This window comes from Cryptomeria japonica, chromosome 11 (assembly GCF_030272615.1).
Source record: "Cryptomeria japonica chromosome 11, Sugi_1.0, whole genome shotgun sequence".
In the NCBI taxonomy this organism is placed as follows: domain Eukaryota; kingdom Viridiplantae; phylum Streptophyta; class Pinopsida; order Cupressales; family Cupressaceae; genus Cryptomeria; species Cryptomeria japonica.
In genome coordinates, this window is record NC_081415.1 from 423,878,866 (window position 1) to 423,950,954 (window position 72,089).

Sequence of the window (72,089 nt, forward strand, 5' to 3'; positions counted from 1 at the left end):
ATTATGACTTTCTTGAACCTCCTCAATCCAATGGTGAGCTCAAAATTGACCCAACAAGCTCCAATATGCAAAACCCCAAATAGCATCAAATTTCTCTCAATTGGCAAACCAATGGCACTCCAATGGCTCTGATACCATGTGAGAATTTGCCAATATCTAGAGGCAATGGAAAGCACAAATAAGAGAGAACAAAATGTGAGAAGAATAAACTGTATTCCTATCAATGATGCAAAATATGATCAATTGGATCATCAAGTTGTTGTTATTCCATACAATGTAGATGAGCCTGCTTATAAAGGCAAGGCTAAGAGACAAGAGAGAACACAATGATGACATGTGGCTCAATGAGATGCAAGGGTAGGTAGGGGTAGGTAGGAGAAATAATATAATATTCCACATAAGGTGGATCACCCACAAAAGGTGGAATTATCACTCTATAATAAGTGGATATGATAAAGTAACAACAAGATCACGCCATAAAAGGTGGAAATTCTCCTACATACACACTCCCAATGTAGCACATCTCCCGAAGTGTCTCATATGCAAATTGCAATTTTATGCATGTACCTAAGTAAACTTAATTAAAGTGTAATTATATCCAAGATGAATAAATAATTACACCAACAATGTTCTCAACTCCTCTTCTCATTGTTGTCCATTCTCTTATGTGTTGTATCATTATTTCATGCCAAGGGAAATGCACTATGGACTATCTTCTATATCTTCACTACTTACAACTATAGTCATCCTTATTCATGCACATATACACCACAATCTAGAGCCATTTTAGAGAAAACTATAAATATGCACCAATAATGTTAAAGGTTGATATGCTACCAAGGCATAAACTTCACCAATACAAGCAATTATAGTAGATATATAAAATCTTAACTAACTCAATCATCAACCAAACTATACATAAATAGTCATCATTTTAATCAGCAACCTTGTTATTGGTTCTTTCCCAATAAACTATCGTTACACTACTACTTTTCAAAATTGGGGATGGAGGATGTGATCAATATGTAGCTCCCCCTAAGAACATGCATCTAATTAAGCTTGAGGATATATCACATGTGCATGGAATGCACAATGCCTATTCATGATTGCATTCTTTCCTTTCTCACCTCCTTGGCTACTCTTTCTCCTCCATATTTTCTTCATCTCCCTCTATCTCTCATTTTCAATATTTGGAGCAGCATTCATCACCTTCCTTTTCTTGACCACCCTTGATCCACAATATTTTGCAGTGTGTCCAAAGTTGTTGCAGTTGTAGCACACTTTTCTCTCACTAAAAAAGGGAGTAGAAGGATTTCTACTGACTTGACTTGTTCTCCTTTTCCAAACCATATTTTTATGGCCATCTTATAGAACAAATGACCTTCTTGACCATTTTGAGATATTTCCATTTTTATTTCCATGTATGTATTTGTTTCTCATGAATCATTCCCATTCTTTCATGCTAACCATGGTTGTTATACCTTACATTTTTGTTGTAAGAGTAAGTGTAGAGGTTTCCATATGACTAAAATAATTTTCTTCTACATTAATGACTCTTATGACCAATTATATTGCAGCTATAACATACAATATTCCTATCTCCTGAGATAGAAAAATCATTCTTGCTCCCATATCTTGCCAAAATTCTATACATAAATCTACAATTTGAACTTTTATGTCCATATGAATTACAACTTTGACAAAATACATTTTTATTTCTAGAGAAATCAGATTGACCTTTCCTAGACCCTTTTCTACACTCACTTTCTCTATGTCCATATCCCTTGCATGAAAAACAATAACCAGATTAAGGGGAATTGTGACTTAAAAATTGATTTTGCCAAGTAGATAGAGATCTTGTGGGCCTATTTTCTCCATTTCCTCTTCTTTTGTGGTTGTCCTTGGGTTCTTTATTTTCAACAATCATAGGTTTTGATTTCCTCTTGTTCTCAGTCTTGTGAGCAGCATCATAGTTTGATCTTCTATATCTCCTTCTCGGGTTCTTATCTCTGATGAAGACATCTTCATTCAGCTTGCCTTTTCCTTTTGAATCAACATTATTTTTCCTTGTTGCAACAACTATGAAAGTATTTCCATTACCATCCTGACTTGAGCATAAAAATTTTATCCCTCTTTTAGATTTTTCAACACCTGTAGAATGTTGGCCAATATCACAACTTAAACTAGTTGAATCTTTGTTTTTCTTCTCCTTATTCAGCATGTTATTTAATGCATTTGTGCTCCCCTTATATTTCATTTTTACCTTGAGATCATCTTGACACTTCTCAAGCTCTTTTATGAGATTTTTCATTTCATCTGTTAGGTTCCGACACTTCTTTCCTTTTGTCTCCACTTTTAACTCTAACTCCTCACATCTTCTTTTTTTGGCTTCAAGATCTGATTTTATTACTTCACACATTCCTTTAGCTTCTTCCAGTTGAGTTTCCATTATGTTGATATTCTTATTGGACTCTTCAATACTCTTTCTCAGCTAATCACATTCCTCTTCGATTGACTTTTTGTATGTCTTATATTATTTCCTTACATTTCTGAGTTCTTGAAGTGTACTCACAAGTTCATCTTCAAGATCTACCTCAACTTCAACTTCTTCTTCACCTTCTTCGTCACTGCCAAATACATCTTGCATTCTGGAATAAGTTCTACTATCACTCTTTGATTTTTTCTTCTCACTTTGGACCTCTTGTGCTATGAATATATTAGTTTCCTCTTTATTTCTGCGGCAACAACTAATTGATCTCCTTTTATCAACTACACAATTTCCTACTTCTTTATTCTTCTTCCTTTCAAAATCTATTTCAGCAGTATTGGGCTAAATTATCCATAGATTTTCTTTACTCTGCCCCATATGTTCTTTACAGACTTGCATTTCTTGACCTTTGAGGACACTGTATCAGATAACCCACTAAGAATAACCTTCTTAGCTTCAACATTGCACTCATATTCTCTTTTTGTGTCAGGATTACTAGGAGTAGCAAGGATAGTGTATCCATTTATAACTGACATCCAGATATCATACCCTAAGGAAGACAAATAGACTTCCATTCTTAAACTCCAAATGACATAGTTGGTACCATCAAACTTTGATACATTAGCAAGGAATGACTCATATACAACCATTGTATTCACACTCCAGAATCTATCGATTCTAGAGGAATCTTATCTAACCAAGAACCTAGGGCTCTGATACCAATTGAAGGAACACAATGGACCACTGAGAGGGGGGGTGAATCAGTAGTAATCAAAAACTTTAACAATCTAAATAAACAAATCTTTAATCACAAAAGTCAATAAACTTTGAGAAAATATATTAAACACATTTGCACACATACAGAGAAGGAAAACATATAACACAAGATATACAAGGAAAACCCACAGTGGGGAAAAACCTCAATGAGAAATGTTGCTAGAGTCTACTGCTCCAATCCAAACTCACAATGAAAAACTTGTTACAATGTTTATGGGCACCAACAAAAAGGAGCACCATCCCTTATCTGAGAACCAACTCAGACAATTAAAATAGGTAAATATTCAAATACAAATAAGCACCTTGTTACAAATGAAGTTTTGTAACTCACAATTATTTTGCTCTTGAGATTGACTCAATTCTTTTCTACTCACCAGTTCTGACCTCTTCTTTCTGGTCTTAGTTATCAATCTGTGCCCTCTTCTCTTTTCTTCTCCTTATCTCTACAAACAACAATTCTTTTTCTTCTCTAATCACTCCTCCTTCTCTACCTCTTACAATGTATATAACCCACTATGTTATCTACCACAGCTCACTGCTCTCCGATCTTATATCTCTGCACTCCACCTTTGTTCTCTTCTCTATCTACTCTTTTCTCTGGCTCTCATCTACTTCTTGTCTCCTCTACACATCTGAATATTCTATATACAATCTCTTCTACAATGTTATACCTACACTGACATCGTGTTATACACATCTATGTAAAATGCTTTTATGCACCCTCTTTTATTTTGTCTATTTTGTAACCACTACTTTTGCAGAGGTTCTTCTACTGCATACCTTAGACTCACTCACACTCATACACTCTTCACTTCTCACTTATATACAAAGAATATGTTCTAGATTTGCATCTATGTGCCTTTTTTGTGCCCTATTTGGTATCCTTCATTTTACTTATCTTCTTCAACTCTTGGATGTACCTTTCTTACCTTCCTAACTTTGCTTCTTAATCCTTTATTATTATGCTCTCTACTTATAATCGCAGTTGCCACTAATCTCTTCTTCACCTTATATTTAACTTACATGCATTATTTTATGCGATGTTATTGATTTATTTGATGTCATGTTATGCGCACCCGTGATAATTGCTTCTTTGTGGTCTCTATCTTTTACTTCTCTGTATTTTGCATTTTTTTCACACTGCTTAGTCTTTTTGCACATACCTCAGCTCTCATACATCCATCCAACTACCTCTCAGCATCTAATCACTTCACTTAGTGGTGAATCTAGGTACACTTAGATTTCCCTCCAAAAGGAAAATAAAAAATAAAACTTCTCGAGATGTTAAATGATTTGCCTTGTTTGTTCATTTTGTCTAGCAATCATCTAAATTAAATGCCTTCTTACTTCTTTCAACAACAGAAAAAGATTTTTGTCACTTCATCTCAGATTTACAATCATCCACATTTGAGACACTTTCCTACTTTTCTTAACAATCTTTGTAATTTGAATTGATTCTGCACTCAACCTCCATTTCAAAAAATATATGTTCAACTGCAATTCTACTCAGCATTTATTTATTTCCTTGTTTGCTGTGTAGACTAAAAAATATATTTTAATATGTATGCTCTTAAATTCATAGACTAGTCAAATATTTTTTCCACAAGGCATCTTCCTTATATTAACTAAATTCACATTCCATGCTCATTTAGCTTGCTCAAACATAATGTAATCTACTCACCTTCCCATTGTGAGTTACTTTCTCTAGGACACCTTAATCTTTTCCCTCAAGATCATCATACAACATTGTTGTAGCACCTAGAATAATTTAGCCTAAACTTCCACATCAAGATTCTTCTACCTTGAGAACAACATCTCACACTACACCAGCTCTTTTGCATCTACCCAATATTCATTGGGTGGCATGACTCATCTCTATCCATCCATACAGTCTCTATCAAGCTGATCTTTACTCTAGGACATTCATCATTTTTGCATCTTCATCATTGTTGCATCTCTGTCAAGTGGGTGTCTTTGTATTTCTTTGCATCTCTTTTGATTTTATCTCTAAGACACCCATCCTCTTACCTCTTACATATTCATCTAGTACTGTAACTATTCATATCAATCATCCTTGCATGCCTGACCATTGCATCATCAAAACTGTTGACATCAATGACAACGTCATGCCAACACCTTGTGAAGTGGAAAAACAAGTTTTATGTGAAGTCTAAATTAGCAAGTTCATCATTAGTCAACATTTTTGTAGTACCCCTACTAGTTTGAACTCATTAGACACATATGTTTTCAGTGGATACATTACCATGATATATTATTCAGATTTTTATGACATTGTGCTTTATTTGGAGATGAGATGTATAATTTATTTTCACTATTTGTGATTTATGGCATTTTATGGATTATTGCTATGTACTGACATCTTACCTTATCTATGCACTGTGTAATTATATGTTGTGTGTTTGCGAGTGTATTGGATGCAAGGGGACGATTTTCCTTCACTCATTTCGGTAAGACAGGGAACGTCACGATTCTCCTTTGTCGATGTGTATGTCGTGTTTTCTATATTGTATATATATGCATGTGTGGTTCGGTGATGCAGGATATTGCAGGTACAAGTACCGGGTAGGTACGGGGTATCATCTCCACCTAGCTTCACAGGTCTGAGTGTGCCTTATATTTTCTGATGGAAGTGGAGGAGATAGTAGTTGACCCTATTTTTACTCAGTTACACTCGTATGAGTGTCGTCAGTTGGTCATCTTGTCAGCTAGTTCGGTCTTCGTATTTTGTCATTTTATCTTTTATGGGTAATTGCTTGAGATTTGTTTAATTTGAGTATTTTAGTGGATTTAATTAATTAATTAATTAAGTTTATGAAATTATCTCATTATTGTATTGTTTATGCATTGAGATATAAATTTAGTTAATTAAAGAAATTATTAAATTAAGCTACATGGTATTTGAAATATATTTTTATTTAAATAAATTAGATTAATTATATTTATTGTTTCCTTGAATTTTAAATAAATAAATGATTAAATAAATGAATGAATAAATAAATGAATAAAAGGATTAATTAGAATTAAAATATTGTTTTAATTCTTTATTTAGAAAATTAATTAATGTGCATGAGAAAAGAAAAGAAATAATAATGTTTTTTAATTATTGCATGTGATAAATTTAGAAAATAAAATAAAAATTACTATTATTCTAAATTTAGGGTTTTTTTGTGAAAAAGCTATTGAACCTAGAATTTTAGTTTAAATAGGGGTTAGGTTTTTATTTTAGTTACACAGGAACGAGTCAAGAATTTAGGTGAAGAAATTTTATTGGAAGTTATTGAAGGGATTAGGGCTCTTCTACAGATTTCTTCCAGGAAAGCTATACCAGGTTGGATGATATCTTAGTTGTGTGTTTTATTAAAAATATTTCAATTTTTTCTCTGCTTGATGTGTGTGTAAAATAATTGTCAAATTCAAAACCCTCTTCTGGTGAATTCAAGTTTTGTTTTGAAATCCATGCCTGATGTGTATTTCTAATTTATGGGAAGTATGTAATTTTTGAGAAAATTAAGAGAAACTATTATAAAAAAATCTGTCAGATTTTACGATGCATGGAAATTTGCAAGATTTGTGAGAAAGGGTATTTACCTGAGAAGTGGTTTCAATTACTTTAAGAAAATAAATTGAATTACACATTAAATTTATTTGGGTTATTTAAAATTTATATATATATATATATATATATATATATATGAAGAAGGATTAAATTTTGTGAAAATGGAATTATTGGAAAAATATTATTTTTTATTATTAAAAAAAAAATTGTTTTTATTGTTCTGTTAAAAAAAAATATATAAAAAAAAAAAATTAAAAATAAATAAATAAAAAAGAAAAATTAATTAATTAAAAAAACACTACCTACAGTAGCATCCGCTACCGGCAGTAGTACACAGTACTACCGACGATAGCAGTGCTACCGGTGGTAGCAGCTACCGACAGTAGCAGTGCTACCAGATAGTAGTACTAGCTATCGACGGTAGCTTAGGCTACCGTGATAGGGGCTATTTACAATTTTAAAGTGGTTTTAATTTTTTTAAATTAATTTCTAAAACCCTGTGCATACTACGGTATGACTATCTCGGGTTTCGTACCCAGGTTTTAGATAAATTAAATTTATTATGTGTTATATTATATATGTATATAAATAAATATATGTATATTCATATATGTGTTTATATATATATTTAAATATTAGATATGTTTTCTTTTGGTAGTTATTATAATATTTTAAATATTATTTAATTACAGTTTGGAATGTTAATTTCTTTGAAAATGTTGAAAATACATTAGGAGAATTATTTATATTTTTCTTTTTGGACAAATGACAAGGTGGATGTTTTTGGTATTAAATAGTTGTAAATTCTTGTTATCTGGAAATTCGTAAATTGCATGCTATTTATGCTTTTGGTTGTTTTTAAGGAAAGATTGCTTGTAATAGGATCTTGCGTATATTATATTTTCAGTCAAGCTTAAATTCCATTGGTATTTTGGTTAAATTGTCATTGTGTCATATGTTATTATTTCTCCTAGACCAGGTGTTGTTGTGTAACCTATTTGATATGAGTCATTGTGTGTTTTTGTCCAAATGGTCAATCTTGGGTTGGTATTGTGTATCCTTCACCTGTGCTTGTCAGGATTGTTTATGGTTGCCTATTTCGCCATAGAGTTCTCGTAGAGAGAAACATTTCCTGTTAGTGTCCTAGGAGAGAGAGTGGCTTTCAAGTAGGGGTCGTACCTAAAGTGGATGACAGGATAACCCGTCGAAAGTTAGTTAAAAAGTGATAACCTAATAATTGATTAGGGGGTGGGTAGATTAAATATTAATTAAGATAAAAGTACCTCATGCATAGGTGAGTGCTAGTACAGGGCTCATAATGTTACGAGAAGGCCTGGAATGGCAAACTCACCACCTTGTCTTCACGAAAGGATTGGTAGGGTCCGCATGAGACTTAGTTGGAACCAGAGGCTCGGAAGAGGTTACCAAGAGAAACCCGAGGATGGGGGCTAGGACCTATGGAGGTTGTACCATGGTAACCATCAAGCTATGTGATGACACTCTCTTCTTCGAGTCACTTGTGTTTTGTGAGTTGAGTCACATGGATGTTTGTAGAGTCTTGTAGTCCTTTTGTACTTGTCTTACTTTGCTTGCTTGAGGGTTTTCTACTATCTCCTAGCACAGTGGGGTGGTTCCATTTCGGGATCACATGGTCGGGTGGTAGTGCCACTTCCCATTAGATGTTCTGGATTGTATCTTCGGGCGAGGAAAGGCTTCACTGGTGTTTCTTGGTTCATGGTATATGTACCAGCTCTTGTTCGAGATCATTGTTCAGTTGAGACCTTGTGGTCATTGTATCAGACTCTTATGTAATCCTGATATGGTATCTTTGTAATTAGTGGTATTATTGGAAGCCATGTAATTATGGATATTGTAATATTATTATGTCAGTGAAATGAATGTTATTATTTTGATCTTATGTTCAAATGGTTTGTGGAAATTGGATGCATTGGAATACTTTTATTTCTTTATTATGAAATTTGGATGTATGTGTAGTTTTAAAATTAAGTATTCAATTTATCTAATTAAAAGGATTAACTGTGGTGTTAATATAATCTATGAAATTAATCTTCGTTGGTTACCCTTAGGAAAACATATGAAAGACTTCGGATGTGTTGATAAACGTGCAATGGTTATAGTTAGTGCACTTAGTCTTTAACAAAAAAAAAAATATTTCACCCTTTAGTTGCCTAGTTGTGTTGTTTTCCTTTAGGGTTCCTGGCAGGGCATTACAATTTTAATCATTTATAGAAGCTTTAGGAGAAACTGAAGAATAAGGATATCACTGACTATTGATTGTCTTGTACCTCTTCCTTGGGATTTGGTATGATTTCATGTTATTTTCATATCTCTATTTGAGTTTCAAATCTACACATCATTGATTTTCAAATTTGTATTATTGCATTTTTCATTTAAATCATTCACATTACATTTTGATGCACATGAAAGGGGAACACACATCATTTGTGATCAAATCTCCATGTACTTGGCACTTCTTTCACTTTCTAACCAAGTAATATAAGTCATTTTCCATAGAGGGCCAATAGTATCATGTTCTTATGAGTCTTTTAGCTAATGAAGGGCCACTTGAGTGGGCCCCATAGATACCCTCATGTACTTCTTCTAAAGCTATGGTCACCTCACCTTTCTCTAAACATCGAAGGAGAGTACCATCAAGACCTCATCAGTATAGGGTTTCAGCAATGATTATGCATCGGGTGGATTGGTGTATGAAGGTTTTTCATTGATTGTTTGATTAGTTTGGTGGAAGGATTTGATTGTGTAGGTAAACGTAAAACTCACCATACCATGGGGAATCAGGACCGATGAGTTGACATATCATCTTGGATTTTAAGATATCATAAGCAGGGATCCAAAACTATTCAACTAAGAACTCATAGCGTGTTGAGTTTTGTGGAAGATCAAGAATAGAGGCTATGGTAGCCATTTCAATTACAGCATTGGTCTTCTCTCAAGGAATCTAATCAAAGGTGATAGTTGTGAATAATTCCTTGATACTATCAACCATTTTCTTGTAAGGCATGATCTTATCGTTCTTATTTTGGTAATAATCATTAACCTATCAGATGACCAGCAGTGAATCACTATATAGTTGTAGCTCCTTTAAGTTCCATTGTACGACCATTCTTAGTTTTGTGAGTAAGTCCTCATATTCTGCTATGTTGTTTGTGCATGGGAATGTGAGCCTATATGATTTTAGAACGCTATCACATTGAGGTGTGATAAAAAAGAATATCGGCTCTTGAACCATGTATAGTGTAGGACCCATCAAAATATAGCTTGCATTGTTGTGCTAGCATGACTGTGAAGATCTCCTCATCTGGAAAATTTGAGATGAGAAGATGGTCTCCTATGAGTGGAATTTCACCAATGGATCTAAAATAACTTTCCCTTTGATTTCTTTATGGTCCACATACTCTATGTCAAACTCATAGAGAATCATAACCCACTTTGTCAAGTGGCTTGTTAGTGCTGCTTTACTGAGTAAATACTTGAGTAGATCTATCTTGGCGATGAGTTGTATCTTATGTGTCAGCATGTAGTGCCTTAGTTTGATTACTACCAGAATCACTACGAGACAAGCTCGTTCAAGAGGTGTATAATTGAGTTCATACCCTACTAGTGTCCTAGAGATGTAGTAGACTGCACATTCTTTTCCTTTGACATTATGTTATGCTATTCATACCCCTAAGGTTGTAGCCATAGCTGATATATATAATAAAAAGGGCTTGTCTAGAAATATTGGTATTAACAAGGGTGGTTCATCAAGTAGTCCTTAATTTGTTGGAATGCTTGTTAGAATTTCTCATCCCATTTGAAGCAGACATTCTTATGTAGCAAATGTGTGAATGGATAACATTTATCAGCCAATTGTGCAATGAACCAATGGATTGACTGTAGCCTCCCTTGTAATTTTCTTAACTAGCTGATGTTCTTAGGAGTTGGCATATCCATTATTGCCTTTACTTTTGCAGGATCACCTTAATGCATTTATCTATGATAAGGTATCCTATGAGCTTTTCGGAGGTCACTCCAAAGACACACTTCTTTGGATTGAGGCAGACATTATACTATTCTAGTCTGGTGAATATTTTGTCCAACATTGCAAGGTGATCATCTCTTATTAATGATTTATCTAGTAAACCGTTCACAGTCTTCTATTAGTATATGCATCATGTCATGGAAGATGGTAGTCATTTCCCTTTGATATGTAGCTCCTACATTTTTGAGACTGAATGGCATCGCATTCCAACACTATGTTCCCCATGGACATGTAAAAGAGTTTTTGTGTTGATCTTCTGGGGTGATCTTAATCTAGTTGTATCCCAAAAAACCCATCCATGAGAGATAACATCGCATGTCATTTAGTTAGGTCCATGATCATATCAATGTTGGGTAAAGGAAAGTCATCCTTAGGAAATTCTTTGTTTAGATCTCTGAAATCTATATAGATATGGATGCCCCCGATTGGTTTTGCCACTGGCACGATGTTTGGATATCCATTCTGCATAGTCAATTGGTCTTATGAAACCATTTTCTAACAATTTTTTGAGTTCATTTTCATTGAGAGTGTGATTTGAGGATGCATTTTCCTGAGCTTTTGTTTTACCAATTTTGCTCCTTCTACTACTATCAAGTGATGCAATACTAAATCTAAATTTAGTCTAGGCATGTCTGCATATGACCAAGCAAATTTTATTTGCCACTTCTTGAAGAATTCCACAAAACTTGGATCCTCTATGTGAGTTAAGGATGCTGCTAATTGGATTTTATGAGGGTTCTCCTCTAATCCCAGATTCATTTCCTTGGTCTCCCCTATGAGAATGGATGATCTCTCTTGATTTATGCTGAAGGAGAGAATTTCAAACCTTCCATCCTCAGGCACCTCCGAGAGGTTTTCACCATTGGATTTTTCCTTTATTTTTACTTTTTTGGGATCAAGAAGTGTCACAGTATAGTTTTCACTAGAAGAATATCCATTCTTTATTGTTACATTTTTGTGACTGAAAGGTTTGTCATTCTCTCCAAAATAGGCCGCAATGTTGAGTGTAATATAAAACCTAGCCTTATGATCCCCACTTGGTATGTCATCCCATAATTTGAGAATTATAGCCTCATTATTTTGGAAGGTGTCAAGGCTTGGGGGATCTTGTTGGTCCCAGTCAATGAGTTTGGGGTGGATGATTGGCATTGCTTCATTGATTAGGTTGAGTTCATAGGATGTGTCAGTTATGGTTAGGATGGAGATGTTGGTTCCCGAAACCATAGATTGGAAATCAAAAGGAACTTGCCAAATTCCTCACTGATCCAATCAATTCTAGCCAACGAACAGGAATGGTCAGAGACCAAATTCCTCTGCACTTCAGGCTCCACTAGACCTAGGCGGGTATACCTTAAACTCCAAAGCACAAAGAGACTTATTTATAGTGAATTTAAACTTAATGCATAAGCTATTTACAGGCTTGGCAAACTAACCTGCAACTTTGCTATATTGTGTGCTTTTAATTTCTTAAATATGAAAAACAGAGTGTAGTTGATTATAACTGAATATTTGTAAGAGAATTTTGTTGGAACTTTAAGTGATTATGAAAGAACAATACTGATAAGAATAACATGTTTCCCTAATGAGGACCTTATGCAAACTATAATTACTCACAGATACTAACAATAGACCAGTGCCTTATCTGACAATTAATGTGTTACTTACTGGACAAATATTTTAATCAACTTTGGAGATAGTTTGAAATACTCACAATATGTAAGACTATCACTGTAATGGTTTCATTATGTGTTGCAAGAAAAACAAAAGCAATTATGTTTCCTATACAATAGCATGTGGTGGCACACTATAGAAAATCTAAATTAGATTTATCCAAAGGACTTGATTCATCAACACAATGTAACAGAGAATGATCTGAAGATAAAACATCAGATCTTATATATTTGTTTTGGAATAAAAATATGTACAAAGCTACACACTCACGGTTACTTCATGATGTTCTTGCTTGCATACAAAATAATTTGTTATTCCTATATAATTACCTTAACATAATACTAGTAGTCCCAATAGACAATGTGAAAAACCCCCCCCTTTACATACAAAATGACTCCTTATACATATGTGAGTCAAAGGACACAAATGAAAGGACACACCCTTTCATCAATATAAACTAAAAACTGACAAAAACCTAACTAATAACTCCTTAACTATTGGTATTTTTGATATGTTGATATGGTTTTGTCATTGATGTCAACACCTATTAACACTTATCAACTCTAGCACTTTGGAGGATTGGCAATGTTCACCGGCAAGCAAGTAACTTTATGCATAGTCACCGGTATTTGGTACACCTGCAAGATATATTGTTCACCGGCACTTGGAATGACATGGAAAACACTTGGTTAAGTCGAAGACATCATTTGGACATTTTGTCTTGGAGATTTGTTTATTGGTATATCCGTGTTTGCATATTTGTTGTTACCGGCAAATAGGTCCAGAATAAGCACTGGCGGGCTTATCTATTCTAGATCAGCACGGCACGCTTTGGAAATGATTTTTTTGTTATTGTAAATGCATTAAGCTGACATGTTGAATCGGATATTGCATCGGTTATTGATTTACTTGTAATTGTTTTATTGTAATATCTTTTAGAGCCGACCTACTAAAATTGGTCTGAGGTTATGGTATATATGTAAGATCTTATTTGTAAGATTGATATACGATTGGAAAAAGGAATTATAAGAAGGTATATGTAAGAATAAGAAGAGCTATACACGTAAACATCATTTGAAGGTGAAGCAAGGTTTTTGTAAAGGCATATCAGAACTGAACCGATACTGAATCCAGAATATGAAGATGCTATTTTGAGCAGTACATCATTATTGGATTTAACCATCCAATTGTAGTCAATGTGACTCCTATTTGTGTTTGAGCAATGAGCTCTAGGCGCTTGGCCTTTCTGCATGTGCAGACCCCATTTGTATACACATACTATCTACAGTAGTATCATCTAATTGTGGGTAAGGTTTCCCACCATGGTTTTTACCCTTATATGGTTTCCACATACAAATATTGGTGTTATGTATTGTGGATGTTATTGTCTTTCTGTTTCATGCATTAATCTTTACCGGTACTGCAATTAACTGATAAACTATCTACTGGCATAAAGTTTGGTTTACCAGTATTAAGCATTAAGATTGGTTAAGTTGTTTTTGGTTTTAATTTATTTGACAACTAATTCACCCCCCCCCCCCCCCTCTCAGTTATCTCCGGGACCTAACAATTCAAGAATGGAAAATGAAAAATTATGAACAAAACTGGTTTGGAAATTGCAACTGGTAATCAAACTAGAGGTAACGTCTTTCATTTGAATAACAGTGAAAAGACATGCTTGATTGCACATATTGATGAAAGTTGGTTGTGGCATAAGAGACTCTATCATGTAAATTTTGATTGCATTGTGAAAATTAGTACTACTAAGGCAGTTAGAGATTTACCTAAGATTGTCAAACCTCACAATCTGGTATGTATGGAATGTCAATTTGGAAAACAAGTTAGAGCATCTTTTAAAAGTATTCCAGAAAAATCCAATAATGCTCTTGACTTAATTCACACTGACTTATGTGGTCCAGTTAGAACTAAAAGCTTACAACGTGATAAATATTTCATGCTAATCATTGATGACTATTCTAGAATGTGTTGGGTTACTTTTCTAAGAGAAAAATCAGAAGCACTTGGGAAGTTCAAACTATTCAAGGTAATGGTAGAAAATGAAACCAGTAAGAAAATCAAATGTCTGAGATCAGATCAAGGAGGTGAATTTACATCTAAGGAATTTAATACATTCTGAAAAGTGAATGGAATCAGAAGACAGTTATCAACACCTCGAACACCACAGCAGAATGGAGTTGTAGAAAGGAAAAATAGAACTATCTTGGATGCAGTTAGAAGTATGTTATCAGAAGCAAATCTACCACATGTATATTGGAGAGAAGCAGTGAGTACAGCGGTCTATACATTCAACAAAGTTCACATCAAAGGTGAAACCAGTAATACCCCTCATGAACTATGGTTTGGTATTACTCCTACTCTTAAATATTTCAGAATATTTGGAAGTAAATGCTATATTAGAAGAGATGAGTATATTGGAAAATTTGATCCTAGAAGTCATGAAGGAATATTTCTTGGTTATTCATCTAAGAGCAAGGCATATAGATGTTTTAACAAGAGACTACAAAAAATTGTTGAGAGTACAAATGTGAAGGTTGATGAACAGTTTAGAGGAACTTCAAGGTATATAGATTCTAAACCAGCAATAGAAATACTGACAAATGAACCTACATTGAATCCACCAGTACAGAATGAAGATCCAGTTACACCGGTATCATCTAAAAATTCCACTATAACTGAGGAACAGCAGCAAACGAAGACACCGTGATATGTAAGATTGAACCACTTTGAAAATCAGCTAATTGGGAACAGGTATCAAGGAGTTATGACAAGAGGAAGACTGGAAAATGAAGAGGTATGTCTTATTTCTCAAATTGAACCATCGTCAATTAACGAGGCATGTGAAGATAAGCACTAGATTAAAGCTATGGAAGAGGAACTAGAACAAATTGAGAAGAATAACACATGGACATTAGTTCCCCGACCTAAAGACAAAAATGTAATTGGAACAAAATGGGTATTCAGAAACAAACTTAATGAAGATGGTAAGGTAATTAGAAATAAAGCAAGATTAGTGTGTAAGGGATATTCTCAGAAAGAAGGAATTGATTATAATGAAACCTTTGCACCGGTAGCTAGAATTAAGGCAGTCAAATTATTCTTGGCTTTTGCAGCACACAAGAACTACAAAGTATATCAAATGGATATTAAATGTGCATTTCTGAATGGAGATCTTGAAGAAGAAGTTTACATTGAGTAGTGTAATGTATTTTCTTTGATAGATAACAAAGATATGGTTTGCAGGTTAAGGAAAGCTTTGTATGGGTTGAAGAAAGCTCCAAGAGCTTGGTATGCTAGATTGGATAAATATCTTTTGAAGATTGGTTTTTCTAAAGGTAATGCTAACAGCAACTTATACTATAAAGTGACTAATGATGACATCTTGGTTATAGAAGTTTTTGTTGATGATATAATCTTTGGAGGAGAAGATGGATCATGTAAAGACTTTTCTATTGAAATGCAGCAAGAATTTGAAATGTCTATGATTGGAGAGAAAATTCTTTTTAGGATTGCAGATTTCACGAACTGATAAAGGTATATTCTTGAGTCAATCCAAGTACTTGAAGGAGTTACTAAAGAAATTTGGGATGGATAACTCTAAATCGATAAGCACACCTATGACTACAAATGACAAATTATCACTAAGGGATGAATCTACACCTGTTAATCCGACTAGGTACAAATCTATGATAGGAGACCTACTGTATTTGACACAAACAAGACCTGATATTATGAATGTAGTATGTATTGTTTCAAGATTTCAGAGTATTCCTAGAGAAAATCATGAATCAACAGTAAAAAGGATTTTTTGGCACTTACAAGGCACTACAAATCTCGGTTTATGGTATCCTAGAGATGAAAACTTTGAATTTTGTGCATACACAGATGCAAATTGGGCAGGAGATGTGGATGATAGTAAAAGCACCATCGACGGAGCATTTTTTCTTGGAAGTAGATTAATTTCTTGTTTGAGTAAGAAACAAAGTTGCACATCTTTATCAATAGCAGAATCAGAATATGTTGCAGCAACAACTAACTGTACACAGGTATTATGGCTTAAGCAAATGTTGAAGGACATAAAGGTAAAATTCAAGGAACCTATAACTATCTATTGTGATAACACTGCAGCAATTGATATATCTAAGAATCTGGTACTAAATTTTAAAACTAAACATGTTTCTATCAAATTGAATTTTCTGAAAGAGAATGTTGAAGCAAAAGAAGTAAAACTAGCTTATGTGAATACTTAAGAGCAGATTGTAGATATTTTCACTAAGCCTTTGCCTAAGGAGACTTTTGAATATCTCAGAGATTAGCTTGGGGTCATACCCCCACCGGTAGAGACTTGGACAGTTGATGTTTGTCATCAACTGACAAAATTAACAGAGAAATCTTTTACTCTGGCTTTGATGAAGAGAGCTACTTCTCAGGGGGAGTAGTTGGTATACTGAATTGGTTGGTATTTTGTATTTGTACTTGGTTTTATAGTAACTTTGGCATTTGATGTCAAAGGGGGAGAGATTGATATGGAAAAACACAAGGAAAGACTTGGGGAGTGATTGTTACTTTGTGGAGAGATTGATTACTCTTTGTATCTGAATTTTGATTTTTGGTTATGATCTCTTTTGGGAGATTGTTGGTTTTTGGTATTTGGCATTTTTGTTTTGGAACTTTGATGGTTTTTCCATCTTGTGTTGCCATCAATGCCAAAGGGGGAGATTGTTGGTATTTTGGATATGTTGATATGGTTTTGTCATTGATGTCAACACCTATTAACACTTATCAACTCTAGCACTTTGGAGGATTGGCAATGTTCACCGACAAGAAAATGACTTTACGCATAGTCACTAGTATCTGGTACACCAAAAGGATATATTGTTCACTGGCACTTGGACTGGCATGGAAAACACTTGGTTAAGTCAAAGACATCATTTGGACACTTTGTCTTGGAGATTTTTTCATTGGTATATTCATGTTTGCATATTTGTTGTTACCGGTAAATAGGTCCAGAATAAGCACCGGCAGGCTTATCTATTCCAGATCAGCACGGCACGCTGTGGAAATGATTTTGTTGTTATTTTAAATGCATTAAGCTGACATGTTGAATCAGATATTGCATCAGTTATTGATTTACTTGTAATTTTTTTATTGTAATATCTTTTAGAGTTGACCTACTAAAATTGGTCTTAGGTTATGGTATATATGTAAGATCTTATTTGTAAGATCAATATGCGATTGGAAAAAGGAATTGTAAGAAGGTGTATGCGAGAATAAGTAGAGTTATACACGCAGACATCATTTAAAGGTGAAGCAAGGTTTTTGTAAAGGCATATCAGAACTGAACCGGTACTGAATCCAGCATATGAAGATGTTATTTTGAGCAGTACATCATTATTGGATTTAACCATCCAATTGTAGTCAGTGTGACTCCTATTTGTGTTTGAGCAATGAGCTCTAAGCACTTGGCCTTTCTACATGTGCAGACCCCATTTGTATACACATACTATCTGCAGTAGTATCATCTGATTGTGGGTAATGTTTCCCACCGTGGTTTTTCCCCTTATAGGTTTTCATGTACAAATATTGGTGTTATGTGTTGTGGATGTTATTGTCTTTTTTTTTCATGCATTAATCTTTACTGGTACTGCAATTAACTGATAAACTGTCTACCAGCATAAAGTTTGGTTTACCAGTATTAAGCATTAAGGTTGGTTAAGTTGTTTTTGGTTTGAATTTATTTGACAACTGATTCACCCTCCTCCCCTCTCAGTTGTCTATGGGACCTAACACTAACCGCTATGACAACCAGAGACATTACAAAACATATTACAATGACACAAATTAACTTTTCCCATCCAGCCTCTGACCACACTTCTGAATATGTTGAAGATACCCTTCATCTTTGTAGGTGCAAGTGTTGAAGATGATATCTCTGAATACCACTTCCAATGTAAGAAAACTCTCAAGTTGCTCCCATGTTTCATTCATGTCCAAGGTATCTGCATGGGCGATGTTAAGGGCTTAACTGAGTAGTGATCTGCAATTAGAAATCCATTGGCTTTTATCCTTTATAATCCTTGTATCATCCACAACATTTGGGAATCCATGTTGGATAATCCCCTGACACTCTTCATATTCAATTTTTAATTCAGTTGTAAATTTCTCATGAGCATTAATCAATTTCTTGACCTTGTTGACCACTTTGTCACTCTGTGTTTTATCTTGCAATAACACATTTAATCTATCATAAATTCTCTGGAGTGATACAATATTATCCATATTTTTCTGATAAATTGTCTAGAATTCCTCTAATACTTTCTCCAAATTCTCATATATTCTAGCGATCAACACACATGGTGCATCCACTCTGGCAGTTTGCACTTGTTTCTTTAACTTATTATACTCCTGTAATAATTCATCATACCTCTTTTTTATCTTTGAACCATCTATAATCTGTGGCACTGGATGACCACCTCTCTTCAATAATTCTTAATACAAAGCTTTGTATTTTTCCTTTTCTACTATTTCCCTCTTCATCTGAGCTTTGTGCAATTTTGAAATATCTATCCCCATCTATGTTGTGACCATGGGATCTATTTCTCCCACTTTTAATTTCATCATATGGTCAAAGGCCTTATCAACATCTATAATCTTTGGCCTCTTATTCGGGGGATAGAGGGCCCATAAAAGCATAGCCTCATCATCTGGATCATATCTTGATCCAATAAAAATATCATTAACACCCTAAATGTCTAACTTAAAATCTTTCTTATTTGAATGCAACAAGCTATCAAAAATAAAGGATGCACTAAGGTCCAAGCCTGGAAAAAGAATGATTTTTGCTTCTACGAGAAGTTGTCTTCCCCTTTGAGGAATCATGTTCTCTAACTCAAAGTTAATCTCTACCTTTGATTTTCTAAGCATTTCTGCCTCATTCTCCAATGTCACATCTGGCATTGCATCCCTTAATTTCTTTCCTTTAAAACGATACAAAAAGGACTTAAACTCCTTTAACTTAACAAATTCATCATCTGATACAAAAGATGTATGCTCCTCTAACCTAGCATCTGAATCTATATTCAATGCTACTACAATTTTGTCTTGAGCATCTGGTTCATCTTCCTTTGCTAGTACTCGAAGCTTGGAAACTATTTCATTCTCTCCAGAATCACTTTCCACATCTTGTTCTTCTTCTCTTTCTAGATCCCCAAGTCTTTGCTTCATTTCTTCCAATCTTCTTTCCAAGTCCTCAACAACATTTGCAAGTTCTTCTAACTCTTTCTTCTTGCACAGGTCCTCATAGTCATCATACTCATGGAGATATCTCCCAGGTTTTGTCCTTTTCTTTTCATGTGGATGTAACCCTCAGGGTCATAGTTCTTCCTTGGCGTGTGCATATACAGATTGAATTCATCCACTAGCTTCTTATTTATGGCTTCATAAGATCTAGTAGAGACTATTCTAAAATCTCCAAACTAAAGAGTCCTAGGTAAGAAGGCTTGCTTGTGGACACCCCCACGGTGTTGTGCATTTGAGACACTCAATTGTTGAACAATCTCCAAGTAAGAAATTTAGTCTGGAACGGGCTTTGGTAGCACATAGGGAGCACCTTCGAATCCAAAAACCCTAACAAATGTGAAATCTCTGCAAGTATACCAATCTCCCCAATTATGGTTGACTATGGTATCCTTATATTCATGTGGCCTAAGAAATATTTTAATCACTTCTGAGAATGAACCTTCAAATGGCACATCATAAACCCTGAACAGTGGTTTAACAAAAAATTCCTCAAATCTCACATAGTGAGATTTATCATATCTCAAATCCCACAGCGACACTCACAACTATACAGGTTGATCATGTCCATCCTTTCCCTGAGGATTTACCCTTAAGCCATCTGGCTATAGTCCTTTTAATCTTCCATAGAACAACACTGTAATACCCTAAAATTGGTCACCTAAACCATGGGCCCCTAATTCGACAACATCACCAAGGTCCTAACCAAAGGCAATTAAATCAACTTTGAGCACACAATTAATTAATTCTTCAATCATCAAATGTCACATGGCAAGTGAATTATTCTATATTAATTAAATATTTATTTAATTAATTAAATCATTCCAAGTAAATCATTTTGATCAATTATCCTATTTTAATTTATTAAATATCTTAGCATATTTAATTAATTAATAAATTTGCCATTTAATCATAAAAAAAGAATTAATTTATCACAAAAGAGGAATTAATCACAAAGCAAGAGTTAAAATAAAAATAAAATAAAAGAATTGAATTGAGAGAGAAATCAAACTTGAGATATTATTTCTTTCTTCTAAATTGAGAACTTGAAATCAAAAAAGCAATTAAAAGGAATTTAATCATTCTCTAAAATTGGAACTCAAAGCTTTTGAGAAAAGAAGTTTAGTTGCATTGAAAAGACTCTTTTCTTGAATAAATCAAAGAATTGCATGGAATCACCTATTTTTATCTCAAGTGCATGGAATTAATTGAATTATATCTCTAATGCAAACTCAAACTTCTTTTCTAAATGCATTTCAATTAAACTATAATTGGAATCTATCTCAAGGTTAACTGAATCTGATTTCTCAATTATTTCAATTATCCTAAATGGTGCTTTTTCTTGATCTCTCTTGTGATTCTCTATAAATTCTTCATTCATCTCTCATTCAAAACACCATGGAGATTTATTGTTATTATACAGTTTTTGCTCTGGAGTCATTGAAGATATTGTCCTTGCTTTTTGAGATTATTGCATCTTAGTTTAATTTATTTTTGCATATTTAGTTTAATTATGATTTCTTGAATTTATATAGCTTACTATTCATCCATCTAGCATAATATTGCATCCATTTAGCTTAATCTCATGCTCATATAGATTAAATCCTTTGTCTTGGTGTAGTCTAGTCATTGGCATTTCTTATACAAATCTGAGAGCAAGTCTATACTCGCATCTTTTAGAAGGCAATTAGTCAATTTGTTATGGTTTTATTATTCATGTTTATATCTGTCTAACCATACATGTAATGACTTAATTGAAGTGTTGTGTCTTGCAGCTTACAGACTTATTCCATTTTTTCACACACACAAACACAATATGCATCAATAGTGAATAATGCTTGAAGGACTTGTCAGGGTTATTCTGAAGATTCAAAAAATCCTCATGTAGTTTGTCGACTAGATAGGTTGCATAATCAAACTATCATGGTTTGTGCCTTTGAATGACTACTGCAAGAACCAATGGCCCAATCTGTGCTACATCTAGAGATTCCATTCCTCCTACCTATCCGCAAGCCATATATGTGTATTGCAAATATTGTCTAAAAATATTTATATCATAGGGTGGACCATCTTCATCAGTTAGCTTCCCTTTCTCTGCCCTGTGGATGGATAAGTTCCATCCTTGATAGGTCGTGTCCATGGTTTTGTATTCTTCTTCCAATTCCTCAAATGATAGAGGCACCTCTTCTTCATAACTCAGATCAAACACTTTGTGGATTGTGGATGTATTGAAGTGAATAAATTCATCACCATTGGTAAATTGGATGCATCTCTTCATAGAATTGTAGTTCTTAACCAAGGTTTTCAACAATTCAATATTTACAAATACATTCAAAACTACAAACTTACCCAGACCATTAATCCATAGATTAGATATTGGCATCAGCTTCTGTCTTCGTGAGTAATGGTAGAGGAACAATTCATGCCCCCTAACCCTAGTCTAGACATCACCAATTTCCTTATAATCGCCCTCTAGTTGATCATGGATAGGCAAATTAACCTTAGACCTTCGGGACTTGGCTCCTAGTGAGTTCATTTGGTTGATTATGTCCTGATTCAACTTTCGCTTCTACATGCTTTCTCCACCTTTAGATTTGTTCAAGGCACTAGCAGAAACTTCAATGACCTTACTCTTTCCTTTAGAACTAGAACCCTCCATATTTGAATTTTTCAAGCCTTTTGAAATCCAATTCTCTACAGTTCAATTTCACTTCAATCTTTCTGTTCACTTCAGTCTGTTATGCAAATTCCTTATACAAACTCCCGTATATAGATTTGATACATTAGAAGCATTTACTCAATTGAAATCCTATCATGATTTGCTTCATGCGAACACAGACCTACCCGTTGTCTGCATTTAATAATGGCGGGCCAATCCATTTAAAATCAGATTTTACAATGTCTAATCGAAACTCCTCCCGATGATTCAATCACTTGGTGCCACCCGTATGGTACATTTTTTCAATTTTTATATGCAATGATGATGTAGCTTTCTATCTTTCTGATCGGCGTAGGTTTCCCCGATCAATCCATCGGGCTTTTGCATAGCCATTTTTCTTTCATCCTACTGAACCTGACCTATCCCGATGAATCCTCCTTCTTGTTCATCATGTTACAAATCTTATCAGGTGTCGGGACAACCTATCTTATGTTTCTCCAATGACCTTGTTGGTGCCCAAAACCATAGTTTGGAAAACCAAAGACTTGTTTAATCCTTAGTTGATCCAATCAGCCTCAGCCAACAAACAAAAATGATCGAAGACCAAATCCCTCTGCACTTTAGGCTCCACTAAACCAAGGTGGGTGTACCTTACACTCTCAAGCACAAAAGAGGTTTGTTTTGAGTGAATTTAAACTATGGGAATTAGTAGTTGCAGGGATGGAAAAAGGTTTTCCTACAATTATGATAACAGAAGTGCTTTTTATTGAATGCCTTTAAAACTGATAAAATAAGTGTGAATATAATTATGCTATGCAAAATACTATTGTTGGGACTTTAAGCCATTATGAAAAGAGCAGTACTTATAGAAATTAGAAGATTTGTTTCTTTGATAAGGACCTAATGCATACAAACTTATTCAGCAAAGATTAGTAACAGACCAGTGTCTTTATCTGACAGTTAATGAATAACTTTGTGGACAAGAATCACTATCAACTCAAGAGACAATTATAAGACCATCACTGTGAAGGTTTCATTATGTGTTGCATGAACAATAAAAACTCAATTTTACATTCAATACAACATCATTTGATGGCACATAACAGAAAATCTAAAAGATTTATCAAGAGGACATATGATTCCATCAAACACAAAATTACACATAACGATTTGAAGATAAAAATATGAAATCTTGTTTATTAACTTCTGGAATAAGAATGTACACAAAAACTACACTTACAAATACTCCAATACATTCAGTTTGCACAGAATAAACTCCTCATTCCTATTAGACCTTTCTAAAACATAACACTTGCAGCCCAGCCAGTGGCAAAATTATCTGAAAGATAAAAAATTGCCCCCCATGATACAAAAATGACTCATACATATATGTGACCCAAAGGATTCAAATGAAAGGACACACCCTTTCATCTTGTTAAATTAAACTTAACTAAAACCTAACACCTAACTGCTTAACTATTAGACACAAAATATAATAAAAATTAGTTCTGGTCATCCAGTATTGTATCACACTTTTGTATGTGCTCCAAATACTGGTTGTCCTTGTGAGTGCTGGTGTTGAATACAATATCACTGACAATGATCTCCATGGTAACCAATCTCTCCATCTTCTAACTTGTCTCCTTCATATCCAAAACATCTTCCTGGGCAACATTAAGGGATGTGTTAAGTACATTCTAGCATTCTGCAATCCAAATCCCTTTGTCCTTTAACTACTCTATATCATCCACAATATCTAGTACACCATACCTAACAATATCTTTACAATAGGTAAATTCCTACTTAAAGTCTACACCAAATGCCTTATGCTTGTTCAACCTTCTCTGGATCTTCTCAACAATTTTCTCATCGGCACTCTTCTCTTTCAACAATGCCTTTAGCCTCTTCAAAGTTCTTTCATGAGAAGCCATATTATCCTGGGTCTTCTGACAATTTGTCCAAAATTCTATGAGGACTTCCAACAAATGCTCAAACTTGTTTGTCAGCAAAACACAAGCAGCATCTACCCTGGTAGTCCTGATTTGCCTTCTTAACTTAATGCTTTCTTTCATTTGGTCTTCATATTTCTCTTTCCATTGCACACCAGTATCAATTATCTATGGTACTTCATGAACATGACTTCTCAATAGGTATTCATATAAATTCTTATATTTTTTACCCTCTTTTAACACCCATTGCATTTGGACCTTATTCAATTTTGCAATGTCAATCCCCAAGTCTGCGGTGATAGTTGGATTAACTTCTCCCACTTTCAACTTCATCATGTGCCCAAATGCCTTATCTACATCTATGATCTAGGGACTTTTATTTGGAGGGTATAGGGCCCAAAGAAACATTTCCTCTTCATTTGGATCATATCTCGATGCAATAAAAATTTCATTAACACCCTTTATATCTAACTTTACATCCTTTCTATCAAAATGCAACAAGCTATCAAAAATGAAAGAAGCACTTAAGTCCCATCCTGGGAAAAAAATGATGTCTGTCTCATTGAGAAGTTGTCTCCCTCTTTGTGGTGTCATTGTGGCCACTTTTTCATCAATGTCTTCTTTCAATTTTTTAAGCATCTCTGCTTCATTTTCTGGGGTAACATTTGGGATGCTTTCCCTCAACTTTTTCCCTTTGTAATGGTACAAGAATGACTTAAACTCTTTGGACTATACAAAAACTTCATCTGTAATGAAATTTGTGTGCTCTTGTTTTCTCACATCTGTGTTGGTGTTTATTCTCACCATGGCTTGCTCATGGCTCTCTGCCACTTCTTCTAATTCAGGCACATGGAGGGTTGATACAGCTATATTCTCATCAGACCCACTCTCAGAATCACCTTCTTCTTTTAGTTCCTAAGCCTTTGCTTCCACTCTTCCAATTTTTGGTTCTATTCTTCTAAAAGTGTAGCAGCCTCATCTCGTTCCTTGTTTCTAAATAAATATTCAACCTCCATGGGTATATGCAAATATTCTCCTAGGTTCTATCTCTTCCTACAATGGTTGATATATCCCTCTAGATCAAAAAAAAATTGAGCCTGGTGTCCATATAAATTGTACTCCTCTACCAGCTTATTTTTTATCATCTCATAAGCCTTGGTAGATACAATGGTCAAGTCTCCAAAATGCAAACTGCCTGGCATAAATACCTGCTTGTGTGCGCCACCCAAATGTTTGGCATTTGATATAATAAGTTGCCTAACAATCTCTAAATAGGAAATCCTATCAGGAAATAATGTAGGCAACATATATGGAACACCCTCAAAACCATAAACCCTAAAAAAAGTAAAATTCTAACATACAAACTAGTCACCCCAATTGTGGTTGACCCTAGTGTCTCCAAAAGCATGGGATCTCAAGAATCTCTTGATCTTAGGTGAGATAGACCCATCACATTCCACTCCAAACAATATGTATAGAGGCTTAACAAAATATTCTTCAAACAACACATAATGTGACTTGTCAAACCTTGAATCCCATAGGGATACCCATAATTGAACTAGTTGGTCATGCCCATCTTCATTCCTAGGAGTCACCCTTAATTCTTCTGGCAACAAACCTTACATTTGCCCATGAAACAAAACCATATGCATTATCCATGAGTAAAATTTGAAAGTAGGGTTAGGCTCTGTTTGCAAACTCAATAATCCTTCATGCAACTTCTCTGCCAAGTAAGTTACATAATCAAATAGCCTTGGTTAATGCATTTGAATATCTCTAGCCAACACCAATGGGCCTATCCTTGTAACATCAGGAACTTCTTCCCCGCAGACCTCGTCGCATGCCCAATATGTGTACTGCAAATATTGCCTGAATAGAGTAACTTCAAAAGGAGGATCATCCTGCTCTGTGAGTCATCCCATCTCCTTTTTGTCAATTGCTAATTTCCACACTGTGTGAGTGGTGTCCATTTGGGTATACTCTCTTTCTAGGTATGTAAAGGATAGGGGCATTTAGGGCTCATAAGATGCACCAAAAACATCTTGAATAGACCTGGTAGATATCTGTATGAATGGATCCCCATTGGGCATTTGGATGCATCTTTTTTCTTTGTTGTACTTCTTGGTAAGAAATTCCAATAATCTGAGATTCAAAAAAACATTTGGGACCACCAGTCAGCCCAAATTTGTCATCCAAGGGTTGACAATGGCATCTCCTTGTTCCACCTCAGGTAGTGATATAGAAACAATTTGTGGCCCCTTATGGTTGCCCAGATATCTCCAACCCCTTTGTACTTATCTTCCAATTGATCCTTGGGCAGAAAATAGGTTTTAGACCTCCTCGACTTAGCACCAGGTGACTCCATTTGGTCAATCATGTCCTGGTTCAACTTTCGCTTTTGCACACCCTCCATAGACTTCGTATTTTTTTATTTAGTAGACTGTGTATCTGAAATCTCTATGACCTTTCTTTTCCCTTGTGAACTAGAAGCCTCCATGATTAAATGCTTGAATTCTCAAATTACCCACGCTTCTTGTCTACAACTTCAATGTTGACGATTGAAGAAACTGTGAATAATTCTGGCACAAAAAACTCTTTCTTTATGTTGGATATGTAAAGGCTAGAGTCTGTAATGATCAAAAACTCATCATATTTGCTTCATGCGAATCCAATCCACTAGATCGTGTGCATTAAATAATGGTTGTCGTATCAAACATTCTAATGGCTAATCGGCATAACCCTACCCGATAATTCAATTACTTGGCACCACCCAAATTTTGTGTTCCTTCAGTTACCTTTTTGTCTTGTCTATTGGCATAGGTCACTCCGACTAGTCCATCGGATCTCACCCCGGCCATTTCCCTTTTTTCCTCAAGGCTTGACTTATCATGATCGATCCTCCTTTCCTTTCTATTAGTTAGCTTTACTTTATGTTAAATCTGGGTATGTCTCTCTAATAAAACATCCTTCTGTTAATCCCTCCAGTCGCTCCATCGGACTTCAGAATAAGTCACTTAATACTTCATCCAATGGTCCCATGACATCTAACTTTCTTTTTGATCAGTGTAACTTTTACCGATTCCTTCATCGAGGGTCAACGTAGTATATTTTCCTTGCTTCCGATAGTTATAGTCTCCCCGATATTTTTTCCCTTTGTGGCATTTTGCCCATCAGGCATCAACACAACTCTAAAAATGTTTCTCCGATAGCGTAAGCTATCCTGATGAGTCTTCATGCACCTTACTCTCCTTATCGGGTTGCTTCGTTCTATTGGTGTAGGTTTTCCCAATGTAGTCACTTCAAGTGTGACTAGCTCATCTTCCTTATCGGGCATCGAGATAACTCAAAACGCATCTCCCTGATGTTGTATTGCATCCTGATGAGTCTTTCTCCCCTTCTTTCCTAGTACCACTTTATCAAAGAAAGTCTCTCTGATAGAGTTGCCTTCTCCACTTAGTGCATCGGGTATCAGGGTAACATAAATTAGGACCTCTTGATAACCCGATATTATCCATATGAATACATCGCCCCATCGATTGTTGGAAAGAGCTCCACCGATAACCCCATCGGGTATCAGGATAACATTTTTTCCTCGTTGTTGATAGTGTATGTTACTCTGATGACTCCAACTTCTTATCATATCATCGGCATAACTCTCGTCGATGGATTACCACTAAGCCACACTTCTTCACACCACTCATGCCTTTTAGGAAACACCATCAGCATGAGTTACTCCAATCAACACACTTCGTTCTCCCTAGGCGATCTCATCGGGATGACTTGTGTCGATAAGAAAAATTTAGCATTTTTTGCAAAAGAAGCCCTTCTTCATGGATGCAACTTTTAATAACCATACTGAAAGGTTTCTCCCACGCTATTGATATCTCTGAACATGTTCACAACCCTGCTCTATGCTGATCTTCCAAAAGTACTTCTGCAATGAAACTAAAAGTGAAGACGAGGATTTCAAGAATGCCATCATACTTAACATTTCCCTTGAATATGCCCAAGTGATTATTTTTCATGAAGACACTACAACATATCACCTGCATATACAATCTAGCAATAAATGCTCTTATGATAAAACTATATGCAAAAAGCATCCATATATAGCATAGAAATATTTTATAAAAATATGTGCTAACAATATCTCTTTCTGGGAATGTATGTTCTATTTAAGGAGATAGCAAGATCTCAGCTATCTCTAGAAAGAAGACCCAAATAGAAAATTGAAAACACATAACAGAAAACAAAAGGAAAACTATATTACTAGGATACAAGAAATACTCCTTGATTATCAAGAGAAGAAATGCTTGAGGTATTTAGCATGGACTGGAAATTCCAGTACTTCGCCATCAGTATCCTGCAAGTAATATGAATTTTCTCCACTTTTTCCAAGATGATATAGGGTCCTAGCCAAAGTGCATCAAATTTTCCATGTTTTCCTTTGTCTTGGTCCCTTACATTCCATTTGAGTACCCATTCTCCTTCTTCAAATGTTCTAGCACAAGCCTTTTTATCATATAAATCCTTAACCATCTGTTGCCTCTGAATGTTTCTTTCCTAAGCCTCTTTTCTATACTCAGCCAACTCAGCCAATGCCATCAACCTATCCCCCATGAATTTTACTTCCTCTGAACACTCCTCTGTAACAAATTTATAAACTAGAAGCAAATTATTCAAGGATAATCTTGCTTCTTTTCCATATACAAGCTCATAGCAAACCCTGTGGACTTCTTGACTGTCACTCTATCAGCCCATACTGCCAAGATCAATTTTGAATCCCAAGCTCTTTTATTATCACCCAACATCCTTTTAGTAATCTTCAACAAGTTCTTATTGCTTTATTTTGCTTGTCTATTTCCTTGGGGATGGTAAGGTGACGAGTAGGACAAAGTGATGCCATAATTTTCACAAAAATCAGAGAACTCCTTGGATCTAAAACACACCCCATTGTCCACCACAATCCTCCGAGGTACTCCAAATCTGGTCAAAATGTTATCCAAGAGAAACTTTGTCACCACTTTACTTGTAGCATGTCTTGTGAGAATGGCTTCAACCCACTTAGTTAAATAATCAGTAGCCACCAAAAACCATTTATTCCCACCACTAGATTTGTTTTCTATTTTCCCTATGAAGTCAATACCCCACATCTAGAATGGTTCTTCTGTATGCATGGGTCTAAGAGGAATAGCTCCATTATACTTAAGCTTCCCTAAAAATATTTGACACGCTTCACATTTTTTGATATAAGTATGACAATCCTTGAAAACTTGGGGCCAATAATAACTGGTGGTAATAATTTTATGAGTAGTGGTTTTGGTTGAGAAATGGCCTCCACATACACCTTCATGTAAGTCTTTTAAAATAGTGAATGCTTGATACTCATCTAGACACAATAAGAGAATACCATCTCTATTTTTCCAATATATATCTCCATTAAGTAATACATACCTAGATGTTTGAAGCTTTAAAGTTGTTTTTTGACTATCATTTAAACTATCATGACACTTCATGTATTTCAAGTAATAAACAATATTTGTATTCCAAGGGCACCTCTCAATGCTCATTTGTGCATCTTTCAACTCTATTTGATTTACCTATGCTACTTCAAGATTGGATTCTGCCATCAATTTTGCTAAACCCTGACCCCTCACCAACTTTGTGATTTGTATATCAATATTGAATTCTTGGATCTAGTTTATCCATTTGCATCTCCTTCCAGTAGTCTCTGATTATCTGAAAATGCCTTTAACAGTAGCATTTGGTACATATGTAATAACAGTGGCACCAACCAGGTAGGGTCTGAAATCTTTTATGGCTTTCACAAGAGCATAAGCATGTTTTTCATTTAAATCATAGTTCAACTCAGATTCTTGCAATGTTTTGCTAAAGAATGCCACTGGTTGTTCATGGCCCTCATCATTCTTTTATAACATGACAGCAACAATAGTATGGAATGAAGCAAATAAAAACACTTGGAAAGACTTGGAGAAATCAGGGGACTTTAATATAGGGACTTCCTTGACGGCTCTTTTGATGTTTACAAAAGCTTCAAGAGCTTCATAGTCCACTTTATTTCACCACCCTTTTTTAGCATTTTAGCAATAGGTTTTACAATTTCAGAGAAGTTTGATACAAATCTTCTCACAAAGTTAATTTGATTGAAAAAAGATTGAATTGCTTTAACTATTTTAGGGATTTGAATCTTATCAATAGAAGCAATCCTTTCTAGATCGATTCTCACACCATCTTTTGAAACAATAGACCTAACAATTTTCCTTCAGTAACTCCAAAATGACACTTTTGTGGATTTAAAGATATGTCATACTCTAATGCTCTAATAAATATTTTTTCTAGGTCATTGCAATGATCTTCTACTTTTTTTAGAATAAGCAGTCATATCATCCTGGTAAACTACCAAGATATAATCAATTAACCCCTCAAAGGCTACATCCATAGCCCTCTGGAATGTAGCTCCTACATTTGTCAGTCCAAAAGGCATCCTAGCATAGACATAGGTGCCCCAAGGTGTGGTGAAAGCAATTTTGAACTTTTCTACTTCCCTAACTTTGACTTGATTATAGCCTGAGAAGCCATCCATCATAGATAACAATTCATTTCTAGTGACTTTCTCCAAAAGAGCCTCCATGTTAGGTAAAGCATAATTATCTTTTGAAGATGAAACATTTAAATTCCTAAAGTCCACACACAGTCTGATATCACCATTCTTTTTTCAGACTGGGACCAAATTGGACACCCATGTCGAGTGCCTTATGAGCTCAATAATACCAGCATTTCGCATTTTCATAAGCTCTTCTTTCATCTTGGGAGCCAAAGTAGAGTTTATTAGCCTTTTCTTCTGTCTAAAAGGCTTTGCATCAAGCTTCAAGGGTATCTCATGCTGGAACAAGTCTTCCCTGTATGTTTTAAGGTCATCATATGACCAAGCAAAAACATGCCTGTACTTCCTTAGCAAATTAATCAATATTGTTCTAATTTTCGGTGTGACCTTTTTTCCAATATATACTTCTGTTGGATTGCTTTCACTTCCCAAGTTTATTTTTTCAACATCCTCACATCCTCCTGAATTGAAATTGAAGCTTGTTATATCTTTATCATCAAACATTCTTTCAAGCTCTATCAATCCTTTTGGGATTTTATTTGTTTTCAGCTACAACACCTCTTGCCCAAGTACAATCCCCTTGCCATCCTTGTCCTCCACAAGTCCATTCTAATCAATTTACTGGTGCTCATACTAATTCTCACAAAACAAAAACTTTAGCAAATCCCTATCATCATCAAATACTTGCCAACTCTTTATATTGGCAGGGACTGATGGTCTGGTCTTGATTTCTACTTGGGTAATATCATCAAAAGGGATATCATTATGTTTAATCACCAAGGTATCCATGAAGTCTTCCAAAATGTTATTGGACCTTTCAATCCAACTTATGGAGAAAGCATCAAAGTGTTCAATGTAATCCCAAACCTCATTCCTGTAGCTTCTTAATTTTGCATTTTTTGTAGCAAATTTGCCTCTAATTTGTGAAACAGCTAATTCTGAATCACCATAAACTGTTAGTAACTTAATGCCATGTTTATTTTCTATTTTAAGTCCTAATAAAAGGGCCTCATATTCAGCAATATTATTAGTACACTCAAAAGATAACAAGAAAGAGTATTTAAAAGGTTTTCCATTAGGTGAAATAAGTACAACTCCTACTCCATTTTCATCCTTACTATAGGCACCATCAAAATACAATTTCCTAATTAAATTTTCATTTTGTTTAACTGTTTATGTAATTTTATCAACTTTTAAAGGTTTAGAAATACTTACCTGAAAGTTGTCCATATCTAAGTGGCAAAAACAAGTCACTTCATCGGGATCAACTTCTTCTATGAGGTAGGGAGATCTTGGTTCTCTATTTATCCTCACCTCTGTCCCTTTCAGTAGAATAGTGGCATATGACAAGTCAAGCTAGACATGTCCACCCACCAAGTTAGACCACTATCTAGACACCAACATCCCATAATTTGTAGGTACTTGTACAATTGTGATATCTGTCTTGTATACAGTATCTAGGCATGCTGGGGATTTGAACCCAATGTCCTTCATAATTCCTACTATAGGAACTGACCTATTGTCCATGGCATAGCACTCACCATAAGGTGTATCAACATGCATTCCCAATTCTTTCATGATGTCCTCTGGCATGATATTTGTTGTTGCTCCTGAATTTATCATGCAATTTTTTAGCATTTTTGTGTCTATCAGCAGTGTTAGATAGAAAGGATCTACCTGTGTGAGATTTTTGGTAATAGACATGCCAAGATACACCACAGGAGGATCTTCTTTTGATTTATGATCTTCCCTACTTCTCCAACATTAGATATAATTTTCAACATCTCATTCTTGTAATCTGGAAATTTCATTACTTCTAGCAGAGGCATAGATATCTTTACTTGAGACAACGCTTGGGACATGAATGAATTACTATTTGAAGTGGGATTACTTACTTGCTTCTTCTCCACAAGCTTAACTAGTTTTGGCATTTCTTCTTTCTTGGCTTGTTCTGGTATTGCTTCCTTTCCCTTTTTGGCATTTGCATCCTTACTTTTGAAAGTCTTGTCTTTGTTCCCATCTGGTTTTTTTATTTTGGCAAACACACTTGCTGGCTTGCCTTGCTCATTATTTCCATTCCTATTTCTCAGCTGATAATTGCTCTTAACTTGTTCTACTACTACAATAGTGAAGGCTTTCTTTTCTTCCTCGGTTAAGTTCCTTAATGAAGGCACTATATCATCCTGAAACAATCTTCTCAAAGCTGGAATGTCTTCATCATCATTATCATCTGAAAAGACCTGTTGTATACTATAATGCTAGTTTTCTCTCATTTGCTACACATTAGAAAAATGCTCCCCCTCAGATGAGTCTTCATCCCTTCCCCAATATAGATCAAATGAAAGTACATTTACATTAGGTTCACAATCCTCATTATGATTTTCCTCCTCTATAAAACCTTGGGCAATCATGCATTGTTATGTAGCATGAGGTAAATTACAACGATCGCAGCATGGATATTCAACTACAAAATTTGTGGCCTTCTTCAATGGATCAGGAGTTTCTTTGCTTACATTAGGCTTCACTGGCTTCCCATCCTTCCAGTTTGTGTTATATGGCATATCATGTAGCCTCGACCTACTGTAATTTATTTGCTTATTGTTTTTATATGGTAGCTTTTCATTAGGGTTTTTCTTACCCTTTAGGTCCTTAAGCATGTCCATGATCTGAGTAAGTTCATCTTTCTTGGGAACCCTGGAATTGTACAATTTTATATCATCTCTCTTGGCAACCTTCCCAACAAATTTCCTATTGTTCTCAATGGTGGCAGTTGTCTTAAATGCCTGTTGGAGAGTATTAGGTCTATGAGACAAAATCTCATAATGGGTTTTGCTGTCAAAAATACTCAAATAAAAGTTAATCAGAAATGAATCAACAGGTCTGAGATCTCTAGGTATTCTATTTAATACTTTATTAAATCTTTTATTAAACTCAGCTACTGATTCATTTTGATTATTCTTTATACTTGTTAATTCATGGGATGCAAATGAAGGATCATTGTGATCTCCAAATTCTTCCAAGAACAATGTTACAAATTCCTGCCAGCTGCCAATACATCAATCAGGAAGGCTTCTATACCATTCTCCTGCATCTTCTGTCAAAGATTGAACAAACAATTTCATGAATACATCCTCATGAGGAACCTCAAATTCTTCAATGGTATTTTTTACATTAACTACATGTTGTTCTACTGAATCAATTCCATTTCTTGAGAATTTAGGGATGGCTAATCTTAAATCATTAGTCATATGATTTGGATAACCAACAATGCCAATGAAATCCAATTGTCTGTATCTTTCAATGATCATAGGTCGTTTGCCAACCTGATTGTTGTTTTGATTGTTCATATTTCCTCTGTTGAATCCACCATTGTTGCCATAATTACCATTGTTCCCATTGTTTCCACCACCATTATTATTTCCATTATTACCTTCATTGCCATTATTGTTGTTTCTATCTCCACCATTACCATTTCCATAATTGTCATTGTTACCTCTATTATTTCCATTTTTTTGTTTGCTGCCATACCCATTACTTCCTCTATTATTATTTATATTGTTACCCCTATTTCTGTTATTCAATTTCCCATCATTTCCCCCATTTCCATTTCTTCTTCCATTATCTTGGTTGTTTCACTACCTTTCTTCACTTTGATCCCTATGCACATCCCTCCATCTTCTACTTCTATTTAATAACGGGTTATCAAAAGTTACAAAAGGTTGCTCTATTCTTCTCATATAAGGGGGACTATATTTAGGAGTTTCTAGCCTACTTCCCTCACCTTTACTTTTGTCTTCTATCCCTTCTAACCTAGGGCTTTGAATTGTATCTCTTTTTAATCCTACTTTTTGCAACACCCAATTTGGTTGTCTCCTAAGAGCCTTTGCCATTTTGGATTCATCTCTATTTAAGTCAGCCATTTTAAGTATGATTTCATCCCATTGTCTCTCCTCCTATTCCTCAACAGTCAGGGTTTCATCATGGCCACCATTATTATCTTTTGCATTTAAGGTATAGAAAGGATTTTCCTCCAGATTTTCAAACTTATCACCAGATGAAGAGCCATCCTCTCTACTAGGAAACTTCTTATAACCCCCAAATGCCATTCTTGTTGTTGATTTCTTTTCTTTGTATCTTTTCTTTGGACTCAACTGAACAAGATTATCTTGTCCCTTATGCAAAGACCTTCTCCCCTGCATCAATTTTATTGATAAATGTCTAGGGGTTTCTCTTACTTTCTCAAAATACCAACTATTATTCATGTACTAAATGTAGAGTCGCCACCTCCTAAGAGGAACAATATCTTTTATTAATCTTCTAGGCTCTTTCCTCCTGTAGAGTCTGAACCAAACCACCAAAGACTCTGAATACTTCCTAAGACAACTCCCTAGCAGAGTTGCCAATCTGTTGTGTGACTCGGATGGGGAAAACAAAACTTATCAAATCTTTAATGAAAAAACACCAGAGCTTCTAGGTGAATGTCAAACTATGTATGACAACTCCCCAATAGAGTCGCCAATCTATTGGTGCCCAAAACCACAGATTGGAAAACCAAAGACTTGCCTAATCCTCAGTTAATCCAATCAGCCTTAGCCAACGAACAGGGATGGTCGAAGACAAAACCCCTCTGCACTTTACGATCCATTAAACCAAGGTGGGTGTACCTTACACTCTCAAGCACAAAAGAGGTTTGTTTTGAGTGAATTTAAACTATGGGAATTAGCAGTTGCAGGGATGGCAAAAGGTTTTCCTGTAATTGTGCTAACATTAGTGTTTTTTATTGAATGCCTTTAAAACTGATAAAATAAGTGTGAATATAGTTGTGTTATACAAAAGATTACTATTAGGACTTTAAGCCATTATGAAAAAGAGCAGTACTTATAGAAATTAGAAGATTTGTTTCTTTGGTAAGGACCTAATGCATACAAACGTATTCAGCAAAGATTAGTAACAGACCAGTGCCATTATCTGACAGTTAATGAATAACTTTGTGGACAAGAATCACTATCAACTCAAGAGAATACTATAAGACCATCACTGTGAAGGTTTCATTACGTGTTGCATGAACAATAAAAACTCAATTTTACATTCAATACAACATCATGTGATGGCACATCACAACAAATCTAAAAGATTTATCAAGAGGACATATGATTCCATCAAACACAAAATTACACATAATGATCTGAAGATAAAAACATGAAATTTTGTATATTAACTTATGGAATAAGAATGTACACAAAAACTACACTTACAAATACTCCAATACATTCAGTTTGCATAGAATAATCTCCTCATTCCTATTAGACCTTTCTAAAGCATAGCACTTGTAGCCTAGCCAACGGCAAAATTATTTGAAAGCTGAAAAATTGTCCCCCATGATACAAAATTGACTCACTACGTATATGTGAGCCAAAGGATTCAAATGAAAGGACACACCCTTTCATCTTGTTAAACTAAACTTAACTAAAACCTAACACCTAATTGCTTAACTATTAGACACAAAATATAATAAAAATTAGTTTTGGTCATCCAGTATTGTATCACACTTTTGCATGTGCTCTAAATACTTGTTGTCCTTGTGAGCATTGGTGTTGAATATAGTATCCCTGACAGTGATCTCCATGGTAACCAATCTCTCCATCTGCTCACCTATCTCCTTCATATCCAAAACATCTTCCCGGGCAACATTAGGGGATGTGTTAAGTACATTCTAGCATTCTGCAATCCAAATCCCTTTGTCCTTTAACTGCTCTATATCATCCACAATATCTGGTACACCATACCTAACAATATCTTTACAATAGGTAAATTCCTGCTTAAAGTCTACACCAAATGCCTTATGCTTGTTCAACCTTCTCTGGATCTTCTCAACAATTTTCTCATCGGCACTCTTCTCTTTCAACAATGCCTTCAGCCTCTTCAAAGTTCTTTCATGAGAAGCCATATTATCCTGGGTCTTCTAACAATTTGTCTAGAATTATTTGAGGACTTCCAACAAATGCTCAAACCTATTTGTCAACAAAACACAAGCAGCATCTACCCTACCAGTCCTGATTTGCCTTTTTAGCTTAATGTTTTCTTTCATTTAGTCTTCATATTTCTTTTTCTGTTGCACACCATTATTAGTTATTTGTGGTACTTCATGACCACGACTTCTCAACAGGTCTTCATATAAATTCTTATATTTTTTACACTCTATTAACACCCACTGCATTTGGGCCTTATTCAGTTTTGCAATGTCAATCCCTAAGTCTATGGTGACAATTGGATTAACTTCTCCCACTTTCATCTTCATCATGTGCCCAAATGTCTTATCTACATCTATGATCTTGGGCCTTTTATTTTGAGGATATAGGCCCCAAATAAACATTTCCTCTTCATTTGGATCATATCTCGATCCAATAAAAATGTCATAAACACATTGTATGATTAGCTTTATATCCTTTCTATCAAAATGCAACAAGCTATCAAAAATGAAAGAAGCACTTAAGTCCCATCCTGGGAACAAAATGATGCCTGCCTCACTGAGAAGTTGTCTCCCTCTCTATGGTGTCATTGTGGCCACTTCTACATCAATGTCTTCTTTCAATTTTTTAAGCATCTTTGCTTCATTTTATGGGGTAACATTTGGGATGCTTTCCCTCAACTTTTTCCCTTTGTAATGGTACAAGAATGACTTAAATTCTTTGGACTATACAAAAACTTCATCTGCAATGAAATTTGCATGCTCTTCCATTCTCACATTTGTGTTGCCATTTATTCTCACCATGGCTTGCTCCTGGCTCTCTGCCACTTCTTCTAATTCAGGTGCACGAAGGGTTGATACAGCTATATTCTCATTAGACCCACTCTCAAAATCTCCTTCTTCTTTTAGTTCCTGAAGCCTCTACTTCCACTCTTCCAATTTTTGGTTTAATTCTTCTAAAAGCACAACAGCCTCATCCCATTCCTTGTTTCTAAATAAATCTTCAGCCTCCATGGGTATGTGCAAATATTCTCCCAGGTTCTGGCTCTTCCTGTAGTGATTGATATATCCCTCTAGATCATAATTTTTCTGAGCCCGTTGTCCATACAAATTGTACTCCTCTACCAGCTTCTTTTCTATCATCCCATAAGCCTTGGTAGATACAATGGTGAAGTCTTCAAAATGCAAAGTGCCAGGCATAAATACCTGCTTGTGTGCACCACTGAAATGTTTTGCATTTGACATAATAATTTGCCTAACAATCTCTAAGTAGGCAATCCTATCAGGAACTAATGTAGGAAACATATATGGAACACCCTCAAAACCATAAACCCTGAAAAAAGTGAAATTTTGACATACAAATCAGTCACCCCAATTGTGGTTGACCCTAGTGTCTCCAAAAGTATGGGGTCTCAAGAATATTTTTATCTCAGGTGAGATAGACCCATCACATTCCACTCCAAACAATTTGTACAGAGGCTTAACAAAATATTCTTTAAACAACACATAATGTGACTTGTCAAACCTCGAATCCCATAGGGATACCCATAATTGAACCGGTTGGTCCTATCCATCTTTCATCTTGGGAGTCACCCTTAATTCTTCTGGCCACAAACCTTTCATCTGCCCATGAAACAAAACCATATGCATTAGCAATGAGTAAAATTTGAAAGTAGGTTTAGGCTCTTTTTGCAAACTCAAGAATCCTTCATGCGGCTTCTCTGCCAAGTAAGTTGCATAATCAAATGGCCTTAGCTCATGCATTTGAATGTTTGCAGCCAACACCAACAGGCCTATCCTTGTAACATCATGAACTTCTTCCCCGCAGACCTTGTTGCATGCCCGATATGTGTACTACAAATATTGCCTGAATAGAGTAATTTCGAAAGCAGGACCATCCTTCTCTGTGAGTCGTCCCTTCTCCTTTTTGTGAATTTCTAATTTCCACACTGTTTGAGCGATGTCCATTTGGGTATGCTCTCCTTCTAGTTCTATAAAGGATAGGGGCATGTAGGGCTCATAAGACACAACAAAAACCTCCTAAATAGACCCGATAGATATACGTATGAATGGATCCCCATTGGGCAATTGGATGCATCTTTTTTCTTTGTTGTACTTCCTGGTAAGCAATTCCAATAATCTGAGATTCAAAAAAACATTTGGGACCACCAGTCTGCCCAAATTTGTCGTCCAAGGGTTCAACAATGGCATCTCCTTGTTCCATCTCAGGTAGTGATATAGAAACAATTTGTGGCCCCTTATGGTTCTCTAGATATCTACAACCCCTTTGTACTTATCTTCCAATTGATCCTTGGGTGGCAAATAGGTTTTAGATCTCCTCGACTTAGCACCAGATGACTCCATTTAGTCAATAATGTCTTGGTTCAACTTTTACTTTTGCACACCCTCCACAGACTTCGTCTTTTTTGATTTAGTAGACTGTGTATCTGAAATCTCTATGACCTTTCTTTTCCCTTGTGAACCAGAAGCCTCCATGATTAAATGCTTGAATTCTCAAATTAACCATGCTTCTTGTCTACAACTTCAATGTTGACGGCTAAAGAAACTGTGAATAATTCTGGCACAAAAAACTCTTTCTTTGTGTTGGATATGCAATAGCTAGAGTTTTTAATGATCAAAAACTCATCATATTTGCTTTGTGTGGATCCAATCCACCTGATCGTGAGCATTAAATATTGGTTGTCGTATCAGATATTCTAACAACTAATTGGCATAACCCTACCCGATAATTCAATTACTTGGCGCCACCTAAAATTTTTGTTCGTTTAATTACCTTTATGTCTTGTCTATCGGCATAGTTCACTCCAACTAGTCCATCGGATCTCACCCCAGTCGTTTCCCTTTTTTCCTCAAGGCTTGATTTATCCCAATGGATCCTCTTTTCCTTTCTATTAGTCAACTTTACTTTATGTTAAATCAGGGTATGTCTCTTTGATGAAACCTCCTTCTATTAATCCCTCCAATCGCTCCATCAAACTTCAGAATAAGTCACTTAATACTTCATCCAATGGTCCCATGACATCTAACTTTCTTTTTGATTGGTGTAACTTTTACCGATTGCTTCATTGGGCATCGGCGTAGCATATTTTCCTTGCTTCCGATAGTTATAGTCTCCCTGATAGATCCGCCCTCTTTGACATTCTTCCCATCAGGCATCGGCACAACTCTAAAAATGTTTCTCTGGTAGCGTAAGCTATCCCAATGAGTCTTCTTGCACCTTACTCTCCTTATCGGGTTGCTTCGGTCTATTGGCATAGGTTTTCCCAATGTAGTCACTTCGACTATGATGAGCTCATCTTCCTTATCAGGCATTAGGATAACTCAAATGCATCTCCCTGATGCTATATGTTATCCCGATGAGTCTTGCTCCCCTTCTTGCCTAGTACCGATTTATCAAAGAAAGTCTCTCTGATAGAGTCACCTTCTCCACTTAGTGCATCAGGTATCGGGGTAACATAAATTAGGACCTCTTGATAACCTGATGTTATCGCTATGAGTACATCACCCCATCGGTTGTCAAAATGAGCTCCCCCGATAACCCCATTGGGTATCGGGATAACATTTTTTCCTCATTGCCAATAGTGTATGTTACTCCAATGACTTTGACTTCTTATCATATCATCGTCATAACTCCCCCTGATGGATTACCACTAAGTCACACTTCTTTACACCACTCATGCCTTTTAGGAAACACCATCGGTATGAGTTACTCCAATCAACACACTTCGTTCTCCCTAGGCATTCTCATCGAGATGACTTATGCTGATAAGCAAAATTTTACATTTTTTGCAAAAGAAGCCCTTCTTCATGAATGCAACTTTTAATAACCATACTAAAAGGTTTCTCCCACACCATTGACATCTCTGAACATGTTCACAACCCTACTCTATATGGATCTTCCAAAAGTGCTTCTACAATGAAACTAATTGTGAAGAGGAGTATTGCCAGAATTCCATCATACTTAACATTTCCCTTGAATATGCCCAAGTGATTCTTTTTCATGAAGACACTGCAACATATCACCTGCATATACAATCCAGCAATAAATGCTCTTATGATAAAACTATATGCAGAAAGCATCCATATATAGCACAGAAATATTTTATAAAAAGATGTGCTAACAAACTTGATGAGCTCAGGCTCCAACTTGTCTATCTTTATGTTATTCTAGTCTATCAGCCAATGTTCCCCAAATGAGGTCTCCTTCTTAGCAACTACCTCATCTTCCTCATCCGGTATCGGCGTAGCCAAAAATGTCTTCTTCTGATTAGCCGATATTATCTCGATGACTTCAGCTTGTTACTTTCCTGGTCACTTCTTTCAGTGTAGGATGTCCCGATGAAACCTCATTTCCATCCCCCATGATATCCATTCTATCGGGTATCGGGGTAGCTATTTTTTACACTTTTTGATATCTCGATGACTTCAAAGTATCCACTCCGCATTCTCCTTCATCGATGTAAGTTATACCAATAGCCTCATCGGCTATCGGCATAGCACTTTTCTCATGCCTCTGATAGTGAATGTTATGCCGATTAACCCTCCATTATGAACTTCTTTTAAGTTCTCCTACGGAGTGATCGGTTTGGGTTACGCTGATAGATCCTTCCATTGTTTTGACTAAGCGGTCTTGTCAGGGTAACTTGTGTCGATAACTCAAATTTAAAAATCATGCAAATTAAGCTCCTTTTCATGAATGTTGATGCTTCCAATCTTCCATGGAGACTTCATATGTGCTAATAAAATGTCAAATTCCATCACATAGGCCCAATCTTTGTCATGTGCAAAAATGCTCTTATAAGGATCCCAATATTGTCATAATGAAACCTCATCATGTAGTCCCCACTCAGTGCCAACCCTTAACATGCCCAAGTGATACTTGTCCATTTAGGAAACAGGTCACAGTTGGATTTTTCTGATGCTACAACATAGCTCCTGCACATACAACCCAGCAATAAATTCTCTTATGATAGAAATATACATAGAATGCACCATTAAATAGCATAAAAATATTTTGCAAAAATATGTGCTAATAGGAGATATTGAGGTCATCATCAGTACTCCCCTCATCATAATCGGTCTCGGAAGGTGACCTATCTCTCCTAGAAGTATCCTTAGTATCCAGATCCCAAAAGATTTTGATCCATGCATCTCCTTTAGCTCTTTTATCTTCAAAAGTATCAAAAGAATCCCCTTTAGATTCATGTAAAGCTAAAGAATCTCATTCATATTCATGTTTATCTGTCTCAAAATTAGTTTGTAGAATTTTGTCACTGTATCTTATAGGGATGTCTTTAGGTGTAATTTTTTTGTCGACAGTTGCTATAGGTGTTGTATCTGACGGGGTTATTGATGTTGCTTGGGTGTCTGAAACAGACAAGAGATTTAACCTTGGAGTGATGGGCTTATAAGTTGGTTTCTTTTGTTTGCTTGTAAGCTTGAGTTTAGAAGATCCCCTTGGACTAGGATTAAATCTGAGTTTTGTTTTATCTCTTGGTTTTAACAAGGGTTGTAATGACTCGTGCAATCCCTGTTTGTAGGATCCTAAAACACTATGGCCATCATAGCCCATTTTTTGCAATATGGTGAAGCCTTTTCTATACTTCTCAATGGGAATATTTACCTTTGTCTATAGGGTCCTTGTAGATCCATTTGGCCAAATCCTCTTCCACATTCTCCTCCTCTTGGGTCCTTCTAGGGGTGAATTGAGTTAGTGTACATGTATCTGCTGCAACAAGTGGCTCGAGTGAAATTTGTAGTTTTCCACGAGTCCTATGTGAGAGAGGTGTTGGCTAACACAAAAAAGTTGGTTTCTTTTGTTTTCTTGTAAGCTTGAGTTTAGAAGATCCCCTTGGACTAGGATTAAATCTGATTTTTGTTTTATCTCTTGGTTTTAACAAGGGTTGTAATGACTCATGCAATCCCTGTTTGTAGGATCCTAAAACACTATGGCCATCATAGCCCATTTTTTGCAATATGGTGAAGCCTTTTCTATACTTCTCAATGGGAATATTTACCTTTGTCTATAGGGTCCTTGTAGATCCATTTGGCCAAATCCTCTTCCACATTCTCCTCCTCTTGGGTCCTTCTAGGGGTGAATTGAGTTAGTGTACATGTATCTGCTGCAACAAGTGGCTCGAGTGAAATTTGTAGTTTTCCACGAGTCCTATGTGAGAGAGGTGTTGGCTAACACAAAAAAGTTGGTTTCTTTTGTTTTCTTGTAAGCTTGAGTTTAGAAGATCCCCTTGGACTAGGATTAAATCTGAGTTTTGTTTTATCTCTTGGTTTTAACAAGGGTTGTAATGACTCATGCAATCCCTGTTTGTAGGATCCTAAAACACTATGGCCATCATAGCCCATTTTTTGCAATATGGTGAAGCCTTTTCTATACTTCTCAATGGGAATATTTACCTTTGTCTATAGGGTCCTTGTAGATCCATTTGGCCAAATCCTCTTCCACATTCTCCTCCTCTTGGGTCCTTCTAGGGGTGAATTGAGTTAGTGTACATGTATCTGCTGCAACAAGTGGCTCAAGTGAAATTTGTAGTTTTCCACAAGTCCTATGTGAGAGAGGTGTTGGCTAACACAAAAAAGTTGGCTAATGTTATATTCTCCTAGGCCTTCATCTTTTACTTTCATCTTTAGCTTGTCCTATTTGGGTGTAGGGATTGGTGTACAAGCAAGAGAAGTTGGGTGGATGTATGATGATGAGGTTGTGGCATCTTTGTTGTTGGGCACCATGATATTTGGATGGTGACTAATGTTATTATAGAAGGAAAATGGATTGGCATCACCAAGGATAGTAATCTCTACTCCGTTATGTGGGAATTTGATGCACTGATGGTAGGTGGATGGTACTACCTCCATGACATGAATACATGGTCTTCCTAGTAGGAGATTATATGGAAGATGAAGATCTAGGACTTGGAAAATCACATCCTTAACTATTGGTCCTTCCCTTACTGGTAGAGTAATGCACCCTTTAGAAGAGCATTCTTCATCATCATATATGATAGGTGTCAAATATGCTCTGTTTTCTATCATTTTCTCCCTTGTTTTCCTTAAATTTTCTTGGTCATAAGTCCCTTGTTGCCAGTTAAGTAATAGTGAAATAAGATATATCTAGCATAATTTTAAAGATGGTAGAATATTTCCCAATTTCATCAATCGCTTGAGAAAATGATACAACTAGCTCTATTTTGCTACAGGAACTACAGGTGAACAAGTGGAGATGCAGTCAGCCACACAGTTGGATAAAGTAGTTTAGAGGTTTAGAGGTCGTTGTTTTGTTACTTCATTTTGGGCAAGTTGTTTTGAGCCAAGTGGCCAAAATTATATGCTATTATTACCATGTTTTGTGGTTAAACACTTGTGGCCTACGACCCAAACCGAAAGATATACTTATCCAAGTTTAGTGTGTAAAATTTATCGATCATAATAACTCAGTTAGATGTTTTGAAGCTATATAAGCAGATATGTAATCATAAGATGGGGGAATATATTATTAGAAAGCTCTGCTAAAACTTATTTTTCTGTCATATGAATTTATCGAATTGGTGAAGTGGACTTCTTGTAGCAGTTTGTATTGATTAGTCTCTTTCCATGTGAACCAGAGGAAGGGCCCCCTCTTGGGAAACTTGGTGAGATCGTGTTGTCAATTTCCTTTAAATCTGTTGTGTGACCTTTTTATGAATGCATAGATATAGATTGGTGTGAATATAATTATCTTTGAAGGATTGAATAGTTTCTTTTGTTCTTGGGATAAAAGTACTAATTCGAAAGACGGTTTCAATTGTTGCATTGGACTTCAGATATTATCTTTCTTCACTCCCCCTCGATATACCATTCACAATTCATTGTCACTCCTTGCTCCCTGCTGCAGTTTTACACTCTGTCACAAGTCCATCAGTTCTGTTGCAGACCAATAAACTTCCTGTCGCAAACCACTTCCTGTCACCATTCACTCTGCAACTTCCATAACTGAAGTCTCGATTCCTGTAATGTTATTCAACAGTATCTTTCAAGGAATCTAAGTGAGAATAAGTGATATTATTTTATAAATGGTTTAAGTGTGAGTAAGAGTAATGATTCTTTCTAATTGTATACTAGGTTAAGAATGTGCTTTCAATTTCAAGTTTTAGTATGATTTATGGTTTCATTAAATAAACTTTCATAGTTACTGGTATAAGTATTTGATTTATAAGACTGTATTGAAGTTCTTGATTTAGATTCCCTTTTCTTTTCCTGTAATTTGCATTTCACCCCCACTTAACTTGTTATCTTCATCCCTTCGGTAAATTGCCCCAATATCTTTCATCAGTCTACAACCCTGGATTGACATTCGATAGGTGTAAACTGAACCTCCAAAATATGATCAAATATTAAGTTACATTGAAACATAGTTTTACCCAACATTTTTGGCACCACTGCCGGGGAAAGATATTAAAGGTATGAAGCCGTAGCAAGTTAAGATAGGAACAGTGCGCCCTTGAGAAGTCTTGAGCAATTGTCAACCTTGCTTAGGATAGTACCTTTGGTTTGCATTGCCATAATTCATTTAGGTGCATGAATAGATCTAGAGATAGTAAACGAAGGTTTGTTAAAAAGGATTTAGCGATTAGTTCACAACCTCAAAAATACCAAAAAGAGAAAACACCATTAAGTGGACAAACTAAAACCAAGTCAAAACAATCTGGATTGCAAAAAAAAAAGTAAGGAACCAAATGTTGACAAACATACTATCACCAGTTCTCCGGATTTAGCTAAACAATTTGTTGATTCCTTTGAGTCTCGGTGGGGTAAATCTCCTGAAAAACCATTCTCTGTTTACTATACACCTTGGGCATTAGAGGCCATTAGGGAAGTAGAAGGAATGGGGGATAACAATGGAGGTAATATTGGGGGAATTGGAGGCAATAATGGAGCTAAACATGAGAGGGCATTGGTCCAACAAAATAATCCCATAACCTTTGAATTCCCTATAGCTCATCTCGTTGAAGATGCTCCTGTGAAGAATATACCACATTTTGCACTACCCATATTTAGAGGACTCACTGTTGAAGATCCTGACATGTTTTTATTTGAGTTTGATGTTCTTTGTCATAGCTATGATTACCAAAGTAATGCCCAAAATTTAAAGCTCTTTCCAACCACACTAAAAGATGCGGCGTTACGATGGTTCATGGGACTTCAGAACATGGGACGACATGAAAGAAGCATTCTTGACAAAATACCAAGAGTATTGTAAGACAAGGAAGTTTGGGATGAGATCTTTCTCATGACTCAAAAAGAAGATGAATCTATTGAGGATTTTCTTGAGCGCTTTATCTGTAGTCTACAAAGATGCTGACGACCTGATTTAACTCTGGATACTATGAAAATGCTTTTTCTACGGGGTATTAGAGATGACACAATGGATGCTTTGAATTTAATTGGTAAAGGTGACATTTCTAAGTTAAGCTTTGAAGAAATTTGTGATATTTGCAGGAACTATGCGAGATCCCAACGATCAGTAAGAGGCCCTCCAAGTAAGTACCTTTCCTCTAATACATCAGGAATTACAAAGCAAGAAATAGGTAGTTTGCTTGAAGACCTCAAAACTGATTTATTGAGTCATATGGGAAAACAAATGGACACACTTTATACTCGTAGGAAACAGGAGGAAGCAAAGAAGGCCTTAGCTGTGTATTGCCCTACATGTCGTAAAAAGAATGGTCAGGAAGATTGTCCATATAATCGCGCCAATATTTCATCTCTAGAAGAGGCTAGTAAAAGTTCCATTTGAAAACCTCTTCCTGAGGGAGTGACTAGTATGGAGTATGCTGAGGAACCTATTTACTTTATGGTACCCTGACGTCCTTTTCCACCACGAGCCATGCAACCACATTATTCTAATGAATATTTCTCAGGAGAAAATCAACCCTTTCAACATCAGGCTACATGGTATGGGGGTTGACAAAAACCTCCTCCTTACTCTCAATGGCCACAATAGCAACAATATGCTTCACAGCTATGGCAACAGGCATGGAGGCCACAACCACCACACCCTACACCTTATCAACAAACCACACCATTTCCACAACCATGTCTTCCACAAGCTCTACTTCCTCCACCAAACTTAATAAGTCCTTATCAACAACAATAGTTTCTTCCACCTATACCATCCTCTTCTAATCCGCCACAACCACCGAAACCTACAACTATGCCCACTCAACCAAATCTAAATCCCAACAATAAACCTTCTCAACCCATATATAATAATGAGGTGGCAAATTACCCTACATATCCAATCAATGTGGTAGAACTCGAAGGAGTTCAATTAAGATCAAGAAAGGTTCTTCAAGGGCCTACTATCACAGAAATCGAGGAAGAAGCTGAGGAGATTCCTATAAAGGAACCCCCATTCTCTCCACCCTTTCCTAATCGCTTACTTTCCAAACCTGTATCAAAGGAGCCCGCACAGATTGAGTTTGATCTTATGAATGAACTTCAGAATGTTAATATCAAAATTCCTTTGTTGCAGGCCATAAAAGACATTCCGATATACAACAAGACGGTTCAGGAGTTGTGTACCCGCAAGAAAAAGAAGAAAGAGGATCCAAAGACTGTTCAAGTTATCGGCCAAATAGCCGACTTGATGCTTGGGAGTTTGGCCATGCCCAAATATTCAGATCCGAGTAGTCCAATTATCAAGGTAAGTGTTGGTAAGACTACTATTCCTAACACACTAGTAGATTTAGGTGCTGCAATTAATGTAATGACAAATGAGACTAAAGAAAAATTGGCACTTAAAGGATTGAGACCTACACCAACAGTTCTTCAAATGGCTGACCGCTCATTAGTCAAACCTGAAGGGGTAATTGAGGATGTAGTACTTTCTATTGATTCATGGGATTATCCTACTGATTTTATGATTCTGCAACCAAAAGTTAAGTTGGGGGGGTATCCCTTGATCTTGGGACGACCCTGGTTAGCTGTTGCCAATGCCTTCATCAATTGTTGTTCAGGTAACATGGTTATTTCTAATGGGGAGCATACTAAACAATTGACATTGTATCCTCCAACACAACCTATGCTAGAAACCAAAGATCCACTTTGGATTGACAGTGACTTAGAGGATTCATTAACAATCTTGATGATTGACCAAGCATTGGACCTGGAAGATCCTACTGAGGAGAGTATCCTTGTAAATTTTCTTCAAAATTGGTATGAATCAAATGATCTTCTAGCTAATCTGGTCCTTCCTTCCAGTATCAATCCCAATTGTTCTTTTGGAAATTTTCCTTCATTAGGTAACTCTCGATTAGTTCAATATTTCTTAACTTTGCATCAGTTGTTACCTCACCAATGTTTATATAGTCCAATGTTAACCTTAGAAACTCCTAGCCATTTCAAAATCCTAGCTCTAGATTGCCTAACACAATCAACACCTATGGAAATCCTACCAAGTCGTACCCTTAATATTAACCCAAATTTAAGCCCAGGACAAATCCAAGATTTAATAACTATGCTCAGGGATAACAAAGCAGCATTTGCTTGGGAATACTAGGATATGCATGGAATTCATCCTGATACTTGTACACATCACATTTACATAGACGAAGGGAGTCGCCCAGTTAGACAGCCGCAAAGGAGACTAAACCCTGCGTTAAGAGAAATTGTCAAGGAGGAGTTACAAAAATTATTAAATGTTGGGTTCATTTATCCTATTTTTGATAGCAGGTGGGTATCTCCCTTAGTTGTGGTTCCCAAAAAGAATGGTAAGTGGCATATTTGTGTTGATTATAGAGCATTAAATAAAGCAACTAAAAAGGATCATTTTCCATTACCATTCATTGATCAAGTGTTGGACACTCTTGCAGGAAAGCGATTCTTTTCTTTCTTGGATGGATTCAGTGGATACAATCAGATTCGCATAGCACCAGAGGATCACAACAAGACTACTTTCACGTGTCTGTGGGGTACCTTTGCTTACAATGTTCTTCCTTTCGGTTTATGCAATGCTCTGACTACTTTTCAAAGGGCAGTATTAAGTATTTCTGTTGATTTAATTAATGATTGTGTTGAGGTATATATGGATGATTTTACTACACATGGCAATACTTTTACAGAAGCTAAGGATAATCTAGAAAAGGTACTTAAATGATGTATAGACACTAACTTGTCCTTGAGTCATGAAAAGTGTCACATGTTGATGACTAAAGGAATTGTGTTAGGCCATTTGATTTCTTCCAAAGGAATTCAAGTTGATCCTAAAAAGATCCAGATAATACAAGACTTACCAACACCATCTACCCAAAAGGATGTCAGAAGTTTCCTTGGTCATGCAGGTTATTACAGAAGATTTATCTAGAATTTTAGTAAAATTGCCTTGCCATTGTTTACCCTGTTAGCTAAAGATGTTGTCTTTTCGTGGACCTCTGAGTGTCAAGAAGCCTTTGAGACTATCAAAACTAAACTTGTTACTACACCAGTTCTTAGAGGTCCAAATTGGGAGTTAACTTTTCATATCCACACTAATGCTTCAAATGCTTCTATGGGAGCTATGCTTGGACAAAAGGAAGATAATCTTTTCTATTCTATTTATTACATCAGAAAGAACTTCACTGGAGCAGAGGTAAACTATATGGTAACTGAAAAGGAGTTTTTGGTCGTTGTTTATGCTATTAATAAATTTCAGCATTATATTACTAGTTATAAAGTATTTGTTCATACAAACCACTCTGCAATTTGTTTCTTAATAAATAAACCTGTGGTAACTGGATGTGTTATTAGATGGTTGTTTCTCTTACAAGAATTTGATGTTACTATACTTGATAAGCCTAGTCGAGAAAATGTGGTTGCAGACTTTTTGTCTAGGTTGCAGCAGCCAAATAATGAACCTGTTCCAGTAGATGATGCTTTTCCGGATGAGCACCTCTTTGCTATCTCCACAACGAGCCCTTGGTATTCAAATATTGCCAACTATCTAGTTACATGCAAGTTTCCTCCACATTTCTCCCCTTGCGAACGTCGCAAGTTGGTGGGACTCAGTGGACATTATACCTAGATCAATGGTCTTCTCTTCCGTACCGGTATTGACAATATTATGTGTAGATGTGTTCCTAAGGAGGATGTCTTTGATATTCTTCGTGCCTAACATACTGAACCATGTGGTGGACACTTTTCTGCTCAAAGGACTGCTCAGAAAGTTCTTACTACCGGATATTATTGGCCTATTATTCATAAGGATTGTAAGTGGTATGTTCAGCATTGTCATCAATGCCAGCGAATGGGTCATCCAACTCGCTCTGATGAGATGCCATTACACCCTCAGCTCTCCATTGAATCCTTTGAGAAGTGGGGTCTAGATTTTGTGGGACCTATTAACCCACCTTCTAGAACAAGGAGTACATTCTTGTTTGTACCGACTACGTCACAAAGTGGGTTGAAGTTGTCACCCTCAAACATGCACGAGACACCAAGGTGGTTGACTTTTTATATTCATAGATTTTCACTCACTTTGGTGTACCTCGAGAAATCACTACAAATCAAGGACCTCAGTTTACTTCAAAACTCATTGCAGCTTTAGTCAAAGAATATGAAATTCACCACTGGAAGTCTACTCCTTACCATCCTCAGGCCAATGGACAAGTAGAGGTAACTAATAGAGAACTGGAGAATATTCTTACTAAGACTGTTGCATTACATAAACGTGATTGGGCCATATGGCTTCTTGAAGCCGTATGGGCCTATCGCACCACATTGAAGACTACTACTGGTTTGACCCCTTATGAGATGGTCTATGGTAAGAAGGTTGTTCTTCCCATCGAGTTCGAGATCAAGACTCTCTGCACTGCCTTACAAGTTGGTTTGAGTCTCTCTGATGCTCAATGGGCACATCTTTCTCAATTACATTCTCTGGATGAGTTACGACAGGATGTGCTTTTTCAAACTAAAATTATCCAGAAACAGTGTGCATTATGGCATGATAAACATATCCACCAATGCTCTTTCCAGCCCAGGGATTGGGCACTTTTGTATGACTCCTAGTTCCAAGATTTCAAAGGCAAGTTTCATACACGATGGCTCAGGCCTTACGAAGTCACGCATGTCTATGATAATGGTGCAGTTCAGCTCTGCACTGTAGATGAGGAACGTCGCAAGCTCCTCGTCAATGGTCACCGATTGAAATTATACAAAAAGCCTCTCTCCAAAGAAGCTTTCTTCTTGGATGTTAGCAAGGAACTCACCATGGTTCCCTTTGGCTTTCTTCTGCATTGATGGAATATTATTTAAAAATAAATTAAAAAAAATTCAAAAAAATAATAATAATAATAAAAAAAAAAAAATTCACAAACTCCAACAATGAAAACCAGTTTCTGGCATTGTTGGCCGATTGTCCCCCATGGTTGTCCAGCGCTCTGCCGGCAGCCCTCGGTTGCACACTGAAGTCTTATGGATCCACCACTTTTCTTATGTGATAGGGAGTCTGTTTTCCCCCTGTCGCCTTCTTTTGGGTGATGCTCCTATTGCTTCAGGTTTTGTTCCACTTACCTGGCATGCTCTTCCCTTGTGCCTTCTCCTATTGTTGTTTCTCTATACTTTTTAGGTATCGTTGGCGTTCTTTTCTTATTGGTCATCGGGTGCCTTCATTTATTTCTCTCTCTACCTCGATATTGGCTTCGTCCTTGCCTTTCTTTCGCACCAGTTTCCTTGTTGGCTCTTGACATGGCAATCTCCACCGAATCTCTTCCATTACTTCTTATGATGTCACTCAGCATGCCAATGATCTTCCAGGAAGTACTTCTTTCCATTTTTAGTTATGCTCTTTATTTCTTGTTTTTTGTCACTTAATTTGGCGAAATGAGACGTTTTCACCGCTAGGTTTGGGGGGAGTGTCACGGTCATTTCATTCCATAATTTGTTCGACAGACATTTTTAATTTGTCATCAATATCCAGTCATTTCCTTTGTCATTCCATCATTTCCATTTCCGTTATTTGCCAAACATAACAATCTGTCTTTATTCAAGCCTGCTTTGACTTTGTGATCTGTGAAAACCCTTTGTTACCATTAACACTGCTACTACAAATGGGAGGTGATCATACACAGTCTGAACCCTTGTCCATGACTGCACTAGTCACTGCCAGTGAAGCCTACAAGATTTTCCGACATGCAGAATGGCATAGGTATTTTAAGCAACTGTGTGGATATGATGTGATAGTGGCTATGGAATTTGCACAGGGGTTTCAGAAGGATATGGTGACTATCCATGGTTTGACATTTCTAGTAACAGTACAAATGGTTGCTATGGTGACAGACTTGCCCCAGATAGGGGAATTGTTCTTTCCAACTGCTAGTTCAAAGGTTACTGACCTCAAGACCAATCGTGTGTGATTTCTCCAACGCAATAAATCAATGGAAACGGTCCAGGCACAGGGTAGCTAATTTTTTGATTCATTTTGTCACTTGTAGCGATTTCTCCATCACCATGGTCTGAGGTAGCTAATTTTTTGATTCAGTTTGTCACTTGTGAGGGGAGGTTTAATTATATACATGCTCATCATTTTCGGCTAATGTCGCATTTAAGATTTTCTCAGCCTATAAATCTTCCATATTATCTGCATTGTTCTTTAAAAAGAGCATGTAGTTAGTTCTGTGAAGGTCATGTTAAATCCCTTGCTCATCATGGTTTAATTAAGCTCCTTGCTATGCATGGCCTCGACTCGGCAAAACCCCAACTGGACTGGCATACTTTTGTGAAACCTCCATTGGCCACCGAGGAACCCCAATCTGACAAAATGGACTCTCTGGAAGAAGAATCCTCTAAAATGCAAAAGATGAAAATAATCCCTACTAGTAAAATCCCTAGGCGGTTGTAAATGAGCCCTGCTGAATCTCCTAATCCACAACAGAAACCCAAAACACCTCCTATTAGAAGAAACCCTAAGAGGTCCTCTAGATGGCTAGATAATCTTGCTGATGTTGACCATGTTGTTATGGAGGATGAAGTACAGGTGATATCCAGTAACACAAACAAAAAACGAAAAGAAACAATGGGTAAGGAAATTCGAAGGCAAAATAGAAACAAGAAAAAGCAACAAAAATTGCAGCAAGAGATAGAGGACGTTTCTCACAAAGAATCTAAAAACCTTGAAGAGTGTCAAATAGAATTTCCCGATAAAGAGGATCTTAGCCAATAGACACCTAATCTAGAGAGGGATGTTGACACTGAAAATGTATGGCAGGATGAAACCTTGCAAGGTAACATCGATAAGATCTATAAAAAGGAAGAAGACCATACTCCTAGTAAAGAAGAAGAAGTAGGTACTAAGGAGCCTCCCTGTGGTGAAGTTACCTCTTCCACTCTTCTTACACATCTTCCAGAAGGAGTCAAGCCTAGTGAAACAATGGAAAGCTCATGTCGCCAAAACCCAATGTAGAATCTTGATACTCTGGTAGAAGAGGTATTACCAAAAAGTAATATCTTTCATGGATTGATCCCTGAAGAACTTATTAATCCTTCTAGTTCTAGTGCTCTTGTAGCTATTCCAATGTCAATGGCAGCTCCAGAAAAATCTCCCATTGTTTCCTTTATTGGTTTACTTCAAGCTATTGATGGATTACAACAGGAGAATCGACAGCTTAAAGCACAACTACAAGGCCGGTTGCAGGAGAGTGATGGAAACAAGGAAAGAACAAGTATTTCAGAAGTAGAGGCACAACGGTTCTAATCCTCTTCCTGATTTGTATCTTTTTGACTGCATGAGGACATGCAAAATCCTTAAGTTGGGGGGAAATGATAGGTGTCAAATATGCTCTATTTTCTGTCATTTTCTCCCTTGTTTTCCTTAAATTTTCCTGGTCATAAGTCCCTTGTTGCCAGTTAAGTAATAGTGAAATAAGATATATCTAGCATAATTTTAAAGATGGTAGAATATTTCCCAATTTCATCAATCGCTTGAGAAAATGATACATCTAGCTCTGTTTTGCTATAGGAACTACTGGTGAACAAGTGGAGATGCAGTTGGCCACACAGCTGGACAAAGTAGTTTAGAGGTTTAGAGGTCGTTGTTTTGTTACTTCATTTTGGGAAAGTTGTTTTGAGCCAAGTAGCCAAAATTATATTCTATTATTACCATGTTTTGTGGTTAAACACTTGTGGCCTGCGGCCCAAACCGAAAGATATACTTATCCAAGTTTAGTGTGTAAAAGTTATCAGTCATAATAACTCAGTTAGATGTTTTGAAGCTATATAAGTAGATATGTAATCATAAGATGGGCGAATATATTATTAGAAAGCTCTGCTAAAACTTATTTTTCTGTCATATGAATTTATCGAATTGGTGAAGTGGACTTCCTGTAGCAGTTTGTGTTGATTAGTCTCTTGCCACGTGAACCAGAGGAAGGGCCCCCTCTTAGGAAACTTGGTGAGATCGTGTTGTCAATTTCCTTTAATTTTGTTGTGTGACCTTTTTATGAATGCATAGATATAGATTGGTGTGAATATAATTATCTTTGAAGGATTGAATAGTTTCTTTTGTTCTCAGGATAAAAGTACTACTTTGAAAGATGGTTTCAATTGTTGCATTGGACTTCAGATATTATCTTTCTTCACTCCCCCTCGACATACCATTTATAATTCATTGTCACTCCTTGTTCCCTACTGCATTTTTACACTCTGTCACAATTCCATCAGTTCTATTGTAGACCAAAAAAATTCCTGTCACAACTCCTCACAATACCATTAACTTCCTGTCCCAAACCACTTCCTGTCACCATTCACTCTGCAACTTCCATAACTGAAGTCTCGATTCCTATAATGTTATTCAACAGTATCTTTCGATGAATCTAAGTGAGAATAAATGAAATTATTTAATAAATGGTTTAAGTGTGAGTAAGAGTAATGATGTTTTCTAATTGTATACTAGGTTAAGAATGTGCTTTCAATTTCAAGTTTTAGTATGATTTATGGTTTCATTAAATAAACTTTCATAGTTACTGGTATAAGTATTTGATTTATAAGACTGTATTGAAGTTCTTGATTTAGATTCCCTTTTCTTTTCCTGTAATTTGCATTTCACCCCCACTTAACTTGTTATCTTCATCCCTTCGGTAAATTACCCCAATATCTTTCATCAGTCTACGACCCCGGATTGACATTCAATAGGTGTAAATTGAACCTCCAGAATATGATCAAATCTTAAGTTACATTGAAACACAATTTTACCCAACAATATGCCTTGATGGTGATCTTCTTTCTGGAATCAACTTCTCCTTTTGCATATCCCAATGCTCTTATAAATTGTAAGGTACAAATATTAAGGCCAGCTCCATTTTCAATCAAGACTTACTTGATTTTGTGTTCATGTATGAATCATTCAATGTGGAGAGGAGAGTTATGTGATTGTTGCAAGGATGCATCATCACTTTCAGCAAAAGTGAGACATGTTGATGATTTGAGAACTCCAACCATGGCTTGAAATTGATATGTGTTTAGGTTGGATGGAACTAACACTTCTTGTTAATCCTAGAGGATTCGGTTAATACTAAGAAGGGGGTGAATCAGTATTAACAAAAACTAAAAACTTTCAACACCAAAACAGACTTATCTCATATCTGAAAATATTATTACCAACTTATTAACTGATAAGAATGCTTCATCAATCATATAATCATCAATATTGGTAGCCACTTTAAGATCTCTGATAAACAAACAATAACTGTCTTAACTGATTATCAGAAATAAAACATGAACATCACAAGAAAAGAATTCCATACATGAACACCATGATTTTTACATGGAAACCCAAATACGGAAAAACCACAGTGAGAATTGGTACCCACAAATATTTTTCACTCTTTCAGAATGTGCCCTGTTAGGAGCCAAGCTTGGTTAGAAGCTTACAATGATGTCTTGTTAGGAGCAGACCCTTTTAAGAGTCACCCGGTTAAGGGATTTACCTCAGCCCTATTAGAAGCTTTGATCTGTTAGGATCAACCTCATAAGAGGATTTAGAACTCAGATATTGAGTCACCCTGTTAGGGGATTTTACAATATGAGGCTTATGTATCAAACCACAAGTTACCAAACATCACCAATCATCTGATTCCATTAAAACTTATCTGCTTTATTGGTTAAGGTCCTAATTAACAGTCTTATTGGTAAACTCTTTCAAACTCTTACTTTGGTAGACCAAATCACTTAACCAACAAGTCAATCACGGAAAAACAACTATAAACATTATTAAACATCAGTTGACCCTGGTTGCCATCAATGACAACACAAATAACTGATCATTTCATCTTCCTCTACTGGAATAGTCATCCACCATCATCTCATCTTCATCAATTATGCCAAACATGCCAACAATCTCCCCCTTTGGCATTGATGGCTGTAAAGCGGAAAAATCAAACCCTAGTTGTTCTCCCCTCCCCAACTCCAAGGAGAGAGAAGGGAGAATCACTAGGGTTGATGATTTTCACTCAGGGGAGACTTTACATTCAAAAGAGGGGTTGAAACCCACAAGATCCAATCCCACACAATGCAAGATTGGATTCTAAATGAGTTTCAAGGGTTGTGAAATCAAGGATACCCTCTTTTGTAAAGAATGTAGATAGAAAGATTGAACTAGGAATGCATGTAAAGTAGGAAAGATTCACTTATAAACAGAGATAGGGATACGGGATGAAGCTGCGGACCTGGAATTAGCAGTAAAATGTCGAGACGGTGCTGTTCTGCAAATTTGAGCGAAAGTTGACAGGACGATGGCACCCGGCGTGCACACGGTCCTCCGAAAAATCCACGAAACGAAGGTGGATCTGTTTGTCTCTGCACAAGGATTCCAGATCTTCAATTATAGCCGCGTACCTGCAACCTACACACAGAAAAGAGAGGACGATTGGGGGGTTAGGGATTAGGGGTTTGCCTTTAGGTCAAACCCCAGTTTTGGAATTAACCAAGAAATGAGAATGTTGTAAATGTAAATGTAAATGTTTGTAATGTAAACAAGTACTGATACCTTGTTGTAAGAATGTTTGTATTCTTACATGCGAAGGTGTAATGTATGTAGTATGTTGTATGTTGTATGTGATCTCCTCTTCAATGGTTGAATCCTTGTCTTGAATGCAACACCTAGCCTTGAATGGAGATTTAGAATGCTCAATTGCTTGAAGGAATGCTTGAATGCTTGAATGTTTGAATGTTTGAATGTTTGAATATTGCTTCTGCGTCTTGCTCTTGCTTATTTCCTTCCTCCCTTTCTAGGAGAGGAAAAGTAGTTTATATACTTGTCAATTAGGGTTGATAGACTGATTTTCCCGACCTTAGGCCGACCAGGAAACTTTATTTCCCGAATTGCAAACTTAAAGACCCGATGCCCAAAAGAGATCGGGCCCAAAATAGGGCTAGGGACCAGGGCACTGGACGCCATGGTCCCACCTCCCGGGACAGCAGGGTGCAAGGAGGGATCATGCCAAGGTGCAGAAAAATGCAGTTTTTGGTGTTGTAAACAGGTTTCGAGGTCTCCATTCAAGTTCAACGTTGCATCGCCATCGTGAAGACCCAAATGCAGTCGAAATTGCAAGTGTCATAATTTTAGGACGCTACATTTAGCCCCCACTTTAGTGGGAGTATAAGCGTACGCTCATACTTCCGGTAAAGTACAAGGAAACAACATTGAAAAACTTTCACCACATCAAGGAGGCAAGATACACCAAGCCCCCAGTGGACTAAGGATCTTACAACTTCGACTAACAAAGTAAAAGGGAAGATCATGAGGGAGAACCATGACTGTCAGTAGTAAGGTTCCCTCACTATGAGTCATGCAAGAAAGATATCAAAAATTTTCAAGGCAAAGCTAAATTTGTCAAGAAATTTTCAAGTATCTTGAAAAGATATGAACGGGATGTATGCCCCCCTATGTTAAAGCGATCGCACATGCCTTACTGGGGGTGATTGCTTTAAGGTAGTGATACATATAAGAAATGAGAAAGGAGCACGTTATCACAAGGATTTAGCCCCCAAGTGTGAGATAAACCCAAGGATAATAGACACATAACACAAAGCACAAGGTGACTTCGCTTTCCTCGGGGTCAGTATGTTGTATGATAATTCATGTATATCATATGTATGTATGCATAATTGTTCTTCATTCCCCAATCAAGGAAGGTCACCTAGAAGACGGGAACACATGTGTCTTTTGAGTCAACATGAGAGAGACCAAAAGAGATCTCAATGCTTTGCATTGTCCTCAACTAGACAAAACTAAGGACAACAAATAGAAGAATGAGAATAACACATAGAAGAAGTAACAAAAGAGGTCAAGAGAGGAGGAGAGAGTCTGCTATGCTAATGAACTAGTCTAGCACGTCATCTACCCCCCGATCTTGCTGATCAATATTTCGGGAAGGTAGGAAACACGCTAGAGGAGGAACATCCAACACAGCAGATGGAGCTATCACAAGATCCAAACAAGGGCTATGTTCATGTTCTAAGCCACGTTGTTCTTGTCTAGGAGCTAGGATAAGTGCTTTAGAAAATTCATTAGATAAATGGTTATCAAGATCAACATATTCATACTCACTATCAAAATGAATAGGAGTAACATTTTCATCATGAATAACATTTTCATCTATATCATCATCAAGATTTATAAAAATAGGATCTTTAACTCGCACAGGATCAAGACCATCATGCATCTTATGTTTAGGAGATTTCAGCTCAATCGTCGGCTGAGGAGAAAATGGAATAATACTGGCTGAAGGTGTTTTTCGGGATTGCAAAGTTTGAGAAGCAGCTGCCTGAGCTCTAAAATGACGCTTTCGTCGGCGTTCATGTGCAGAATGATTTCGTCTAGTCTTAGTAGGAAGTTGAGAAGATTGAGGAGGAGGAATATTCTCATCCTTATCACTTGGGTGTTTAGGTTGTGGTCTCTTAGGTTGAATAATAGGAGAAGAGGAAGGTCTCTTCTCTCCATAAGAGGAAGGAGGAGGAACTGCTCCATATAAGGGAGGAATATTCAGTTTAGGAAGGAGACCAAGTCCATTATGACGAGGAGGTATAGGTCTACTTTTAGGAAGTTTATTAGATATAGACATAGTCACATTCATAGGGATGGGTTGGGAATCTTCTTGAGGAAAGACATTAGTTTTATCTTTCAAAGGAAGAACTTCCTTCTCAAGAACGATAGGAATGTCAAGTTTGGGTGTTCTAGGTTCACTTAGAGATAGGATCATATCTTTTTTCCACTTTTGATAAGATTTGAAAAGATGATCACTTCGCGGAGGAAGAGATTGGAATTGTTTAGGCCAAAAATAATCAATAGGAACGCTAGAAGTTCTTTCAGCTGGTTTAAAGAGGCTATGATTGACAGTAACAACTTCACCATTATGGGGAAATTTCAAACACTTGTGAATAGGAGAAGCAATAGCTTTCATGGAAGATAGCCAAGGATAGCCTAGCTTCACACGAAATTGTTCGGATGATGGAATAATAGCAAAGCTCACATCAAGGGATTTGTTATGGACCTCAATAGGTAATGTAATAGAACCAATTGCAGGAGAAGAAAATGCATCAAATAATTTCACAACCACATTTGTTTCATCATAGATCACTTGATTCAATTGCAAAGTAAAAAGAAATTCTTCAGTAATAACATTAATCATACAAGAAGGATCAATAAGCACTCCACGGCAAGGTGTATTCTTGACTCTTGCAACTATATATAAAGGACCATCAGGTGCCCTGATAGTTTCACTGGAATCAAAGGTGATGGAAGGTTCTTTAGGGATTTTCTGCTGCTCTACAAAGTTAATCACATTCGGAGTCATAGACACAAGATCATCAGGTGAGATAGAGGAATCATTAGTATCAATCGCATTAGAGGTATGAGAAGGTAATGGATCAGTAAAAATCTAAAGATTTTGGTTAGGAGGAGCTACAGATGTATTGCCTTTATCATTCACACCAGAAACAGAGATAGTATTATTATCAATCAAATCTTGAATTTTACCCTTTAAAGCAAAACATTTTTCAGTATCATGCCCAAGTTGATGATGAAATTGACAAAAAGATTTGTTATCAAAATAGGGTGAATTAATCTTTGCAGGATCTATTTGCCTTAAAGGAGGGAGGGTAAGCACATTTTGTTCCAATAACTTATTCATAATACTATGCAATGATTCATTCAAAGGAGTTAACTTTCTTTCTTTCTTGAAAAACTTAGAAATAGGAGGCACACCTGATGCTGCATTCACATTATTGTTGATGATGTTTTCATTGAATTTAGTGGACTCTCTGTTCGGTTTAAACTTCCCAAATGGTTGTTGACTACTATCACCCTTATCACTCGGAGCCATAGGATTTGCTTGTTCCATTTGACTCACAGTCAGTTGATAATTGTGAAGAGTTGCGCACAACTGTTGGAAAGAAGTAAACTCAGAAAACAGAAGTTTTTCTCTAATATCTTTTTGTAAATTAGAAATAAAGATTCTTTGAATGTCATTGTCAGGTACTGGAAAAGAAATTTGAGCATACAAATGCTTATATCTACCAATGAAATCAGTCACTTTTTCTTTAACACCTTGTTTACAATGCATTAAATCAATCAAAGTAACTTTAGGACTTATATTGTTTTGAAATTGTTGAATAAAAGCATTGGCAAGTTGTTCAAAAGAAGTAATAGAATAAGAAGGCAACGAGCAATACCATTGTAGGGCTTTATCTCTTAATGTTCTAGTAAACAGTTTTGCAAGCAACCTTTGGTCATAAGGAAAATCAATACATATTGTTTGAAAGGTCTTAGCATGTGTTAGAGGGTCACCCTTACCATTATAAAGCTCCAAATGCGGAATTTCAACATGTTTAGGGGGGATAGCTCGAACAATGTCAAGAGAAAGTGGGCTCGCGACATCAAATGTGGGCACACTAAACTTAGATTGATTCATAGAGGCAATTTGTTGCTGCAAAGAAGAGACAGTTTGTGCAAGATTGTTAATGGTCGCTTCAGTCGAAGAGTTCATATTAGATGTGTTAGATTGTGATGGAGGTATTATGTTATTGAAAGAAGGTAGAGAGTAAGGTGATGGGACACTATGATAGTTATTCATAGGAGATGATTGGAAAAGAGGAACACTACAAGGAGGAATGGAAGGGTTAAATGAATTGCCCCCTTGCGTCATGTTTATTTGTGGAGATATAATAGGAACACTCATTGAAGGAATGAATGAAGAAGTTGGATTGAATGAAGGAAGAGGGTTGATTGAAGAAGAGGGATTTCCCCCATGACTAGTGATCGTAGGAGGAATGTCTTGTATTGAAGTAGTTATTATGTTTGATGTAAAAGTAGGTATACTAGCAATAGGAGTTGTCAAAGGAATAGAATGATTAACTTGAGTAGGAGGTTGTGTATAACCTAAAGTTTTGGCACAACTTTTTGTCGGCATCACATTCGAATCCACAATGTGTGCAATACCACGCAAAATATCAATTCCATTCTTATAATTTTGAACCATACGTTTTAGACCCTCAATTAATGAAAGAGCTTCACTATCAGGGTATTCTTGAGACATCCATTGTCGAAAATCATCAAATTGGTTATCCAATTTCGAAAGTTGTTCCACAGAAACCTCATGGAGAGCTTCTTCATCATTAAGAGGATTAGAGGAATTACCCATGTCCTCGTTAAAAAGGCCATTCAAATTAGGTTCCATCTCCTCAGTAATTAAACCTTGGAAGGACTTAATTCTAAGGCTTCGTCTAATGGGAATAGTGTAAGTAGGGCTTATTGTTGTAAAACTCATGCACTAAAGAGAGAGAGAAGATTTTGAATTTTTAGAGGTAGCAAATTTCAATAAAATCAGCCAATCTCCTAGATTTAAGCTGTTAAATGCAATCAGGACAATCTCCCGAAATTTCAGAAAAAATGTCCGGGACCGTGGCGAACGGAGTGCACACGGTCCTCGCAACTTTTTTTGAAATTTTCAAGGATGAAAGTTATGATGATTTTAAAGCCAATCTGAAAAAATTGAGTGATTTTACGATCTGTAGATAGGCCAAATTAAAGTTGCAATCTCAAAATTGAACCCTACCAAGATTGTTGAAAAATGTAAAATTTGAATTTTGAAAAAGAGGGGGAAACTGAAATTTTGAATTTTATGATTTTAGAGGGAATGCTAAAAGAAATGCAAGTTTTGAAATTTAAAAGTTGACTCGATTTCATGCAAAATTCAAATTTTGAAAATGGAAATCAAAGTTGTTACAATTAAACACTTAATTTCAAAAGTCACAAACTACAAAAATTTGAATAAAACACTGAAATTTCGAATGAATGCTAACACACTTTTCAGATTTAGGACTGTAAGAAGCATAATTTTGATATGAATTTTAATTTCAACAATTTTTGAATGATTAGAAGCCTCAATCCAAGCAATCGCTAGACCAACTTTGACTTTAATTTTGAAAGTGTTAAAATTGATAAAATCAGCCAAGATTCTGGATTTTAGCAGAAAAATACAGTAAGATCTAGCTCCCGAAATTTCAGAAAAAATGTCGGGGACGATGGCGCTCGGGGTGCACACGGTCCTCGCAACCTTTTTCCAAATTTTCAGGGATGAAAGATATTGTGATTTTGTTGCGGAATCCAAAGTTACAGCCGATTTGGAGGTGTTTTGATTAGTGAAATTATCGGTCAAAGGTTGAATCAAGGTCTTAAAAATTAGGGTTTTGACATTTAACCACTTAATTTTCAGAATTAAAGCACAAATATGAATTGACAATTTGCAATAGAAGGGTAGATCTGAAACAAGCATTAACAATTAAACATTTCACAAGTTTAATTACTTAAAAAGAAAATTTTAGGGTTTTTATGCAATCAACCTCTAAAATTTGCAAAAGATCAAACATGGAAATATAATTAGGAAAGCAAAATTTTCAGATCTAACCATGAATAATCAGAATGAGGATGTTCGCGTCGGGTTCACCAAAATGTAAAGCGGAAAAATCGAACCCTAGTTGTTCTCCCCTCCCCAACTCCAAGGAGAGAGATGGGAGAGTCACTAGGGTTGATGGTTTTCACTCAGGGGAGACTTTACATTCAAAAGAGGGGTTGAAACCCACAAGATCCAATCCCACACAATGCAAGATTGGATTCTAAATGAGTTTCAAGGGTTGTGACATCAAGGATACCCTCTTTTGTAAAGAATGTAGATAGAAAGATTGAACTAGGAATGCATGTAAAGTAGGAAAGATTCACTTATAAACAAAGATAGGGATACGGGATGAAGCTGTGGACCTAGAATTAGCAGTAAAATGTCGAGACGGTACTGTTCTGCAAATTTGAGCGAAAGTTGACAGGACGATGGCGCCCGGCGTGCACACGGTCCTCCGAAAAATCCGCAAAACGAAGGTGGATCTGTTCGTCTCTGCACAAGGATTCCAGATCTTCAATTACAGTCGCGTACCTGCAACCTACACACAGAACAGAGAGGACGATTGGGGGGTTAGGGATTAGGGGTTTGCCTTTAGGTCAAACCCCGGTTTTGGAATTAACCAAGAAATGAGAATGTTGTAAATGTAAATGTTTGTAATGTAAACAAGTACTGATACCTTGTTGTAAGAATGTTTGTATTCTTACATGCGAAGGTGTAATGTATGTAGTATGTTGTATGTTGTATGTGATCTCCTCTTCAATGGTTGAATCCTTGTCTTGAATGCAACACCTAGCCTTGAATGGAGATTTAGAATGCTCAATTGCTTGAAGGAATGCTTGAATGCTTGAATGTTTGAATGTTTGAATGTTTGAATATTGCTTCCGCGTCTTGCTCTTGCTTATTTCCTTCCTCCCTTTCTAGGAGAGGAAAATTAGTTTATATACTTGTCAATTAGGGTTGATAGACTGATTTTCCCGACCTTAGGCCGACCAGGAAACATTATTTCCCGAATTACAAACTTAAAGACCCGATGCCCAAAAGAGACCGGACCCAAAATAGGGCCAGGGACCAGGGCGCTGGGCGCCATGGTCTTGGGGGACCAGGGCACTGGGCACCCTAGTCCAGAAGGACCAAGGCGCTGGGTGCCATGGTCCCACCTTCGGGACAGCAGGGTGCAAGGAGGGATCATGCCAAGGTGCAGAAAAATGTAGTTTTTGGTGTTGTAAACAGGTTTTGGGGTCTCCATTCAAGTTCAATGTTGCGTCGCCATCATGAAGACCCAAATGCAATCGAAATTGCAAGTGTCACAATTTTAGGATGCTACAATGGCAACACTAAATATTAACATGCTCAACTCATACTGTTCCGCTTTGTTCTGGACCTCCTTTGCAACTCTTCTCTTCTTTGTTGCACCTCATCTATCGGTTACACTTTATCTTTTCCTCCTGATCATATGTCTTCTCTTTATCATATTTCTTCTCCCCCTTTTACAGCAATGCCAAAGCTATATAAGCATCACAAATCATCAAGTCTGCAGCAATCGCTATCTCGAACATGTCTGAAAACTCATCTAGGTTGCTCCCCCTGCAGAGTAGCCTACATCTCATCAATCCAAAGTGAAGAATATTCATGAAGCCCATTGGATTGATGCATCATACATTCTAATTTTTTCTAAGTGGGGGTTTGACCCCTAATTTTCCTCTGAGATACTCAGCAATAGTTTTGTGAAAATGTATGCTAGTCACATACTCCATGTAGACTTGTTTTTCATGTACTCTTTCCCTTAGAAAATGATATTTCAATTCTATGTGCTTAGTTCTTGCATGTAGCACAGGATTTTTTTAAATATTAATTGCACTAGTATTATCATAGTAAATAGTTACCGATTTAGACATATCAAATTTGAATCCTTCAAGCACATGTCTCATCCAGATTGCCTACATGCAATTCCTTGATGTTGCAACATACTCTGCCTATGTTGTTGACTGAGAAACACAAGTTTGCTTCTTACTTTTCCAAGCAACCAATCTGCCTCCAAGAAGAAAAGCTCCACCAGTAGTGCTTTTCCAATCATCTACATTACCTGCCCAATTTGCATCAGTAAATACATCCAAAGAAAAATTTCCTTTATAAGGATACCATAAACCATAATCTATTGTTCCTTTTAGGTATCAGAATATTCTTTTCACCGCTACCAAGTGAGTCTTCTTGGGATCCTTTTGAAATCTAGCAACCAATCCTGCATGTGCAATATCCAGTCTGCTATGTACGGCATAATGCAATTTACCAATCATAGACCTGTATTCTTTCTCATCAACAGATGGTGAGTCATCTTCTTTAGATAATTTGCAGCCTATCACCATCGGAGTACCAACCGGTTTACAATCCTCCATGCCAAATGTTTTCAACACCTCTTTGACATACTTACTCTGACAAATAAAAATTCCATCATCCAATTGCTAGACCTGCAACCCAATAAAAAATCTAATCTCTCCAATAAGAGACATCTCAAACTCCTTTTTCATCTCCTCAACAAAATCCATACATAAGTCATCATTACCACCAAAGATAATGTCATTGAAAAATACTTCAGCTATCAATACTTTCTCTCCATTAGTCTTTAGATATATGTTACTGTCCTCATTGGTACTCTGGAATCCTATCTTGATCAGGTGTGCATATAACCTTTCAAACCATGCTCTCGGTGCTTGCTTCAATCCATATAGTGCCTTATGTAGTTTACAAACAATATTTTTGTCTTCAGACAAAGTAAATCCATCTGGTTGTTCTATGTATACTTCTTCTTCAAGAATGCCATTGAGAAAAAGATGATTTAACATCCATCTGATAGACTTTAAATCCTTTAAATGTAGCATAAGCAAGTAGCATTCTTACTCCTTCCAATCTTGCCATAGGTGCAAAGGTTTCACCATAATCTTCTCCTTCTTGTGCATAACCTTTACAAACCAATCTTGCTTTATTTCTCACAACCTTGCCTTCTTTATTTAACTTATTTCTAAAAACCCATTTGGTTCCAATCACGTTCTTGTCTTCCGGTCTAGGAACAAGTGTCCATGTCTTGTTCTTCTTTATCTGATCCAACTCCTCATTCATTTCACTGATCCATTCATCATCCTTTAATGCCTCTCTTACTGTTTTCGGCTCAATAGTAGAAATCAGACAATAATTTTCTCTGATTTTTCTCCTTGTTTGTACTCCAGCATGTTTATCTCCAATTATTTGTTCTTCTGAGTGATTTACCTGACATACCTTGGAATAATCAGTTACGGTGTTGTGCTTCCTGCTTCATGTTCTTCATCTTCTTCATCGCTCTCTGCATATACCAGTTGAGCACCTATTTTTGCAACATTTTTCTCATCAGTCTTCTGCACTTCCGGTTCTATGAACACAAGTATTTCTTCATCTTTCTCAGGTTCAAATTTGTTGGTCTCTCTAGATTTCTCAAGGAGTTCATCAATCTTCACATTAGCACTCTCAATGATCTTTTTAGTTCTCTTGTTATAACATTTAAATACCTTACTCTTTGTAGAGTAACAAAGACAAATGCCTTCATCACACTTAGCATCAAACTTTTCAGTGTAATCATCTCTCTTAATATAACATTCACTCCCAAAAAAATTGAAATAGCTTACACTAGGAGTCTTTCGATGCCATAATTCATAAGGAGTTTTATTATTACCTTTTTTGACAAGTACCTGGTTCAAAGTATAAACAGCAGGGTTGATTGCTTCTCTCCAAAATATATTCGATACTTCACCTTGAATTAACATGGTTCTAGAAACTTCAACAATTGTTCTATTCATTCTTTCTGCTATCTCATTTTGTTGTGGAGTTCTAGGGGCTGACATCTACCTCTTAATTCCATGTTCATCATAGAACTTCACAAACTCATCAGAAGTAAACTCACCTCCCCGGTCAGATCTCAAGCATTTTAGATTCTTCTAGGTATCTTTCTCAACAAGAGCTTTAAATTCTTTAAACTTACTGAAAGCCTCAGACTTTTCTCTCTGAAAAGTTACCATCATTTTGGAATAATCATCTGTAAAGATCATAAAATACTTATCACCAAAATAGCTCTTAGTCTTCATAGGACCACAAAGATCAGTATGAACCAAATCAAGAATATTCTCTGAAGAGAAAGACTTGCTCTTAAAGAATACAGAGGTCATCTTACCCATCTGACAATCCTTGCATAACACATTGTCCAGTTTCACAAGCTAGGGCGAACCTCTAACAATAATTGACTTACTAACTTTAATCAAATTGTCAAAATTGACATGAAAAAATCTCTTGTGCCACAACTAGTTGTCTTCAATCTTCACCACCAAACAATAATTTACATTAGTATTCAGATGAAATAGATTACCTCTAGTCTACTTCCCAGTAGCAATCAATTCTTCATTATTTCCAAGAATCTTGCATACTCCACTTTTGAATTCAAGTAGATACCCCTTATCATTAAGTTGTCCAAAACTCAAGAGGTTATGTTTTAGTCCTTCAACCCAAAAGACATCATATGCATTACTCTTTCCATTTAATGAAATTGATCCTTTACATTTAACCATGCAAGGAGAGTTATTACCAAATCTCACAAAACCTCCATCAAACTCTTCAAGGGATAAGAACTTACTTTTGTCACTAGTCATGTGGTGTGAGCAACAACTATCTATTGTCCATTCATCATTGAAATCCATGTGAGACACCAAATCCTTCTCATCAGTTAGATCCTCCTTCACAGCAACAAATACTATCTCCACATTGTCATCTTCTACTGATTCGTCATTGATCACACCTTCATCCACTGCAACATAACATTGTTTCTTCCTTTTTCCTTTGAATCTCTTAAACTTATCTTTCGTATCAGTGTTAGGGAAGTTAGTAGCTATGTGTCCAATCTTACTACAAGAGAAACATTTCAAGGGTAATTTACCTTTATATTTACCTGTTCCTCTAGGGAATCTTCTATCCAGTAATGCCTCAAGTTCCATTAGATGATATTCATCATCACCATAATCTTTGCTACTGCCATGACTATGACAAACATCTTTTCCTTTCCTTGCTGATGTATCGGTTACAAAAGCCTTCAAAGCAGATTCAGAAGGTTTGGAAACACTATAATCAAAACTGTTAAGTTCAAATGCAGTTAACTTTCCAATTAAAGAATCAATAGTAACTTTATCTTATGAAATGGATCTCAGTTATTGAATAGCAGATACTCTGATAGAATACTGCAGTATAAGAGTTCTAAGCATTTTTCTAACAATAGTATCATCTTCAATCTTACCTCTGGCACTCTTTATTACACCTACAACTTCCTTAATCTTTTGTCCATATTGAGTTATGTTCTCATCATCAATAGTTTTCATATCATCAAATCTTCCTCTCAGACTCTCTTCCTTTGCCCTTTGTACATGTTCATCTCCTTCATAGATTAAATTTAATTTCTCGCATACCTCATTAGCAGTTTCTAATCCATGAACATCAATATACTTAGAGTCAAACAAAGTACTTACAATTACTTCAAGAGCCTGAATGTTTTCCTGTTGTTCTTTGAGCTCATCCGATGTCAAGGGACTGGTAGAAGGAGCAACATACATGGTTATTACATGATTCTAGTATTGTGAACCCATTCCTTTAATGTAGATCTTCATCTGATCACTCCATATCTAGTAGTTGTCCTTGGTAAACTTGGGACCCTCCTTGTTCATCATCTTTCACATAATCTTTCCCTCAAGTTGTTAGGATTTCTGTACACAGAGGACCAGTGCTCTGATACCAATTTTTAATCCTAGAGGATCCGATTAATACTGAGAGGGGGGTGAATCAGTATTAACAAAAACTAAGAACTTTCAACACCAAAACAGACTTATCTTAGATCTGAAAATATTATTACCAACTTATTAACTGATCAGAATGCTTCATCAATCATATAATCATCAATACTGGTAGCCACCTTAAGATCTCTGATAAACAAACATTAACTGTCTTAACTAGTTATGAGAAATAAAACTTGAACATCACAAGAAAAGCATTCCATACATGAACACCATGATTTTCATGTGGAAACCCAAATAGGGAAAAACCATGATGGGAATTGGTACCCACAAATATTTTGCACTCTTTCGGAATGTGCCCGATTAGAAGCTTACAATGATGCCCTGTTAGGGGCAGACCCTGTTAGGAGTCACCTAGTTAAGGGATTTACCTCAGCCCTGTTAGAAGCTTTGATTTGTTAGTATCAACCTCGCAAGAGGATTTAGAACTCAGATATTGAGTCACCCTGTTAGGGGATTTTACAATATGAGGCTTATTAGGACCTACTCGGTTAAGGGATTTTAGTTGTTGTAATTGTTAAAAAACAACAGTGAATGATTTGTTTATAGCACTCAATTGCTTGCTTGATCAGATCCAATTAATTTCTAAGTTTGCATCTCTCTGGCAAATATTCTCGCACACATTGGTTCGGCTTCTCACACTTCTCAAAAAACCGACACATCAAAACATCAACCTTACCGACATAAATAATTTTTACAACTAGGTTGGTATCAAAACCCTAAGACTTACTACATAGATCATCACAAATCTTTACAACTCATTACAAATCATCATAGGGATCATTAAAATCAATTGCAAATCAATACCGACCGTTGAATGATCATAAATTGTCACAACAAGTCATTCTGGTACAAAGTCAAACCCTTAGCACATTCTACTAAGCACTTTGCACATTCCCAAGAAATCCGCTCTCCAAATGCGCCAAAACATCTTTCAAACACATCACGTGGTTTGTGTTGTGTTATCATCAACACAAGAACTTGATGTAGATCACCGCCAAACCAAAAATAATTACCGGTTAAGGGAATTCGTTACCAGTCCTTAAACCCTTCTTAAATCCTGGCAAAACTTCATCAGAAATTCAAAACATGCCTTCTTGTAGCCATCATAAGATGCGGCTTCGGTTACATACTCAAATATATAATAAATTCTTATGTATCAAACCACAAGTCACCAATCATTACCAATCATCTGATTCCATCAAAACTTATCTGCTTTACCGATTAAGGTCCTAATTCACAGTCTTGTCGATAAACTTTGTCAAACTGTCAAACTCTTGCTCTAGTAGACCAAACCACTTAACCAACAAGTCAATCACGGAAAAACAATTGTAAACATTATTAAAAATCAGTTGACACTAGTTGCCATCAATGACAACACAAATAACTGATCATGTCATCTTCCTCTACCAGTATAGTCATCCACCATCATCTCATCTTCATCAGTTATGCCAAACATGCCAACACTTCTTCGATAGCTTGGTCCAAGATATTTTTTTGAGGGTGATAGGCACAAAATCTCTAGTATGGAAATGAGTGTTGGCATCTTATCAAATTGGCTGACAAGGTTATATTATTCGGTCATGTATGTCATTCTTGATGGTGCTCCCAATAAGGTGATCTTGCTATGACAGGTAACAACATTGCATTTGGGATCTTTTCCTTTGATTGTAATAGTTGCAACTTGTTCATTAGCATCATAAAGGTTATTGGCAGTATAGTTATACGATGTGCGTGTATAGTTTGTCGTGCTATCTTGGTTCTTACCTTGATGGGATGGACCCCCTTTCTCATAGGATAGGAGTGGATTCTTGAACATGGTGTGATCCGTATTGGAAATTTTTGCAGTGTGTCCACCTACTTCTATCTCACCCCAATAAATAAGGTTTTTAATGATGTCCTTTAGCTAATGGCAATTGTTTGTCTTGTGCCCTTTTCATTTATGAAATTCACAATACTCATTATCCCTCCACCATGGAGGTTTAACCTAAGGCTTGTAATTTGATGTCTTAGGCAACGTGATAAGATTAGAAGATATGAGTTTTCGTAATACCATTTCAAGAGGTTCTCCCAAGGGTGTATATGTTCGATTTTGTTTGTAAGTAGAGTACCTGCTCTTAGATGCCTCTTGTCGTGCATTGGGAGCTTGATTTCCCAGATTGTTTGGGATATTACCTTGGTTGACATTGTTGTTTGGATTGTTGTTGTTGGGGTTGGGGTTTTTGTTGTTATGATTATCAGCTTGCCCGTATATTTTGACCATGGGTTGGGCGATTTTGATAGTCCTTGTGTCTACAATACCATTGTTAACAATGTTTTTATTCTTGGACCAAAACTTAGGTTTGTCACTGTTGTAGGTTGCTCGAGGACCATCCTTGTTGTCCTTGTAGATTTTGATAAGCCCCTTCTTGATAAGGGATTTCTATATTTTGAGTCCTTGGGCTATCACCTCTACAAAAGAGTCTGAACATTTGACTTCCAAGTAGAATTCCATCTCTTCATTTAAGTTTGAAATGAAGATTTTAACTAATTGATCCTCAATAGTCTGGAAGGAACGTCTACTAGAAATGTGCCTCCATCTTTGCAAGAATATTGAGAATAACTCTCCATTATTTTGTTTAGTGTTGCATAAATCAGCCATGGAGACATCATGTTTTATGTTGTGTGCATGATGAGTAACAATTTTTTGCACCAAGTCCTCAAATGTTTGGATTCCGCCTGACAACCATGAAAACCATTGCATAGCCGAGCCTCCCAGACTTTGAGGAAAGAGGCACATCAAGTAGGTCTCATCATACACAACCTCTAAGAATGCAGAGTACAATTCTCTCACATGGTCTCTTGGGTATCCCTTTTCTTTGTATTTGTCAAATTTGAGAGTTTTGAAATTGTGTGGGAAAGGAGGCATGGAAATGCTCCTATCAAATGGATATGGACAGATATCCTTGAGAGCATATCTCTTTTGTGCCCTCCCTGAGTTTAATTGTTGGGTGAGGTCTTGTACTTGTTGTCGCAAAATATTCATTTATGTGAGAGGTGGTGGGACGTTCCCTTGTTGATATAAGTTGTCATCGTAATTGTGGGTATTCCTCGACCTTCTCTCATTTCTCTCTTGTCGATGACTATGTTGGGATTGTTCTGGTGTTTACCTATGTTGTGATACGTCAAAGTCTACAAGGAGCTTTGCACCCTCTTGAGAAAGTCTTAGGAAA

At 36.4% G+C, this 72,089-nt stretch overlaps 1 protein-coding gene across 1 annotated transcript; it reads left to right on the forward strand.

The window, feature by feature from the left end:
• Positions 1 to 47,313: 47,313 nt before the first annotated feature.
• On the forward strand, positions 47,314 to 51,143 carry LOC131860231 (uncharacterized). Its single transcript, XM_059214614.1, has 4 exons — positions 47,314 to 48,317; positions 48,834 to 49,245; positions 49,465 to 50,001; positions 50,601 to 51,143. Exons 1-4 carry the CDS (start codon positions 47,314 to 47,316, stop codon positions 51,141 to 51,143), a joined length of 2,496 nt encoding a protein of 831 aa, XP_059070597.1.
• The last annotated feature ends 20,946 nt before the right edge of the window (positions 51,144 to 72,089 follow it).

What these genes read in the sequence shown, in the direction of transcription:
- LOC131860231 (XM_059214614.1), top strand. Translation starts at nt 47,314, where the DNA reads ATGCCCACTCAACCAAATCTAAATCCCAACAATAAACCTTCTCAACCC. An exon ending in GTAAATTTTCTTCAAAATTG is followed by an intron (nt 48,318 to 48,833) that starts GTATGAATCAAA and finishes TTTTGATAGCAG; the next exon opens with GTGGGTATCTCCCTTAGTTG. An exon ending in CTAAGGATAATCTAGAAAAG is followed by an intron (nt 49,246 to 49,464) that starts GTACTTAAATGA and finishes AGATTTATCTAG; the next exon opens with AATTTTAGTAAAATTGCCTT.